The 72,089-nt window shown below is 41.2% G+C and overlaps 1 protein-coding gene across 2 annotated transcripts; it reads right to left on the bottom strand.

Moving 5' to 3' along the window:
* Positions 1–18,183: 18,183 nt before the first annotated feature.
* Positions 18,184–30,688, bottom strand: Kbtbd8 (kelch repeat and BTB domain containing 8). Of its 2 annotated transcripts, XM_004669094.2 has the most exons (4): positions 30,636–30,688; positions 29,965–30,175; positions 22,736–23,850; positions 18,184–19,672 (listed from the first exon to the last, which is right to left on the bottom strand). In XM_004669094.2, exons 1-4 carry the CDS (start codon positions 30,649–30,651, stop codon positions 19,209–19,211), a joined length of 1,806 nt encoding a protein of 601 aa, XP_004669151.1. In that variant the 5' UTR covers positions 30,652–30,688; the 3' UTR covers positions 18,184–19,208. The 2 variants fall into 2 exon arrangements, with proteins under 2 accessions (XP_004669151.1, XP_044991427.1); XM_045135492.1 differs by lacking the exon at positions 29,965–30,175 and having other exon boundaries at positions 30,636–30,669.
* Between the last annotated feature and the right edge of the window lie 41,401 nt (positions 30,689–72,089).

Consider the following 72,089-nt stretch of genomic DNA (forward strand, 5'->3'; position numbering starts at 1 on the left):
CATTTGAGACTCAGGAGAGAAGCCAAGGTCATGGCTCAGCCTTTGGAAGTCTAATGCATGAAGGAGAAAATGGGGAAGTGATGAAGTGAGTGAGAAGGACTACCAAGGCACAACTGAGACATTTGGTTAGACCTATGTTTAGGTTACACATTTGCATGCCCTCATACACAAACATGCATGCATGAACACCACACGTACATATACATGCCAAAAAAGTAAAAGAAATAAAAGAAGAAAAGATAGTCTGATTAAATTATCTTCGTGTCCATAAGGTTCTCAACGACAAAAATGGGCTTGCTGACAAAGACAAACTGGTGTTTGTCTCCACCCACAGGAGGACTGAGTAATCCACTCATAGTCTCCACCCACAGGAGGACTGAGTAATCCACTCATAGTCTCCACCCACAGGAGGACTGAATACTCCCCTAATAGTCTCCACCCACAGGAGGACTGAGTAATCCACTCATAGTCTCCACCCACACAGGACTGAGTACTTCCCTGAGAGCCCTGAGTCCTGACTTCATGATCAAAGAAACAAACACACTTTCAAAATCATGACCTTGTCACTAATGTTAATTCTGGTCAGATTTGGAGAGTAGCAGAAACTTGATTATCTAATTTCAAATCAATACAGGATGGCCATGTAAGTGGAATGAAAAGATTCTAAATGTTGCTCTAAGCAAAGCTCACAGAGGGAGAAATGAGAAACCATTAACATCCAGTGCTCTTCATGTACTTGGATCAATTTTTCTGTATTTTCTAACTCTTAAGAATTCTAGTTAAATCTGGATGGTTGTTAAGATGGTTGTGTGTGTGTGTGTGTGTGTGTGTGTGTGTGTGTGTGTGTGTGTGTGATGGGTATTGCGTGATGTTCATGTGTATGAATGTGAATACATGTGTACCATGGTGTACATGTAGAGATCAAAGGACAATTTTGGGTGTTGTTGCTCACCTTCTAGCTTGAGGCAGGAGCTTCTGGGAACTTCTACTGTCCCCACCTTCCTCCTCAGCATAGGCCCACCACAAACTCTGGGGATTGAGCCCAGGTTCATGCATGTAGAGCAAGCGCTTTATCCACAGAACCATCTCCCCGTCCCTGAATGCTGTGTTTCCAAAACATATCTTCAGTGTATATATAGTAAGTACATTTTTGGAAATATGAGATGTTCACTTTCCAATGAGTTTCTTTTCTAATCATGAACTCTGGTCATTGGGTTATATGTAACTCTACCCCAAAGCTACTATAATCAGCCCCTGGTGGTGAGGATCAGTGATAACCAGGTGATCTAACATAATCAAGACGGGATAACTGTCACAGAGCTTTTCATCAAGTTCTCTTTTCTAATGAAACAGGGCATGACAAATCCTCATAAAAGTCCTCATATGGTTCTTCAAACAGAAGAAAAGTGATACTATGGGACCTAACTTGAAAAAGTATTCACTCCCACTAACTTGCTACTTCTCAGAACTCCTTTGCCCAAACACAATTAAAACATATAACTTTTTGTCTCAAATGAACTTCTATTCTTCATATTGGAAGAAACCAACTTTAACTTGTATAGCATCCCTAAGAGAGGGTGATATGTTAATGTTAATAACAACATAACCACAAACATATTTAGGGACTATAGAGATGACTCGGCATTTAAAAGCACTTGCCTACAAAGCCTAATGATCCAGGTTTGATATCCAAGTACCCACATAAAGCCAGATGCACAAAGTGATTTATGCATCTGGAATTCATTTATAACAGCTAGAGGCCCTGGTATGCCCATTCATTCTCTCTCTGTCTCTCCTTGCAAATAAGTAAAATATTTTAAAATAGTACTTTTAAAAATTCTTTATTTTTGTTTATTTATTTGAGAGAGACAGACAGACAGACAAAGAAGCAGAGAGAGAGAGAGAGAGAGAGAGAGAAATGGGTGCACCAGGGCCTCCAGTCCTGGAAATGAACTCCAGATGCATGCACCACCTTGTGCATCTGGCTTACGTGGATACTGGGAAATCAAATCTTGAACCAGGGTCCTTAGGCTTCACAGGACAGCACTTCACTACTAAGCCATCTCTCCTACACTCCCCCCAAAATATTACTTTTTAAATCCATGCTGCATTAATCCATTTTTCATAACTATAACCAAATACCTGAAGTCACTTTATTTTTTAAAAGAGTTTCATTTAACTCACAGTTTTAGAGATTATAAGTTTAAGACTAGCAGCCTCTGCTGAGGGCTAGTGGAAGATGATTATGGTGGGACCAGGACTGTGTGTGAAACAAGGGACCACCACATTTGCCAGAGAACAATTTGGGGTTCCCATCCACTCTCATAGCAACTTTTCTCGTGAAAATGAACTCAGAGTGCATGAAAATCTACATTAATTCCTCCCAAGGTCATCCTAACCCCCACAGTGACTTAAAGGCCTAACAATTGCCCCTATCTTTTTTTCTCAAATTTTTATTAACATTTTCCATGATTATAAATATCCCATGGTAATACCCGCCCTCTACCCCCCTACTTTCCCCTTTGAAATTCCATTCTCCATCAAATCCCCTCCCCATCTCAATAATTCTACTTACATATATACAATACAACCTATTAAGTACCGTCCTCCCTTCCTTTCTCTTCCCTTTATATCTCCGTTTTACTTACTGACCTCTGCTACTGAGTTTTTTCCTTCTCACACAGAAGCCCAATCATCTGCAGCTAGGATCCACATATGAGGGAGAACATGTGGCACTTGGCTTTCTGGGCCTGGGTTACCTCACTTAGTATAATCCTTTCCAGATCCATCCATTTTTCTGCGTATTTCATAACTTCATTTTTCTTTACCGCTGAGTAGAACTCCATTGTGTAAATGTGCCACATCTTCATTATCCACTCATCAGTTGAGGGACATCTAGGCTGGTTCCATTTCCCAGCTATTATAAATTGAGCAGCAATAAACATGGTTGAGCGCGTACTTCTAAGGAAATGAGATGAGTCCTTCGGATATCTGCCCAGGAGAGCTATAGCTGGGTCATATGGTAGATCAATCTTTAGCTGTTTAGGAACCTCCACATTGATTTCCACAATGGCTGGACCAGATTGCATTCCCACCAAGAGTGTACAAAGATTCCTCTTTTCCACATACCTGCCAACATTTATGATCATTTGTTTTCATGATGGCAGCCAATCTGACAGGAGTGAGATGGAATCTCAATGTAGTTTTAATCTGCATTTCCCTGATGACTAGGGATGTAGAACATTTTTTTAGATGCTTATATGCAATTCGTATTTCTTCCTTTGAGGACTCTCTATTTAGTTCCATAGCCCATTTTTTGATTGGCTTGTTTGATTCCCTATTAGTTAACTTTTTAAGTTCTTTGTATATCCTAGATATTAATCCTCTATCATACACAGTACATACCTTAATTAATATAAGAAAAACATAGAAAAATATATACTTGCACTTTGTTTCCTGAACTAATTTTTCTCTGGTGTTTTCATTGTCTGTAAGTTGCTTGTCACTTTCTCTCCCCTTTTCCTCCTCCCCAGGGATGTTCTCTTTGGGCAGTGCTCTTTGCATGTAGGTCTGTTACCCTGGCCACTTGCTAGAAGGACCAACAGAGTAGGGATGGGTTGGGGGATGTATCTTCATCTGCCAGTGGCTATAATTTAGATATTTTCTTTTTAAATTCTTTCTCATCATATCATTTGTCTTCTCTCCCAGAAAGAACATCATTCCTGCTTCTGGTATGCCTCAGGTTGGGGTAAACACAAATGATTCAGTGACTCGTGTGTGTGTGTGTGTGTGTGTGTGTGTGTGTGTGTGCACATTCGTATGCAGGTAAACATGTGTCTGCACAGATGTGCATATGGAGGTCAGAAATCAATTCTTCAATAGCAATCCGTCTAATTTTTTGAGATAGGGTCTCTCACTCAACCCGAGAATCACCAATTTGGCTAAACTAGCTAGTCAGTGAATGTAGGGAGCTAATGCAGACGCCATTACAAGATGGCGCTGGCTTCCTGCCAGTCTTGAGGTAAACAATTCCTTATTTAGGCAGCGCCTTGGCGCCAACCTCGCTTGAGGTTGTGCATGCGCTTGACGCACCTTGTCCCAAGCCTATCCGTGGCTCTTGTGGGCAGGTGAGCCTATGGCAGCCAATCAGCAGGCGCCCCGTAGTATTCTGCCCTATAAAAGCAGCTACACTCCTGTGCCCCTCGCCCCTCGCCATCAGCTTTCCTGTTAACCAAGAGGCTCTCCAATAAAGTGTGATCAAGAAGGATCTTCGTTTGCTGGTCGTTCTTCTCCTGCTGGTCAGGGGGTTCGCCGCAAGTGAACCCTAGGAAACCTCCTGACTCCACCTCCTCAGCACTGGGATAACAAGCATGCACCATCCCCTGGCTTTTTGACTGGAAGCTGTGAATCCAAATTCATGCCCTCATGCTTTCTCAAGTGGCAATTAAACCTAGAGCTTCATGCACACTAGGCAAGCACTCTACCACTGAGCTACTTCATTCCCAGCTCTGTTTCTCAAGTTCTCTTTTGCTGTCCTACAGAAATAAAGGCGGCTTCTCTTTTCTCCCACCTGTTACAGTTTTAGGCATCAGCCCACCCAGGAGAAACATCTAGGTCAGAGAAGACAAAGACTGCAAGTCTATTCATTCTCCCCTATCCCAGTTCCATCTGCTCTGCAGCAGGGCCTTGGGGGATGTTTTCTTCTTCTGGCCCCTTTACACCACTCTTCAAATGATCTATAGGGCTATGTTCACATGCTTTTGAAGAAATTTCAGATATATCCCCTAGTCAGAGAGTCATTTTCTTTCTCCCACATTATAACATTTACCTGGGAAACCTATGAATCTTCCATTTCAAACCTTAGATTTTTAAAAATGTATTTATTCTACAGGGAGAGAGAGAGAGAGAGAGAGAGAGAGAGAGAGAGAGAGAGAGTGTGAATGGGCATGCCAGAGCCTCCAGCTGCTGCAAACAAACTCCAGACACATGCACCACTTTGTGCATCTGAGGAACCCTGGCTCTGAGAGTCAGCTGTCAGTAACCTGTACTTGGAAACTCAGGTTTCAGGGTCAGGAGGGCACTTTGGCAAAAAGTTGAATTAACATGGCAGCCAGGAAGTATTTGTCAGGCCAGCCACAATGCTTTTATTCTGTACATTGCTGTGTACAGCAGTGTCCCCTAGTTAGAACCCTGGCAGATCTCCAGGTGACCCTCTTGCACCCCACTCTCCCTGGAAAGTGGATTCAGAAGAAGACACGCACCCATGCATGGGGAGAGCACACTGTTCCCAGTCCTGCCATGACCTTTAGTGCATGATGAGGCCACACATGCCTCCTGCCTGTCTGACAACTGTACTCCCAAAGCAAACTTTCCTGAAGTTTTCCAATTTCCAGAATAAAGCTAAATCCTGTATATTTTATTTATTTGACAGAGAGAGAGAGAGAGAGAGACAGAGAGAGAGAGAGAGAGAGAGACAGAAAGAGAGCACACCAGGGCCTTCAGCCACTGCAAATGAACTCCAGATGCATGTATCCTCTTGTGCATCAGGCTTACATGGGTCCTGGGGAATCAAACCAGGGTCCTTTGGCTTTGCAGGCAAACGTCTTAACCGCTAAGTCATCTCTCCAGCCCCAATCCTGTATATTTTAGAAGGAAGCTATGGCTGCTTCTTTACACAGGGAGAGGAATTAAGTGAACATCAGTCTGCTGAACCTCTGTGACAGTAAATGACAGAAAATAAAGAAATGCAAAAAAGTTCTAAGAATAAGGATTGTGAACTCTGAAAATCTAGAGAAAGAGTAAGATAAAACATGAAACCAGGAGCCGGGGCATTAATGGTAGAGAGCTGGCATCCATGTGCAAGGCCTGCGCTCCACCTCAGCACCTGGTGCGGGAGGGAAGGAGGAGACGGGAATTTACAATGGAGAAAATCTTCCAGAAGGAGGAAGAGGAGAAGGTGGGAAAGAGGGTATGAGGTAAGGAGGGAGAGAAAGAGAGAGAAACATATCTAACAGCTTATTATCTGACTGACAGACTCAGGAATTTCAGTAAATAAAAACAAATGATGTACAAGAATTTCCCAGACTGGGAATATATCAGATGAAAAAGAAAAATATGTGTACCTAGGCATGTGTTGGAAAATTTCAAATGCAAAAAAATCCGAAAGCTTTCAGAAGAAAAGCGCCCATCTGCAAAGTGACGGGGGTGCTTCTTAACCACACGGAGGAGCCCGTCTGGGAGCCTAAAAGACCTGTGTGCAGCACAAGGTGGTAACAGAATGCCAGTGCTGCAACTTAGGGGTACGGGGGGAGTATTCTTTTCAAAGAACCAATCAGGAAATCTTTGATCTCCAGTTACCAGAGTGTGAGAGGAAATTAATAAAACGTTCATTTTCTTTAGAACCTAATGAGTGGGACCTCTCTTTCAGGAATCTACTTCCTGTCTCTTCCTCACATCTGTTAATGTTATTTCTCTTTGCCCTCCTCCATCATATATAGAATGTGATTAAATAGATGGAATGAGTGCAAACGTACCACTGTTTACGTGAAACTGAAGTCCGTGTTCTGCATAGATTTGTTTAATAAGCCGTTAGGAAATCGCACGCGACCTCGGGAGATAGGCGCTCTCGTTCTATTCAAGGCCCCTTCTGAGTCCGGGGGGGGGGGGGGGGGGGGGCTCCGGGCGCCGGCCCCGCCCCAGCAAAGCCCGCGCGCTGCTGCAGCCCGCCCGGCCGGCACGGGAAGTTCCGGAGAGGCCCGCCGCGCCCAGCCCCGGGGATGGTGCGCACATGTGCAGCAAGACGCCAGACATTTCCATCTGTCCATCTTTATCTGCAGCGAATTGATTTCACAACTTCCCTGGATGTTAAATGCCGAACCCATGCAAGAATGTGCGCCAGTGTCTACTAAGCCTGAACATGGACGGTTCCAAGAAACAGGACGCCGGAAGCCAGAGTCCCTGGGAGGAAGCCAGAGCCCGAGCATGGGAAGCGGGGCCTGCACGCAGGCGCTCCTCTGGCGGCGGCGACCCCGCGATCGACCGATCGATCGATCGATCGGCAGGGTGAGCTGCGCTCGAGCGAGGGTCCATCCCTCCGGAGCCTTCCGTCCCGGGCCCGGAGGACCGGTGTCCTGGCTTAGGGGGCACAGATATGAAGACGATAACGGGGCTCCTCTGGACAAGGAGTGCCACACTCCAGTTTATTAAATATTTAGTTGTTCTACACAATCATTTTTCAGAACTTAAAGCCTTCACGAACAGCGAGGATTTCACGAACCAACGTTTTCACTGAGTTTCCAGGACTCACTGTCATTAGAGACACCCAGTTTCTCCTCGACACGCAGGCTCTTTTGTCTGGATGTCCCCGCGCTCCCTGTGCTTGGCTCCCTGAAAGGCTGCCTTCCCTTTCCTGCCTCTCGTGGGCCCCAAGGCCCCGCTTGCACCGGCGCCTCTCCTGCGGGTGTGTCTCTCTCTCCTACTGCCTGGAGCCTTGACCGGTATTTGAGTGACTGCCAACTCCACATCTTCCCCTGACCTATCACCTTTCTGTGGTTTCTTTTCTTTTCTTTTCTTTTCTTTTCTTTTCTTTTTAAATTTAATTTATTAGTTTTCTTTTCAGTAAATACAGACAGTTTGGTACCATTATTTAGGCTCATCTGTGATCTACACCCTCCCATTAGACCCTCCTTGTTAATGAAAATGGGTCGTGCATTGTGGAGTTAGCCCCCAGTTATTGGTATGATAAATGTCTCTGCAAATCATGACCCAACATGTAACTCTGACATTCTTTCCGCCCCCTCTTCCGCAAGATTTCCCTGAGCCATGTTGGGTTCATTTTTGGTCTGCTTCAGTGCTGAGGTGTTGGGGGCCTCTGAGGCTTTGGCTCTCTGATTTGGTAGGAATTGATTTTTCTCTGCGACGATCTCTTTCCCCTTTGTGCTGGTATCCGGTTCACAGGAAAACATCACCCTTTCTCTGGTTTCTTGTCTCCACACCCACCCTGGCTGTAGCACAGCCATCTATCCAGTTATCCTCGTCACTTGAAACCTAGCTCTTCTAAAAGTGAGATCGCTGGCTTTACATCTCAAGCTGGCTCTCTTGCCAACTGCCCAGGCTCCTTGCACCTCCATGGACTGGTTTTGAACTTTCCCGTTCAAGCCATCTCCCAGTGTTCCCACTCACCGGGAAATTGACAGTGAGACTGGACCCAGTGAATTTAGTCATTCTTTGTCCTCAGACCTAACAGTGAGATTACAGGTGACAGATGACTATAGGACCAGTAGCATGATGCAAAGAATCCGAAACGTAAAACGTGGCATGGCAGAGAAATACTGACCAGTGGTCTGTAAGTGTTAAACTACTTTGGACTAGGGAAGGTGGCTCAGCAATGAAGCCTGCTGACTCGAGTTCATGGGAACATGCACCCATGTAAAGCCAGATGCAAAGTGGTGCCAACTAGCCTGATGTTGGCTTGCAGTCTGGCAGTTCATTTGCAGCGGCAGGAGGTCCCATCTTACAGAAGGTAGAGCACAGACACCACAAAGTGTCCTCCGACAGCCGCACACGCACCGTGGCACACACACCCATACATACATATGCACACACATACACAGAAAATAAGTGAAAAGTTAAAAGAAAGTTTAAAAAATGTTATTTGTCACTTGAAGGGTTACTGTTATGTATGAGCATGATAAATACAGTTTTCCACAGTAACAAATCAGATGAGTTTGGTACAGTCCCAAGTAATGTATGGGGGTGTTTCATTCTTTGGAACTGCAGAATGTAAGCATAAAAAAGACAGTTTGACCATCTCTAGAAACACACATCCTGATCACATATTTTGTTTTATGCCACATTTATATATGAATATAACAGCACATTTTTGTTCCTGTCTTTCTCAGACAGGAACAAAAATATGCTTTTACAAACTGTTGCCTAAATTTATCCCAGGATGTATACTGAACTACAACAGGATTGAGATCCATAAAACTCCCATTCTAAACAGCTGGCCTCTAGGTGATAGGTCCCATCTCCCTGGCTTCTTTGTCACACAAAACCTGTGAGAGAGAATCTGGTGGCCTCTCCATCATCATGTGTGCATGACAGGACTCGGTGACCTGTCCACTTTCATGTGTGCATGAGAGGACTAAGTGACATCCCCACCGTTATGTGTGCAAGAGAGGACTCAGTGACCTCCCCACCATCATGTGTGTGTGCTCTGATTAGCTCATCCATTCTTCCATTCTTCTGCCCATGACTTGTGACCTCACCACACCCAGTATATGCTTTGGAAAACTCAGGATATTGGAGTACTTATCACAAACCAGATGTTTCAGGTCAAGGGTAGGATCTATATTTGGTCCTAGGGCTAATGAACAAGACGTTGTAAGAACCATTACCTCCAGGAATGTGAGGCCACACAAAGCAACTCCTTCTCTCCAGATCAGGATGTTCTTTTCTTACTCTGCCCCCAGGTCTCCAGTCTGCCTCTCATCAGCACTGTCTCTTCCTGGCAGATTCATATATGCCCATATCATGGCAGTTTTCACTTGGCAGAGAATCAGGGGTTCTGGAGAACCAACTGGGAGGATTTTAGGATGAAATAGGCTATGAATTTTCATGTGACTTTTTCACTTTCCATCTATTTTGAAATGGCAGACTGCTCTGATTTTCTACTATTTTTAACTGTTTTTTGGACAGCTTCAATAATTGTAGACAATAAACCATGATAATTTCCTCCCCATCTCTACTTTCCTCCTCTCAAGTCCATCCTCCATCGTATACCCTCCCTTCCAATTAGTCTCTTTTATGTCATCATCTGTTCCTCTTTTATGAGAGTCTTTGTAGGTAGTGCCAAGGCACTGTGGAGTCACGGATATCCAAGCAATTTTGTGTCTAGAAGATTGCACTGTAAGCAGTCCTATCTTTCCTTTGGCTCTTACAGTCTTTCGGCCACACTGCCCAGTCATCAGAGAGCACCATGGACCCCTTCCACCGCAGGTCCTCACGGGTCCCAGGGAAATGTGCCCTGGGCAGTGTTGCCCAGTACCCCTTCCACAGCAGGTCCTCACAAGTCCCAAGGAAACACGTCTTGGGCAGTGTGGCTGTCTTAGCAAATGTTTTTTGGGTATCTGATGTCCTAACCTAAATATTGGTAGAAAGTGTCCTCATTTCATGTATCTTAAAAGATCTTTACGTGGGGCTGGGGATATGAAATTTTGAGTGTTCATTAGTATCATTAGTGTCTTAAAGGCATATTTGTCACAAACACTCTCCAAGATGGGTCATAGTCACTTATTTTATACACAAGAAAACTGAATGAAGCCCAGAAAACTAAGTCATCTGCCCAGTGATGACAGACTTGGGCTTGCAGCCTGCTGGCCTGGGTTTAATTCCCCAGTGCCCATGTCAAGCCAGATACACAGAGTGGCATGAGTTTATTTGCAGTGGTAAGAGGCCCTGGCATGCCTATATATATTCTCTCTCTCTCCTTGGAAATAAATGAAAAAGATGTTAAGAGAACAAGAAACAAACATCCCCTCCCTCATCAGAAAGTTATAATTCCCCTACACACACTGTAGCACTTGACATTAAAAAATATATTTAAAAACAAAAGATTTTTGCTATCATGTTCCAAGAGCAATGCTTGTTTCCCCTTCATCCACCCAAATTCTCATGTTGGAAAGTAACCCCCAGTGTAATGGTATTAGGTGGGGATTGTAAGTGGTAATTAGGTCATGTGAGATTAGCATCTTTATGAAAAGACACAAAAGGACCAGGAGTATAGGTCAGTGATAAAGAATTGTGTCCTGGCATGTGCAAAACAAAACAGCACACAGCAAAGACTCTGGGGAACATGCTTTCTGTCCCTGCTTTCCACTATAAGAAGATGAAGTATGAAGATGGCCTTCAGTGAGCTAGCAAGCAAGCCTCCTCCTAGACCTGCCTGCACTTTGACCTTGGACCTCTAACCTACAGGACTATAAGAAATAATGTGGTTTAATCCAGCCTATGGTATTTGCTCAGGAGATCAAAGTGACTAAGACTGAGCCTTGTCTCCAAATAAGAATAAAATAAACTCTAAGGCAAGCATTTTTCTGCTCTTAAAAACAGACAAGCACAAAGGTCTTGTTTTTATTTTAGAGACAGAGGTTATAAGCCTTGTATAAATTACTTTTAAATACCATTTGTTTAATTTTAATCCTTTAAAAATGCACAGTCCAGAAATGAAAATGAGAACTGTGTGACCACAAAACTGTGAAAATTGTTTTCATGCGTGGCTTATGGGTGCGATTGGAGTCCAAATGCTGATACCTCTCCTTAGTACATGCTTCTTATTATCTATTACAGAATTTTGTTCTGCAGAAGTCCCATATCTAGTGTATCTAAGACTTCGGTATACTTAGGAATGATGCAACAAAACATGTGAGTGTTCATTAAGTTTCAGTGGTGTCTTAAAGGCATCTTTGTCACAAACACTTGTCAAGATGGGTCACAGTCATTTAATTTATACACGAGAAAACTGAATGAAGCCCAGAAAGACTTACATGACTATAGACCCCATAATTATTTTCATAAAACACTTTGACAACACACTATGATGTTTTTATAACTCCTATTTATTATAGTGTGTTGACCACAAACTCAAAATTGGGTGCATGCTTGTGGGAGAGGAAGGACAGGAAGCAAAGTGTCCATTAAATATCTTATTTCTCTAACAAGCTAGACAGTATAAAATGCTTCAAATAAACATGATATTGAATCTCTTATTTCTCTAACAAACTAGCCAATACAAAATGCTTCAAGGAAACATGATCAGGGTAATTTGATCGATTTCATTATAATTTTCAATTTAGTTTTAATTGTCTAATAAAATCTCAAATTGATTGATGATTTTAATTAAATTATATCATATAATTTTAATTTAGTTTTAGAGAATTGGGTTATTAGGTACTTGAGAGCCAACATTCATTGGACTATATGTCAAGTAATTCCATGAACATGAAAATTACAAGTAGAAGTTACTTGAAAATCATTGAGTATGAGCATGCTTGATATCTTAAGGTTTTTTATTATGAAGCACACCATACATATGAAGGATAAAATATATATCAGCTAATTGATTCACCCCACCAACGCAACTGTATTAGAACCTTCTCTATGGACATCTACATTTAGCACTGAAAATGTAATATCCTTGTCTGTCTTCACTCTCAAACTTAAAAGATGAAAAGGCTACTCAAATGGAAATTGGTGTCTTTTCTTGGAGTTGTCAGAGAATCTGGTTACAAGGCAGCTGTGCATCTAAAATCTGGGGTGTAGTGAGTTCAGGGGATCACAGATAAGAAGCCATGACCTAGACCTACAATAGCCACAGCCATAGCTGGTAAGGCTTCAACAGTTACTCCGATGGATTTGGGGGTGGTTGAGCACATTCCCATGAAGAGGAGAGGAACACCCAGGAACTTCAGTCTGATTTCTATGGGTCCCCTATGCTTTTGTGTGCTTTATGTGCTGGAATCCCAGCGAGAACCCCTGGTGGCTCTGGCTGGAGGAATAATAATTCTGAAATACACCGGAACCTTTCCTCAAAACAAGCCCTATTCTCCAGGGAAAATACTTTCACAAAACCTAGTAAGTGCTGGGAGAATAGTATTCCTCTAGCCCACATTCCCTCCAGCCTTCCATTCTCTACTAAGAGGTAAAGGATTAAACAGATTCAACAGTGGCTGGAGAAGGGAAGCTGGATCTGGAGAAAATAAATGGAGAAACCTCTGTGTTCACAATCTCAAGGCACAGATTCACTCACTAAATAACTGAGATCTAATTAGAAGATTATTCAGTTTGAAAACAAACCTGCAATTCTAAATCCTGCAAAATCACCATTCAAAAGTAAAGAAAAAAAAAAAAAAACCAGCAGTAACAGCAAAAAAAAAAAGAAAAACTTTCTCAAACTCTACGTTGCTGGGTTGACATCCAAACTAGGCTTTGAGGGAGGAAGGGGTTTATTTCAGGCTCACAGGTCTGGGGTCCGTCAGTGACAGAAGCTGCTTCCATCCATCCGAGCAGACAGACACCATCAGCAGCAACACCAAAAGCAGCAAGCAGCGGGGATGCTTGCAGAGCTCAGCCTGCTCTCTGACACTTTGGGGTGGGAATTCAGATCCACCACCAGTGACACCCTAGGGCTGGACTCCAGAATCTGCCCCCAGGGACACCTCCTCCAAGCAGGCGGCTGGAGATCCAAGTTACAAGCTTTCATACACCTGAGTCTATGGGACAGCATATGTTCAAACTACCAAATCAAGCAAACAAAATGTGAGGGAATTAATCACTTGCAGACAGACTGGCTTTGAAAGCGATGTCAAATAAAGTTTTTGAGAAGAAGGAAGTTGACATAGGACAGAAACTAGTCTGCATAAAGAAATGAACATTATCACATAAGGAACAAATAGAGTATCTGTAATATTCATTGAATGGGAAGGAGAACCATTCTAGTAGGTAAAAATAAAAAGAAGTGTGTGCTAAGTAGTCACAGAGCATGTTGTGGATGAGGGAATTAGGAGGCGGCAATGTCTGTCATTAGAAGGGACATGGCGTTTAAAGGTGGCCTTAGATTAGCTCAGAAATGAATTACTTTAACCACAAGGCAGCCACTGGAGAGGGGGAAACTTGAAGTATAATTGCTAAGCTAAGGGAAGATAGGTTGATTTAAAATGATCAATCAAAACCAGAGAAGCTTGAAAATAGATGGGAAAAGAACCATAAGAGAAACAACTAGAAAACAATAGCAGTATATTGATCCAAATAAATCAGTAATCACTTTAAATGCAAGTGGCTGAAACACACCAATTTAAAAATAGCCATTGGGGGCTGGAGAGGCTTAGCAGTTAAGGCACCTCCTCCCAAAGTCTTACAGCTTGGGATTGATTCCCCAGTAACGATGTAAAGCCAGGCGCACAAAGTGGCACATGTCTGGTGTTTGTTTGTAGCAGCAAGCCTGGCAAGCCCATTCTCTCTTTCCTTGCAAATAAATAATGTTTTTTAAAAAAGCAGAAATTTTCAAAATGTATATAAAAGTAAGTCTCTATAAGAAACTCATTCAGCATATACTCAGTTTAAAAGAAAAACAGAATTAGGGCCAGGAGAGATGGCTCAGTGATTAAAGGTGCTTGCTTGCAAAGCCTAACTGCTCAAGTTTGATTCCCCAGTATCCATGTAAAGCCAGATGCACAAAGTGGGCACATGTATCTGGAGTTCGTTTGCAGTAGCAAGAGGCCCTGGAGCCCATTCTCTCTCCCTCCCTCTCTCTCTCTCTCTCCCTGCAAATAAATAAAAATACTTAAAAAAGAAATATATAATTAGCCTAGCAACTTAAATGATAACTCAACAAGGTGTCTTCAGCTCAGGTAGAAAAGACTTCAGAATAAAGATGTTCAGAGAAAGCCAGATATAATAGTGCACGCCTATAATCCCAGCATTCCAGAGGACTGAGTTCAAGATCAGCCTGAGTATAGGGCAAAAATGGACCAATCCTTTGAAAGGCACAAAAGAAACTCCCATAAGGAGAAATATATAACCTGTCTACCCCCATATATTAGAGAAATTGAACGAATAATCTTCCAAAATGGAGTAACAGGTCTAGATTTTGCCTGTAAATTCTGTTTAAGGTAAAAATTATACTGATTGTCTAGTCTCTTCCAGAAGTTTATTTGAGGGACAGAGCGCCTAACATTGGCTGGTTGGCATAATATACTGAGGGCATGCAGAGGGAGGTACAGATGGAACAGAGAAGGGGTTTTATTTGTTTTGTTTTTTTATTAGTTTTGTACTCAGTGAACAGTCAAATTGGTACCATTGTTAGCTCCTCCCTGTCCTTCCCCCATCTGTCGCCCCCCTCCACAGGGACCCTCCTTGTTGGGGTCTGTGGGTTGTGCATTTTGGAGTTAGCCATCAGTTTGGGGTAGGAGAAAATGTGTGTATCATGGCCCAACGTGTGGCTCTGACATTCTTTCTGGCCCCTCTTCTGCAAATTTCCCTGAGCCATGTTGGGTTCATTTTAGGTCTGCTGCTGATGTTTTTTGTTTGTTTTTTTCTTTCCTACCTTATCTATTGCCTGTATGAGAACCAACAGCAAATTATGTTATTTTAAATAATAATGTTATGGGAAAAAAGAATTCTAAGAACATGATTAGCCAAAATATGGAGCTTTTACCTTTTCCACCCATTCTGTGTAGCATACAGCACATTGGAATGAGGTAAAAGCTGAAATACTGGTTCTAACCCTGGCAAGCATTTACATGACTTTTCCAAGTCATGTGGCCTTCCTGTGTCTAACAGATAACATCTGATAAAGTAGACTGCAGAGCTGGCCCTATCACTCCTCAGGGTGCTCTGACACAACAAGAGTTTTCTTCCTACAGATATTTGTATTTTCCAGGCATCCATTTGTGGAAAAAAAAAATACCTTGTTTGTGACATTTAAAAAAATACTTTTATTTATTTGCAAGCAGAGATAGGAGAGGAGAGAGGGAGAGAATGGGCACACTAGGGCCTCCAGGCACTACAAATGAACTCCAGAGGTATGTGTCACTTTGCGCTTCTGGCTTTATGTGAATACTGGGGAATTGAACCCAGGTTTTAGGCTATGCAGGCAAGAGCCTTAACCACTGGGCCATCTCTCCAACTCAGAGTTTGTGATAAGAAAGGACATATGTGGAAATAAAGCAGGAAGAGGCAGGCAGTGTTGGTGAGAGGGAGTTAGGAAATAGGGTGATATTTTCACACAGACTTGGGTAAGTGGGTGGTGGGTTTTTGGATGATGACATAACCAAGGCCCTGGAGTTGGAGATGCGTGCCATGTCTGGGTAGCCAGAATCTGGGCTGCTGAAGGAATGGTAATGAGGCCTATGAGATGGGAGATGGAGGTGCAGATGTTCCTAAGGAGATTGGATCCCACAAGAAGGAAGATGGGGTGCTGTCAGAGGAACATAATCTGACTTAGGTCTCAACAGGACCCTTTGAATAATTGTGTGGAGAGGTCTGCTTACTACAAAGGGTCAATTGAAAAAAGTAGGAGGGAGACCATCTCAATGGTAACTGCACTGAGGCAGGACAGGCCACCCAGACAGCAGTGGTACAGGGACAGAGGACTTTTTGGAAGAATCAACAGCATTTTATGATGGAATGTGCAAAGGAGAGGAGGTAATTGATATAAGTGAGATTGAGATTAGCTGGTTCTTTTATTTGTAGGTTTTGTTTTTTTCAGATAGGGTCTTACTCTAGCCCAGGCTGATCTGGATGTCACTATGTATGTAGTCTCAGGCTGGCCTAGAACTCATGGCGATCCTCCTACCTCTACATGCTGTGACAAAAGGTGGGCGCTACCACACCCACCGACCTAGTTCATTTGCTGCCAGGCTCAGGTATGTGATAGATTGAAATCTTATTTCATTTTACGATGACATTTTTCATGATTTCCAAATTTTAATTCTACAAAACGCACTCTTCAGAGGACAGTTTACAACACTTGGCAGTTTGCAATCAGAAAAGATTTTATTGTAACAAACAATGACATCAGATAAAAATGCAAAAAATTGTGCAATTACGGCAAAATATTTAAAAATACCTACACATTTGCCCCCAAAGGACTACAGTACTTACTACATACCTGAGCACTGATCATTGAATGCCATTTTAAACTTGGTTACATGGGACTCTGCTTTCTTATAGACCACATCCACTTTTCCTCATGCACCAATGATATCAGCTTGAGGCTGAAGCATAAATTTTAGGATAACAGGAAACAAAGATGGATATATCTTTGTAAGAGATATATCCCCACTTTCCTGTAACAGTTATAACAAGTACAGTTTCCAATGTGTGAAAACACACAGAAGAGTGGGACATACATTCTTTAAATGAAAAAACACAGTGAAAGTGGGATTGGCATTTGTTAGATCTTTTAATCCTGTAGAAACCATTGTGCCTTTTATTGTATTCTCATATACTATGTAAATGTGCCTCAAATAACTACATCTGAACTCACACATATTATTAATCTTAAATTTCCAAGGACCTCTTCTAAAATCATATTCAAAGTGGCAAAATATCCCAGCTATATAATGTAAACAAACAGTTCTTCATACAAAATTCAATATATATTTTACTCCTGTACCAAACTCTAAGCCTTGGCTTCATCACACTACACTTAGAACATACCTTCAATACACACTGTTAGAACACCACGATCAGATGTTTACAGAGCAGTCTGTAATCTACCCACAGTGTGTTGTTCTCACCACACAGCATATGGAGGCTGCTAAACTCAATGTCCTATGTTAGGTTTCAAGTAATACATTTTTTTCTAAACACAGAGATTGTCAGGAAGTGGCAGGAAAATTATACAATGAAACTTTCAAAAATAAATTACATGAACAGCTCTTGTAAAAGTTGGTTATTTTCTTCCTCCCTTTAGCAATGCAAAACTAAAATATCATTCAAAAAAGTCACAGAAATGGCCCTCAAAAGGCATGAAACTAAATAAAATAGAAGACAAAGAAAACTAGGGAGATACAAAATATTGGTTAGTAAAATTTAAAGAGACATTACAAACACACTAGCAAGGCCAATTAGAAGAAGCCACATACCAAGTTTTGTGGGCCGACTTTTACATGTTAATTCTACACGCTGTCGCCTTGAGCTTCTTCTTCACAAACTACCCTCACTCAAGGGGTTTTCATAAAGCAGTTTGGAAACATTCTGAAAAACGAGGTATATGCTGTGAAGAGGCCATGTTTCCAGTTTGATTCACAGTATTACATTACAGTTTGCGCAAGATTTCTGTTCAGTTTGTTTTCTTCAGAGAATCAAACTTTTGACTGAGGACAGACTCTGACCCACACTGACAGCCTTTATCAGTTACACTAGGCACAGCCATGAAGACATTACCCACTTAAATGCCTGCCATGGTTTGTCCTTCATGCTAGCGTGGGGAATTTATAGTTAAACATCAACATGACTTAGTACCTACAGCACAGAAACCTATGATTCTGGTCATTCCGCTTCCTTCTCCGTGGCCTTTAGCTAAGACAAGTATCTCAACATTAAAGTATTCATCACTGCTGAGTGCAAAAAAAAAAAAAAAAAATGGTTGTAACTGTAATATGAAACTTAAAAGCCATTAAATTATTAGACCACTGCAGGAAGAGAATTTTAAAAGCAAGTGTAAAGCTTCACATTGTAAGTTACCTTTCACTGTACTGACAATGACTGGATGGACAGGTAGAGGATGGAAAGGAGGTCGGGCAACAAAACAGCCCATGTTAGTGCAAACTTGATATTATGGTCTTACTATTATAAAACTGAATCCAGTTAGACCAATAGCTGGCCATATCCTATCACACAAACAGCAAACTTTGTGAAATCACAAGGTAAAGGCCATGAAACCAGCATGCTAATTTGAAAGAATAACATAGGCTCAGGCCCTTTAAATCTATCTAGCTCTCCATTGTGAATTCTTATACTAGCACCAGTCAGCTACAAACCTGAGCCCTTTCCTGGATTTTAAAAAATTAGACAGTGTTAGCACTTGCAAAAGTTCTGGACAGAAAAATGCCACTTTAAATTTCTGGCTTAACTTAAAGTTACATGGGAAATAAGGAACAGTCTGGCTAAAAGTTCTCTCTAGACTGACTTTTCTTTCAGTCTCCACTAAGAACAAAACACTTAAATCTCGTACACTTGAAAACAGTACACAAAAATATATATGTAAATATATATAAATATTAAGAATGAGGATGTAAGTTAGTCCTTCTCTGTTAGAGAGGTCCTAGTGATATTGCCTCATATTGTTACCCGTATTTAAAATAAAATCATGCTAAGCTAGTCTGGATGTCTCTACCCAGGTACCCTAGATGCTGTCATGAGAATGCATAGTTGTCTTGATTCATCTCTATCTCAGGAACTACCACAGACTTCTTGGATGACAAAAACTTATCCAGGGGTAAAAAGATGCTGATAATTGCACTTCATCATTACCTTTTGCTTACTGAACCAAAAATATTGTGAAAGTAAAGCCAATCCTCCCCCCCCCCACCCTGTCATCTTTCAGAGCACCCACTTCTGCATACAAAATTCTGTTCTTCCAGACTACAGCACTTCTAAGACAACTCCTCAGTGTTAAGCCAGTGGGGCACTCTGGCTACTTGTCAGAGCACTTTCTGGAGACACTGCGGATACAGTTTAGCAACAGCACATTCAAAATGGCGGCCAAGGTCCCAGAGCCGGTCAGGGGTCTCGTACACTTTCACCCACTGGTCAGCAATGTCATCATACTGGTAGAGAGAGTTCTTCCTGCTGGTTCTGAAGACATGCTCTTCAACAGTCACTTGAGTAGCTCGGACAAATAAATGGAGTTTATTCTGAAAAAGTACCAGCTTAAGGTATGGATTTATGGACTGATCACAGGGAAAGTCCTTCTTACGAGTCCACTTATTTAGCTCAATATCATAGGCTTCCACAGTAAACATGCGTTGGTGGTTTCCACAGGTACCAGCTATGTAGTAGATAGAGTCCTTGTAGACAGCTGCTAAGCCCTGGATTCTAGGCACAGTCATGGGGGTTAAAAAACCCCAGTAGTCTTTTTGAGGCTCGTAGAAGAGGAAAAATTCTCCTAAAAGAAGAGAAAAAGGAAACAAGAATGTGTACATTTTCATAGGTTTTGAGTTGTATATTTAATTCTAAGTCTGAAGACTAAAGAGCATAAATATTTTGCTGTTTAAAAATATACAAAGTAAAATATACAAAGTAACAGATATTTTGTCAACCTGAATTGGGATGGTTCCATTTGTTCTGACAAAATATGTATAGTATAGAAAACTTAATGTTACTAAAGTCAGTCAGTAAGGGCAAAATGCATCCCATAAAGCCTAATCATCAATGCACCATTGATATTTGCATACTATTCAGCTACAGCACATGGAGTTGTTTACAATTATGCTTCAGGGTCACTGGTGGGTTTACCTGAGCACTGCTACAAAGCAAAGTTTCAACAGAGAAAATGTGCCTTTAATATGATAGACAACCCATTTATAGAACTGACCTTGAGTCTGTTATAGTATTTTAAATTGACAATAGAAGGGCATATTGAATCAGACTGCCACTAAGAAAATGCTATAAGAATTAAAGCAGCAAATATTTATACCTTACCAATGATAACATTGTTTTGTTCTTAGAGATGGCATCTTGTTATGTAGCTCAAAGTGGCCTTGAACTCAAGATCCTACTGTCTCAGCTTCCAGAGTACTGGGATTATAGGCATGTGCCACCACACCCAGCTTAAAGTACAATTGTATAAAATCTCTAAAGAAAATATGAACTCTGAATAGATTAAATTATTCCCCAACAGCCATAGATAATGCAGGTTGAGCATCCCTTACATGACATGCTTGGGACCAGATGTATTTCAGATTTTGGAATATGTGCATATATATATAATGTATCTTGAGAACAAAACCCAGGTAAAATCATGAAATTCACCAGTAATCTTCAGTATGCCTTTGTTTAGACTGTGACCTGGTTCCCTAAGGCCAGGTGTAGAATTTTCTACATGTGACATCACATCAGTGCTCAAGTTTTAGACTTTGAAGATTGTGGGTATTTATATTATGAATGCTTACCCGTTAAGACATAACCTTCAATTTTTCATGTCAGGCCTATTTACTTAAAGAGGCTTTGTTTCAATTAGAAATATATGATTCTAAGTATTTTTTGTTTTACACTATTCTAAATTATGGTTACTGATCCCTAAATTTTCAGTTGCCTACTTAGTAACAGTAACATTCAACCTCAACTTTACCTGAGCCCCAGCTTTGCTTGCCCAACATTCTCCTGATAAAGATGGTAGTTAAACAAACACGTGCTAATTCCATGCAAATTTCTCATCAGAAGGAAACATGACATGTGTACAAAAAGATGATCTTTAAAGTCACTAGTCTTTAATAGACTAAAACTAATGATAAAGAAATTAAGCAAACTCACAGGTATCAACCCCCTCTTACATAAAATACAATCTCAGGTTAAATGTTGTTCATTTTGACCCTGAAATTCTATTAATTTATTATAATTCTGCTGTAGTATTTGAGTTAATATACAGTCTTTACATTCTAATAAAGAGTCTAACTGGCTTGCCAGCAATACACACATGTGCCCATATATACACACGAGTGCATGCATGTGCACGCGCACACACTCCCACACGGGGAGGGATGAAAGAAGGAAGTGAGGGAGGGAGAGAGGAAGCTTGTCATCACAGTGGATGATATAACTTCTTCAGCCATGCTAGATGGATTATACATGCATTCCTATATTGCATATTTTGGCAAGATCAACAAACCCAAAACATTTTTGTGCTTTTTTTAAGTAAGTTTCCAGAGAGTACTACTTCTGGAGAATTAACTTGCTATTGAACTTAATGAAAATGGGTTCAGACATTTCTGAAAATCTGTCAAGGATTAGAACAAAAATACATCATTTTTAAATTTAGGATAGGGCTTTAAAGCAATCATGTATATCTGCACGATGAACATTTTCCTGTTTTATTAAAATAGTATTATGAGGAAACCAGAAATATGGTAAGGAAGTAAGGATTCTAGGACTGTTTATGTTGCATTCAAAATTCCAGCAACTGTAACATGTGAGAAACATATGAAGAAAATCTTGTCCTCATAAATCATAACTTATTTACTCTCCCTCACTTTTCTACTATGTCTTTCCTTGCTAGAGTGCTGGTCCTCAATAGCAAAAGAAAACACAAAACAAAACAAACATAAAAAGGAAGTAAAACTTAAAACTTCAGTGAAATTCAAATCTTAACATAGGGCTGGAGAGATGGCTTAGCTGTTAAGGCACTTGCCTGCAAAGCTCAAGGACCCAGGTTCAATATCCCAGAACCCATCCAAGCCAGATGCACATGGTGGCACATGTGTCTGGAATTCGTTTGCAGTGGCCAGAGGCACTGACATATCCATTCTCAAGTCTCTCTTTGTCTCTTTCTAATAAATAAAGTATTAACATAATCTAATTTCAACATCCTTGTGAATGTTTCATAAAGCTTATAGAAACCCTTGAGTAAATCACTAGTGAAACACTGTCTTCGTGCTCCCTCTCTTGATTGTATGCAGATTACTGAAGAGCAAAAGAGGCACGTATTAACCTTGACTTATTGTTTACTCTTAAAACCTGCTGAAATAGTTATCTCAAAATGTTAAGCTATTACTTATTAAAGGATATGTTTAAAAATACTTGCTACACATGAGGTCAAAGCTCAAAAGCATTAAAAATACTTTTAAGTATGTTAAAGTTTTAAAAATATACATTTATTTGCAAACAGAGAAGAGGGGGAGAGAAAAAATGGGAACACCAGGGTCTCTTGCCACTGCAAAGAAATAAATTACAGATGCATGTGCCACTGTGTACATCTAGCTTTACATGGGCACTGTAAAATCAAACCTGGATCAGCAGGATTTGCAAGCAAATACCTTTAACCACTGAGACAACTCCATGGCCCCTGTTAAAACTGGGTTTTTTTACTCTAAGTTTACTTCCTAGAACAGTTCCAACAAGTAGTTTATAATGAGGAAATCAGATATTAGCTAACAGGAAGTACTGCCTGGTTTAGTGTGACTAAGTAAGCCAACCTTGATGCCATGAAGAGCTAAATCACGTTGGCACCTACCCTGTAAAACGTAGATCTTTTCTTTGTGCTCCACAGCATTGTGAAACTCCATTGCAACTGGCATTGCGCAGACAGTCGTCCAGCAGTTCTCCCTGCTGTCATAACACTCCACAGATTTCAGCGAGTTTCTCCCGTCGCCCTCATAAACACGCCCTCCGATCGCATACATTTTACCTCCGCAGTACACGAGTTTGCAGCCTATTCTGGCTCGAAGCAAAGATGGTTTGGATATCCATCGATTGGTAGAATGGTCATACATCCAGAAATCATTTTCTGCCTTATGGTCAATGGAGACTTCACTGCTGCTTGGCCTGTATCCTCCTGCAATGTAAATGTCATTATCTGGTGACACTAGAATCCCGACTTCTCTGAGGTCATTCGGTGGTTTGCATAGCTTAAACACTCTTCCAGTGGCGGTATCTAGACAAGGCACTGTTTGCTTCTTTCCTGAGTGCTTGTGGGCAGCATCAAAGCAGATGATCATTTCGGAAGCAGTCATTCCAAGCCTCTGGGCACAGCCGTTGGTGTTGGGTGGGCCTTTTTCTCCACAACTTTTGGCTATTGCTTGTGCAAACTGAGGTGGAATTTTCTCTATGAATGCATCTTCCATCAGAGGAAAACGTATACATTTGGCAAAGATTTCTGGAAGGTGCACTTCTCTCTCATTCTGCTCATGCTCAAACCACCTTACAATACTTTCATAGACGTGCTCTTCTCGGTCTACATTTAGATCGTCACTGTCCAGGATGCTTATCAGTTGGTCTTTTGTCAGCTGGAGAAACTCTTGCTCTTTGGTGACACACAGAAACTTTTTACGAATGTATTCTTTTGATCGGTCTACAAGTTCTTGGTGACCATAATGATCAGCAAAGATGAAGACCCCAATAGAATTTTGAGGGTCCAAATGACTGATCATGTACTTAGCACACTGATCTTGGATGGAGGGAATCTGGAAGATGCTAGCTGTAGTGAACAAGGCTTGAACATTGGCCTCTGTCAGAGTAACTCTGGAGGTATAGGCGTAATTCAGTACTAAATCCATTGATTCAGCTTCAACACCAATTATTCGAACTTCTTTTTGAGTACTTTCTGTAAGGCCACTAGTGAACATGGATCTAAGAAAGGAAAAAGATGAATAAATTTTATGTGTTCTACAAGTAGAAATTGTCATGCTCAATTTTTTAATTTATAAAGTTATCACATGGACCTTTTGTAGCTAAAATGAACACACTGTCTTATGTTCTATATAGTGATGAAAACTGATCTAGCAGGATTTATTTAAGAGTGAAAGAAAGAGGCCGGGGGGCGGGGGGTGAGGGGAATGGGCATGCCAGGGCCTCTAGCCACTGCAAATGAACTCCTGATGAATGCACCACCTTGTGCATCTGGCTTTACATGGGTAATGGAGAATCAAATTCAAGTCCTTAGGCTCTGCAGGCAAGTACCTTAAGGCTGGGCGATTTTTCCAGCCTCTAGCAAAAGGATTTAATCTGGCTAATCCCAACAGCCCTATTGTCTAGGTTGGTCAACTTTGTGTTGAAGGAATTAAAATATGCCACTCTGGGAAATAATTTCAAGCTGGAATCACCTGAGGAACTGTAGCTGCAGAAAGGGCCATGTGGCCTGTCACTATATGCAGCAAGCCATGAAAACTCCTCCAGGAAGATGTCCTTCACATGCCAAGGCTGGAAAACAGCCTGGATTGCCAGAATAACTGTGGCTAGAGTGAGCCCAAATAAACAAACTCTGAAGTAACTCTTATGTTTCACAACCTTCTATATTTTCCCACCCCATATATGTATGTTAAAGGTACACACACACCCTTAAGTATCATCCCTAGAATTTATTGCCATAGTCACAAAAGCCACTTGCCCTAACATTTCTTCACAAATTTATTGTTATTTGTCTAAAAAGTTTAAAAGCATCATGCTTTGATAATTTCTTTGGACTTTCTTGTGAAAATCCCAATGTTCATAGAAAATTAATACAACTTTCATGCTTATCTCTTGTTAATCAGCCCTTCTGTTAAGCGTGTTCCTAAAGGAGCCATCTAAGAGCATGAGAACAACAGAGGAGGGCACAATCCCACAGTGCTATCTCTGATAAAGGAGAGCATATGTAAGTAAAGTGAGCCAAAGGTGACACAGTTCGGATCTCCAGGTGGTTCTTGGAGTCCCTCTTCAGGCTTCTAGTCAAAATGCATTAGGGACATTAAACTTTAAATTGGCATGCCCAAGAAAGTTTAAGGTACCAATAAGGGTATCAAAATTGTACATAAGCAGAGACAATCTAATAAAACTTCTGATGTCCTAATGAAAATTACAAGGTGACTTGTATACAAAAATAAAACTTTTAAAGTTCTCAACCTTTAAAACTATTTAATTTTAATTTTATTTACTTTTAAGCAGAGACACACAGAGAGAAGACAGAAAGGGAGAAACAAAATGGGCATGCCAAGTCCTCCAGCCACTGCAACTGAACTCCAGATGCATGCACTGCTTTGTGAATCTAGCTTATGTGGATGCTGGGGAGTAGAGCCTGTGTTGTTAGGCTTGGCAGGCAAGGGCCTTAACTTGTAAGCCATCTCTCCAGCCTCAGAAGTACTTTTCTCACTACACCTTTGAAAGCAAGTATTATATTTCTGATATTCCCTTAATCGGTACAAGAAATTTAAAGATCATTTTATTTTCACTTGGAGATTTTGAAAGCTTTTCTTAGCCAGGCATAGTGGCACACACCTTTAATCCCAGCACTCGGGAGGCAGAGGTAGAAGGATTACCATGAGTTTGAGGGCACCCTGAGGCTACACAGTGAATTCCAGGTCAGCCTGGGCTAGAGCAAAACCGTATCTCAAAAAAAGAAAGAAAGAAAGAAAGAAAGAGAGAGAGAGAGAGAGAGAGAGAGAGAGAGAGAGGGAGAGAGAGAGAGAGAGAAAGAAAAGAAAAGAAAAGAAAAGAAAAGAAAAGAAAAGAAAAGAAAAGAAAAGAAAAGAAAAGAAAAGAAAGAAAGACGGGAGGGAGAGAGGGAGGGAGGGAGGGGAAAAAGAAAACCTTTCCTGAAAAAATATACTCATTTTCTTCAGTTGAAGTTGACCTATTTTACTGAGGTATATCTACACATAGATTTTATAAGTTTATTTATTTATTTTTTTAAATTTATTTATTTGAGAGTGACAGACACAGAGAGAAAGACAGATAGAGGGAGAGAGAGGGAATGGGCGCGCCAGGGCTTCCAGCCTCTGCAAACGAACTCCAGACGTGTGCGCCTCCTTGTGCATCTGGCTAACATGGGACCTGGGGAACCGAGCCTCGAACCGGGGTCCTTAGGCTTCACAGGCAAGCACTTAACCGCTAAACCATCTCTCCAGCCCTATAAGTTTATTTTTTAAAAAAAATACTGCCTTTAGGAAACTTTTGATGACGAAAAACTAGGTGTTCCTATGCTTGAGCTGGTTTTCAATTCAGGGGCTAAATGACTCACCTATGCAGCTAGTTACCAATTAAGAAGAAAAAGAAAGCACTTAATTAGGTAGAGATTAATTCCCTTGGGAGAACATCTTCACACATCCCTTTATCATGGGAACCAGTCCTGACTTGAACAGGCTGTTGTCACACAAAACAGTGGTCTGATACCTGAGGGTTCTTCTTGTGAACTCTACAAAAGTGGGAGCACCTCCTCACACAACATCCTGAGCAGCAAAGAATTCTAACCTTGCACATTTTATTCTGACAAGGCATTGGGACAGGAAACAGCCACACCTTTCTACTACTTCTACCTGTTGCACAAGGCTTAGAAATTATGCGATACAACTTACTTTTGAGATTCCCACACCAGGAGAAGCCCTACTACCAAGAAAGTGCTGTGTGAAACTCTAGCCAGAGTTAAGACCGTGTACATGCAGTTTTCTGCCACACATCTTCAAGTCAACGTACCTGTCTTATGAACATTTCCAGGCACTGTTTATGTTCTTAGAAATTAAGAAAATCTATTGTAAGCACACTCCTTTAATTTGTCTAGGCCTTCAAAGCTGGTCTTAATGATATATGACATTCTTATGGTATAAATGAAACAGAGCTTACACTGTTAATCAGGAATTTTCACTCTGAACTTTCAGCGTGTTTCTCTTTTACTATTCAAAGACAACAAATAGGGTACAAATAGGGTGGGAGACATAAAACTAAACCCAAACAGCAACGGTACCATAAAATTGTATCTCCTAAAAGGCAGACCAAATGGCTGAACCTTCACCAGGCCCTTAGAGAGGACACCTGAGCCACAAGACACTGGAGAGAGTATGACGAAGACTGACCTTAATCTTCTATAGAGCCTTCTTCTCTCTCTCTCTCCCTCCCTGCCTTTCCCTCTCCCCCTCCCTCCCTCCCTCTCTCCTCTCTAACTCTTTTACATTAGCTATCTTTTTCTTCCTTTTTTTACTGGGCACTGACCTCTAACTCCCAGTACCAGCATGTGGCTATCATCCACAATGAGCTTTTGATCAGAGAGACCCACAAGGTTTCCTAAAAGAAAGACAGATTTCTGTCAGAGTACTTGATGACCCACCAAAGGTTAGTAGTAAGACCCTACTGCTGAAGACACCATATGCAGTTGACACATAAAATGGAATGGTATGGCTGGAACCTGGAAGAGAGTCAGTCCCTGACAGTCAGCGCATCTAGTGCCAGAAGGTGCTACATGGGTGACTGGGGGGAAATGACCAATATCTGTCCAAGCAACTCATGGTCTAACCTACTTTAGCAGCAAATAACCTGTTGTGATGCTCACACAAGTGCAATAGTGGTGCATGGCCATAGTGGGAAACCAACTACTCTTGGTTTGGCTAACTGCTGCCCCCTCAGTGAAACAGGACCCATAGCTGGAGCTGGGAAACAAGTCAGAACCATATGCAAATATAAGCCCACTCTCCATTATCAAGCTACCACCAATCGTGGGCTACAAGAGGGCCTACACCTATTAAATTCTCTATTTAAAAAAAAAAAAAAGCGTTATCCCATTTGTCTGGTGCTAACTTTACTCTCCGTTGGAGAATCTGCTTCTCGTTTTCAGATAGATGGAGATCCTAAGGAGAGAACCACCCATCATACCTCAAAAGGGCCCCAGCTGAAACTCAGAACAATTGGCAAAACAAGCAAGGGTGCTGTTTTCTTGGTGAACTGGTTACCAGCACGAGGGTGAAGGAGAACAACACAGAGAACAATCAATTCCTACCAAATCAGATATCCAGAGACCCAGACGGCCCGAACATATCATCACTGAAGTAGACAAAAAATGAACCCAACATGGCTCAGGGAAATTTTGTAGAAAAGGGAGCAGAAACAATGTCAGAGCCACACATTGGATCATGATATGCCCAGACACTTCTATTCATAACTGTGGGCTAATTCCACAATGCATGACCCATATAACTCAACAAGATGGGTCCAGGGGGAAGGGGTAGGACATGGATGAGCCTAACAATGGTGCCAACTTGACTATATTCACTGAGTACAAAACTAATTAATTAAAAAAATATATTACAAAAAGCAAAGATAATATCTAATATAACTTTCTGAAGAGGAACTTTAAAGAGGACCCATTTTCACCCATTTTTCTTTATTAAGTGTCACACAGTAAGAAGGCTGGCTTTGGGATAAAAATCTAGCCTCAGCCACTTATGAGGCAGTTGACTTAGGCATCACTTGCACAGCCTCAATTTCTTCATGTGTAAAATGGTAATACCAATAGTGCAGAGATAAGATCAAGTAAGCTCAAAACAGAGCTTAACAAGGATCAACTATGGAATATACTAAACAATGATCATACCTGATCAATAACATGATTGATGACTTAGGTGTAAGAATTTTGGCAGTAGTTTCCATTGCCAAGACAAACTTATTGTATAAGTTTCATTCTTTTTCTCTCCAACTCACTACCCTGTGGTAATCAGTAGTCCAATAACCTACCCAAATCTAAACAGTTACGTCACTGCATTTAACCCAGCATCCTGAGAGAGGAGCCAGAAACAAACATCTGGAACATTGTAGTGCTTGCTGTATGCCCTACAGAGGTCAGAGCCCTTTGGAGACAGCCTTGGGTAAAGATAAAGCACATTTAGAGAGTGGCTAGAAGAGGGTCTGGCTGGCATTTCATGAACCACTTTTATGCTCAAAGTGAGCACTTGAAACAAAAGAAGTTATGCTCAGGCAGAAAAATTACTGTTTCCAATCTCTTCTTAAAATAACAAGTTATTTTTCAGACCCAAATTAAAAACTTTTACTTTTTAGCATATTGAACAAAATAAAAAAGTAAATGAAAGTGAACAGCATAAAATATTTCTGAAAACCCTGGAAGTAATCACTTGTTTGGGAACTGAGACACAGAGAAAAAACTCTATTTCACTCCTTTTTACTCCACTGCTTTTATCTCCATGTCATAAAAACATCCACTGAATGCTAATTTGCTTCCAAATAAACAGTCTTCTGGTCTTAATCTCTAAAAATAGTTATACACACTAAAGAGAGTATACCATGAGTAGCTTTTAGAATATGTTCTAGGTCATTCCTGTCCAATAAAACTTTCAATGATAGGAATGCTATATAATCTGCAGGGCTCAATATGGCAGTCACTAGTCACATGCTGGGTAAGCATATAATGTGCAGTGTGCCTGAGTTACTGAAGTTTATACTTTTTATCTTAAATCTTTTTAAAATTTATTTGCGAGAGAAGGTGAAGAATAAGAAAATGGGAACATCAGGACCTCTTGCCACTGCCAACCAAGCCTGGAAGCATGTGCCACTTTGAACATATGGCTTAATTAGGATTCAAACCTGTGCAATCAAGCTTTGCAAGCAAGGGCCATAAACTGCTGAACCACCTCTCCATTCCAGACTTTTAATTTTAAATTTTTTTTAAATCTAAATTGACCCATGTGACTGGTGATTTCCATGTTGGGCAACGCAGGTCTACATTTTCTGGTCATTTACCTAAACATAAGTCCACTAGCTTGAAATCCAACCAACCACGTGAACTCCAGAAGAATCCCACAGTTTAAAAACAAGAGCTTTACTAAGTCAAATCCTGTTCAGTACTTTCAGAGAGTTGATTTTTTTTTATTTTATTTTATTTTATTTTCGTTTTTGGTCCTAACTCTCATTTACCAAGCAGACAAAACTGGGTGTGGGGGGGGGGGGGTCGGTGCAGACAGCAACAATACCCATCTGCTGGTGTCATACCTGAAGTAAGGGCTGATCGCAGCAAGAACGTTTCTATGACAGGAAAATGTTTTCCCGTGATCCACTTCCACGACAATGTCTGTCAACTGTCCGTCATCGTACATGGTTTTGAGCTGCTTAAGAACACTGCAAGCATGGACGGGGTCCACGGCATCGCCGGCCGGCTCTGGAGATGGAATCCCATTCGGCGTTGGGGAAGACTTAATTAAATCTAGGAGAGAAATCGTGCAACCGCAAGAAGTTCGCAGCCGGGGACGGCGTCTGGGGCGTTTTGTGCTTATTTTCTTTTCTCCCCCGAGCGCTGCACAACTGCACGCGGGCGGGCGGGCGCGCGGCTACGGGATCCCGGAGCCCGGCGAGCCCGAAGCGCCCGTGCTCGCCGACCCGAGCCGCGAGCCGGACGGACTGCGGTCCGCGGGGAGAGCCGAGCCCGCGCCCACCGCACGAGCCTCGCCGGGTGGGCAGCGTGGAGGACGGCGGCCGCCAAGGGACCCCTCAACCGACCGTGAGCCGGGCGGCGCGGCGGGTACCCACGCTCCCCAGCGCACCCGCCGCGCCGCCCCCCGCCCGCCCCGCGCCTCGCCGCCCCGGTCGCCGGCTCCTCCCCGCGCCCTCTCCAACTCCCGCTTCACCTCCCTACCACACCTCCCCGGCCACACCACCCCACTCACCTGCCGACGCGGCCATTGCTCCAAGGGGCCCCAGCTCCAGTTATTTAAAGAGGAAATGTCATTTAGCTTCTCTCGCTCCCGGGTTCCGGCTCTTCTAAGCTTCGCCAAGCCAATGGGGTGGCTTTCCGGGATGGCTCCGCCTCCAGACTCTAAATTCTTGGCTTCGATTGGTCAACAGGTGGTCCTGTGCACCTCGGGAAATGTAGTTCCGGGCCCCCCGCTCCCGCGTGGTCTGGGTCGGGCGGAGAGCCAAGCCGGGAATTCCTATTGGCTGGCTCGGAAGGAGTGGAGCGCTGCGAGCCTGTCGGCCTGTGCGCGTGGGGCGCGCGGCGCCTGCCGGGAGATGCAGTCTTCGCTCTGAGGAGAGCTGTCATTCTGAGGGGCTGAGGTAGGGGAAGCTCTACAAAAACCAGTTTCCCTCTTCAAGGCCTCTCTTCTAGCTCTGCCTTTACATTTTTTTAAAATCCTTGTTCTTCATTCCCTAAACTTCCTGCCAATGACTAGCTTCCGGTGTGAACACGCGCTCTGCAGGAGGGCTGTGAAATCATGAACTATTGGAAACGGACAGGACTGTTGTCAAAAAAAAAAAAAAAAAAGTAAATAAAGATAAATAAAAGAAAGGGAATGGAGAGGAAATGTGACACCCTGGCCTGCAGGTAAGAATAGACCGCCCGAAGCAAGCCGTCCCCGAGAGTCGCGCACGCCCCGACGGCCTTCGCCGCGCTCTGGGCGGGCTGACGTGAGGAGGCGGCAGCACCTGCCCGGCTCTCCGGACCCGGGCGAGGCCACGGCCACTCAAGATGGTCTCCCTCCTGCCCCTTGAAATGACAGGCAGTGTCCTCGGCCCTGGTGCCCTTTCAAGAGTCATACCCCGAGTGGGGCTTAGATAAGACCCCTCATCTCTTCAACACCTGCGTCCTTCGCAGTGGCATATGAATGTGAAAGTCGAAGGACAAAAATGTTACGGATGTGAGACCTTTGAATGTGAGGAATCATCAGTGAATACAGTGGGGTCTCTCTATTTATTTATTTATCTGCTGATTATTTTCTTTAGTTAAACCTGAGGTCTCAAGAAATCAAGCAAGCATTCTACTACTGAGATACATCCCTAGCCACAAGTTAAAATTAATTATGGATCTTGGAATTTAGAAAGAAAGAGAGAGAGAGAGATGAAGAATTACTGAGTTCCCTAGCATGTAGAAACTTAATGCTTAATTTATAAATTAGCAAAAAAAAAGTAGTGTTTCCACAGGATTGAGGTTTATAGCTTTCATATATCTTTATAAAAACTATTTTAGCATAGTTCTGCATGATTAATATGATTTAACTTGTTAAATTCCCATTTTATGAGCTTGATTTACTAATGATTTTGTTCATGGTTTCATGGTATTAAAACAGGACATCATCCGGCCATGATGGCTTACCTTTAACCCCAACAATTGGGAGGCAGAGGTAGGAGAATTGCCCTGAATTCGAGACCACTCTGAGACTACATAGTGAATTCCAGGTCAGCGTGGGCTAGAGTGGGACCCTACCTCGAAAACCAAAAAAAAAAAAAAAAAAAAAAAAGAAAGAAAGAAAGAAAAAAAGGCATCAATTCTCAAGATAAATTTAATATAAAAATGCAAATTACACATTATTCGGTACATATTTAAATATTTTATCTGCAACCCAAGTTTAATTGACAACTTTTTCAATCCCGTGAAAGCAGGAGAATTTCTACTTATTCCTTGAGTGGCACTTAGCCAGTTTTCTATTTTGTTTTGCTTTTGTAATGAGGTTCTACTTATGTATCCCAGGCTGTCTTTGAACTCAATATACTCCTGCCTCAACTTTCCAAGTGCTGGGATTATAAGTTTGTGTCACCATGTGTAGTTCAATTTTCTATTTAATGCTCAGCTAATTACACAACACACTTGGTAATATTGCTAAGTTTATTCAAAGAAAGCTTTTACATTCTTTCACCCATAAAGGTTTACCAGTTTAGGGAAGAATACAAAGATTACAACTAATTTAAACATAAACTTAAGAACTAAAAGTCTGTAATTACAAGGTTGCCATCCACATGACACACTATAAATAGATTCCATTGTATTGGGCAGATGGCATAACATAGTGAAGGTTTCTAACATATCAAAACATTTTAAGCAGGATAGAACCTCAAAATTGAGGCAATATCTTGCTGATTCCCAGTGATCTTTCAGTGTGCAAAGGAGTTTCTGTTTCATGGGAGATAACACATAGCCCAAAGCCACAGTTTTGTTTTCCATTTAGCTCTAATTTCAAATTTAGTAAGACCCTATTAAACCTTACAACCAACATGAAAATGCAGTAGCCAAAGTAATCCAGTTTTCGTCTTATAATATTAAGTACTATATTATCCTCTGAAGCAATTTTCTCCTACATCTATAGTGTCAAGTAAAATCTATGAAAGATGAAAATTGAAAAGGCAACTCAGATTATTTGAAGGTCAAATATTCTGTCTGTATTTAAGTCAGGTTAGACATTTGGAGCTTTGTCATTCTGATATGGAACCAAGAGCAGAGAGGATTGCTGTCATTATGGTGGCTTGAAAGAAGAGCAGTCTTCACACTTAAATGATAGTGAAGATAAAGCACTGTGAAAGACCAACTTGAAAAATAAGAAAAAAAAAAAAACAAAAAACATTGTGGCCTTGCTGGGTTTGTTTTTTTTTTCTGCCTCTACTTTAAGAGAATGAATCCCTGCAATTATCAGTTGTGCTCAGGCTGCTGTCAATAATAATGCCACACAGCACAAGCATGATAGTAGCTCTGAGGAAGGAGGTGTGGAGGAAAATAGAACCTCACTTCTGCAAATCGACTCTGCAGTTTTCCAATTTCCCTGTTCAGTACTGGTTGAGGCTGTGAAATTGACCAGGGATATATAAAATGAGAGTCAGGAGAGAACAATCGAGACTCTTTCCTTTCAGCAAATGGCATCCTCAGGCATTTATCGTCAGCTACAGTCTTCTTGATGCAGCCAGTGTGTCATTCCTTTGCTAAAGACTTGTGTTAACTGGATTAATGCCTAAAAGGGAAAAACAGAAAGTGATTTTTTCCAATATAAATGTAATATAATTGGAGATTCAATTCTTCATTTAAATATTTTTAAATGTTTTACTTATTTCTTTTCAACCAGAGAGAAAAAGAGATAGAGAGAGAAAGAACGAGTGTATGGGCATCTCAGGGTCTCTTGCTACTGCAAATGAACTCCATATGTATGCACCACTTTGTGCATCTGGTTTTACCTAGGTACTGGAAATGTGTGTAATCACAAGAGGTTTTTCTCAACTTTTAAAAAATGAGATGGAGAGGGAGAGGGAGGGAAAATTGGCACACCAGGGCCCTCAGCCACTCCAGTCAAACTCCAGATGCATGTGCCACCTTGTGTGCATGTGAGACCTTGTGTACTGGCATCATCTTGTGTCTGGCTTACATGGGATCTAACTAGTTGAGCATGGGTCCCTAGCTTCATAGGCAATGGCTACCAGCCCAGTGTCTTTTCAATTTTTAGAAATATTTTTATTTATTATTCATTTGCAAACAGAGTGACAGAGACAGAGATAGAGAAATGGGCATGAGAGGGCCTCCAGGCACTGTAAATGAATTCCAGATGTATGTACCACTTTGTGCATCTGACTTGACATGGGTGCTGGGTAATCAGATTCAGGCTGTCAGGACTTGCAAGCAAGAGCCCTTAACTGCTAAGCCATCACCTGAGTTCTTAAAGAGGAGACAAATCGTTGAGGTAAGAAAAAGTAGCTGTAGCTGCGCATGGTGCCCCCCCATAATTCCAGCACTTAGGAGGCTGAGGTAGAAAGATCACTGTCAGTTCAAGGCCAGCCAGTGTTACATAGTGAATTGACCTTACCTAAAAAGCAAAAGAGGAAAAGAAGAAATGGAAGCATGTTATAGAAGCAGAAAGTGAAGGCTGTACTCTGAAGTGGGCACAAAGGGCATGAGCCAAAGGATGCAGGTGGTCTTAGTGAGCTAGATAAGAAGGGTTATGGCTTCCCCTGTAGAATGCATGGAAAAAATGGACAGCCCTGTCAACAAGTGTGCTTGAGGACATCTGACATATGATAATGTGTGTGGTTTTAAGCCACTGAGTTAACTGTAATATGTTCCAGTAACAATGGGAAAGAACAGAATGGAGAAGTTTAGACATAAAGAGTTTGCAGAGCTTGCCAGCAATTGGGCTATCAATTTCTAGGTCTCACTTGTACTTTTCTCCCTCCATCAAGTGTTTTTCTTAATTTGTATTATTTATGAGAGAGAAAGAGAGAGAGAATGTATGGGTGTGCCAGGATCTCATGCTGCTGCAGGAATTAGAGACACATGCATCATTTTGCACATCAAGCCTTATATGGGCACTGGGGAATCAAACCCAGACCAGCAAACTTTGCAAGCAAATGGTTTTTACTGCTGAGCCGTCTCTCCAGCCTGTAGTGTTGAATGTTAAAAACTACAATGAGGGCTGGAGAGATGGATTAACAGTTCACGCTCGATTAAGGTTTGATTCTCTAGGTCCCACGTAAGCCAGACGCACCTGGTGGCACCTGTGTCTGGAGTGCCTTTGCAGTGGCTGGAAGCCCTGGTGCACCCTTTCTCACTCTATCTCTTTCTCCTTCCCCTCTCTGTCTCTAATAAATAAATAAAAATAAATATTTTTTAAAAACTAAGAAGACTCTCAACACTTACAGAAATTCAAATAAACCATGGTTTGAAGGGCATACTTGTAAACATATAATAATCCAAAATCTGTTTGTAAACTTCAGTTAGCTTGACCTCAGTGGGTGCTAAGTGAGTGTGTCATCTTTGGAGAATGAGATGCAACCTGTTAGGCAACTGCCCAACAGCCTGAAAGCTTCAGGGTGTATATATTTTGGCACAATCATTGGAGATGTGATCTGCCTTATTGGGGCTTGTTATAAAGAGAGCAGATTAAGGGCTGGAGAGATGGCTCAGCTTTCCTGCAAAGCCTGACAACCTGGGTTCAGTTCCCCACTTCCCTCGTAAAGCCAGATGCAAAGTGGTACATGCATCTGGAGTTCCTTTGCAGTGACAAGAAGGCCTGGTACACCCATCCCCCCCCATCTCTTTTTCTCTCTCTGTGTGCAAACAAATTAATAAAATAAAATTTTTAAGTGATAGCAGATTAAGATGGCAGATAACACCAACCTTTCTCCTGCTTGTGTCTATGTCTTGAATCAAAATTATAATACTAATTAGATAAGAGGCAACATCAAGTCAGAGAAATATCTTAAGGGGCTGAGTGGGCATGGTAGCACATGCCTTTAGTACCAGCACTCAGGAAGCTGAGGTAAGGGGATCAATGTAAGTTTGAGGTCAGCCTGGAGCTACAGAGTGAATTCCAGATCAGTCTGGGCTAGGATGAAATCCTGACTCAAGAAACAACAACAAAAACAAATCATAGATATTTCACATTCAGCTCTCTTGCAAATCTTATTCAATTCCTAAGAAAGAAGTATGTTCATTTAAACAGCCCACTTTTTACTACTTGAACAACTCAGTTTACCAAAATTCATGGAGATGTACCTAGCTGTAATCTTGCTCTATTTCAAATGTAAGTCCATTTCTCCCCAGTCATTTCTCAAGACCCCACTAGAAAAACCTTAGCCTTAGCTCATGTGTCGTGTCTGCACAATACACAGCAATCTGTTTTTCTGAAAAATCAAAGTGTGAATCACTGTTTAGGACATAGATCATCACAACTGAATAAGTACATTCTCTAGAGGTAGACTGCCCAAGTTCACATTCTCTTTGGTCTATTTACCTAAGGGCTCTGTTCTTTATAATTGCTCAGTATTCTAGCCTGGTGAAGCTGCCATCATCACAAATGTGCTTGGTCACCACAGCAGAAAGAACACTGCATGCCAAGTTGTACACTGACTCTTCAAGAGGCCTGGCCTCCATTCACTTTGCATTGGCCCAGACAAGACACAGGGCCCTCTTTACTGAAAGGAGGGTAAGTCCACAGCCAGTATTCTCAATAGAAAGCCAAAAATACTTGACCATTAGTACCAATGGCAAATGTACTATCACAGGGCAGTGGTAGACACTGGTAGCAATGCAGAAATAAGCAAAACTAAGGTAACTGAGTCAGCTTGCAGGCATGTGGGTCTTCTGTGGAATGGACATGACTTTGCAAGGAACCAGCACTTGCTAAGGTTAGTTTAGTCACATGAGAAAATAAAGCAAAACCAGACCCAGGGGTTCTCTACTGCTGCTCTTTTGTCCTGCAGAAGATATATCAGAATGTCTAGAGACAACTTTGGTTGTCACTTTGAAGTATGGGTGTTGCTACTGGCACCTAGTAGGTAGAGGCTAAATACCTTACATGTCACAGGATAGCTTCCCCAACAAATGCTTGTTCAGCTCCAAATGCCCATAGGGCTGAGGTAGAGAAATGCTAGTCAATGCTAGTTTACACTGCCTTTTCACACATATGCTTAGGTTTGCTGAAATAAAAATTAAGCCTTTGAAATGTCTGCATTCTAGACAATATATCTCAGTGTTCATGAAAGGAAGTCCAAGGGCTGACCTTGCGGTACACATCTGTAGTCCCAGCTTCTTTTAGGAAAACTAAGGCAGGAAGATAGAAAGTCCAAAGCCTGCCTGAACTACAGAGTGAATTCAAGGCCAGCCTGAATCATTTAACATGATGATGCCTCAAAATGAAAAGAAGCATGGGGCTTTGGTTCAGTGCTTATCTAACATGCGCAAGGCTGATCCCCAGTAGTCAAGGAAGAAGGAAGGGAAGGAGGAAGACTGGGAAGGTGGAAGGGAGGAACAGTAGAAGGTCCAAGTGGGCTTTCCCATCATATTACTTGTTCAGTCATGGAGTACTTGTTTTCACATGTAAGGATCTGCTATGGCCATTTTAAGCTCCCAAGGAGAGACTTCTATTTTCTTTTTATTCATTTCTTTTTTTTCCTGAAAGACTCTAAAATTTAAACTTAACACACCGGTCTTCAAAACAGTACCACAGATATTTCTTCCAACTTGAATAAGCAAAGAATGGAAAAAAATATGTGACAAGACATAATTAGACAGTGAGAACAGTAATTTTTAAATGAGTTATAGTGAGACCTCCATCTTTCGACATCATTCTTAGTACAGTCTGCTGTGATAAGAACAGTCAGAAAGTGTCTGACTCCAAGTGACCAAGGAAAGCTGCTGTGTTATAAAGCTCATACATTTTATTTGAGTTTGTGAGGCCAGCTTTGTCAAACACAAGTAGATACGGAGGTGAAAGGCATATGTAAAGATATTTTATGCTTCAAAGGTGAGAAGCAATACATAAATTTCATTGAGAAAAAAAATTCATCTTCAAACATCCACTTGTTTTAGAATTTAAGTTTTAAAGTTATTTTCCAGATATTTTGTTTCTTAATTTTGTTTCTTAATCTGAAGTTTGTGAATGTGGCTGACTTTAGGATGGGATACCTGACAAAAAGATGTTTATGAGTTATTGTGAATTAGAAGGCAAGAACTGCTCTGATTGAGAAAAGAAAAAAAAAGAGCCAGCTTGCTTAGGCACAAGAAAACACGCAGCAAGTCCTCTCAGAAACAGCTTAAGAGGGCTTCAAAAATGTTAGGAATGCACAGAGTCAATAAACTGCTAATTTTTCCATGTGTTTTTGCCCACCTACTTCCTAGCTTAGAGTACAAGTAGAATGCAAACACGTCATTAATTATTCTGGTTAAGATACGTGGCGGAAACAATCCTAAACTCAGCCTGATGTCCTTCTCATTCGCTAGGTTCCTGTAGACTCAAAAGAAATGTGATTGCTACACAAAATTTTCATCACACACTTGGTCCTTTTCAAACCTGTCCTTGGTGAATCCCTCCATTCCTTTGACACCCTGGGCTCTGTAGGTAACTGAGCAACAACTCTGTTGTAAGAAAAGACAAACTAGGTCTTAGCAGTGATAGGCCATGATTTCTACAACTCACTGTCAAATGGCTTGGCACAAATAGTAAGTATGGCAGTTCATGTATCATACAAGAACATTACTCTAAATCAACACTTAACTTTTTGGGAAAATGAAGTTTCTGGAAATTCATACTATGCTTGCAGGTTCAAACATGTTCAAATAAAAAATTAAGCATAAACCTCTCTATACATAAGGTAGTAGAAAGAGCTTTACTTAAACTTTAACTATTGCAATGAAATGACTATAAGGATTCTTTCAAGGGCTGGGGTTATAACTAATGGTAAAGCAATGTCTAGTATAAGTTCCTAGAGGGCAATTTGGGGGGCAGGTAGCCAAATAACAGTGGTAATATACCTCCTGGGGTTTGCACCTTTCTCAGTTAGGGCTTCTTATTATTTTATTTATTTATCTGCAACGGGGTGGGGGAATAGACACACCAGGGCTTCTAGCCTCTGCAAACAAACTCCAGATACATGCACCACTTTGTGCATCTGGATTTATGTGGGTACCTGTGTTGTTAAGCTTTGAAGGCAAGTGCTTAATTGCTGAGCCATCTCTCCAGCTCAGTTATAGACTTTTGACTAAGCTTTCAGTATCAGACATAAATTCCTCCCCATGTATCAGACCTCAAATCAAATTAGAAAGCACTTGTTTACCCCCATAAGACATGCCCCTGTTGTATTAATGGGCACATCTTGGCTGGGGTACTCCATTGGCTCATATGTTTTCAATGCCTGGACCCTACGGTTGGGAATTTGGGTAAGTTGTGAAGTCTTTGGGAAGTGGAACCTTGCTGGAAGAGGTGTGTCATTAGTGACCAGCATTCAGGTTTATTAATCTAGCCCTACTGGGTGTTAGGGGCTAGCTCACTCAGACTGTCTACTTCCTGCTGCTGCAGCACGATGAATGCTGGAGCTGCCTGCTGTGCCCTGCCTTCTCTGTTACGATGTATCTTCTCCTCAAAACTATAAGCTGAAAATAAACCCTTTCCTCTTAGAAGCTGTTTCTGGTTGTGTCTTTTGTCCTAGCAACGAGAAAGGTAACTGCTACAGAGGGTTTGGATGGGCACTAAAACTTGATTCCTGAGCTGGGCGTGGTGGTGCACACCTTTAATCCCAGCACTCTGGAAGCAGAGGTAGAAGGGTCACCATGAGTTTGAGGCCACCCTGAGACTACATAGTGAATTCCAGGTCAGCCTGGCCTAGAGTAAGATTTTACCTCAAAAAAAATAAGGAAAAAATAAACTTGATTCCTAAGAAACCTTGTCTTTTGTCTTCCAGTTTGAATACCTGGAAAGGTGACGGATGGTAGCAAGAGCTTGCAGAGTCCTGCACTCCCTGCGTGGACCTCAGCCAAAGCTTGAGGACGTTTCAGCTGCTGCCTGGCCTAGCTGGTCCTTGGTGCCTCTTTGGGTGACAGTTTTTGTAAGTAATTGGGCCCTTAAAGGATCTTAACTAGTTAAGGGGTGCTTTTATTACTGAATTTTGGGTTAGTGCTTTGACCTGTGATCTGCTTAACTGATGAACAAGGTTGTTCAGCGAGGGCCCCTGAGTGTGGGCCTAATCTCTCCAGTCCAATAAACTGCAAGTAAAAGGTTTGAAAGAGGTTTTTAGCCCAAAGCAGTGTTCCTCTTAATGAAGAGGGCATTGTTGGAACTTGGCTCAGCCTAAAGGCTTCTCCTTGATGCCAAAGAGAAGGTGAGGATGAAAAAGATGGAACAGGCTTGAGTGGCTGCCTGGTTCAGCCTGACTGGTCACCAGCTCTCTCCTGCCACCTGGTGGACTGGAAGGTTTGATGTTCTTATCCATGGCCTCGCTTTTGAGGATAAGAAATGCAACTGCCTTTCACTTCTTGTGATGGAGAAAAGAGTATTTATTAGTGCCTGGCTGCTCTTCTCTGCTTTTGAATTTTGTCAGTTTTGATCTTTGGGGTAATAAATTTTGTTGCTCAGATGAGTAGAGAAATAAAAGTTTAGCTGAAGTGGATGTGAGGTAATTTATATGAATACAAAGTTCTTGGCATTAAGTTCAGTACCAGAGTTGTCTCTTGAGCAGTTAAGTGTAAGCTTCCTCACTGCCTTCAGTCCCCACAGAACCAACTTGGTACATGTTTTCACTAGCTTTGTGACTCCAGCTCTATTCTGAAGCCTGCAGGCAAGCAAGTTTGCTCTAATAAACTACTGATGATTACCTCAACTGCATGACCTTTGTTTAAATTTATATTGACTGTTTATACCTAAATAATTTTAATGTCATGAACCTGGTTTTCTCATACCTAATAGAAAATAGCTCAATGTGTGCACTTTATTCTCTGTTTTCTGGTTTTTGTTTTAATATAAAATCTAGTTGTCCCTAAGGCAATGAAAACATTTTAATGCTTTCTTTTATAAGGAAATTGGATGAACACTAAGAATAGACTATGAACTTGATAACAAAATTCAATATACACTTATTCTCAATATAGATAACTTTTTCTTAACTTAGAAAATTATTTTGCCTTTTGCTTTCAAGTAATTTTATTATTGGATAACTTCTTAAATTTAATAGAGGAAAAGTTTTTACTGCCAAATTTTTGTCAGCCAGTTTTATATTAATAGAAACTAAGGATGAAGGAGCACAAATGCACAAAAGAGAAATATTTGAATACTTAATGTCAGGCTTTTCCTAAATGTTCTCCTAGTCAGCCATCAGAGAGTTCTCTGTTAGGCATTATTGTTTTTAACTTTGAAAAATATTTTTACTTTTGGGCTAGAGAGATGGCTTAGCGGTTAAGACATTTGCCTGCAAAGCCAAAAGACCTCGGTTTGAACCCCCAGGACCCACATAAGCCAGATGCACAAAAGGGGTGCATATATCTAGAGTTCGTTTGCAGTGGCTGGAGGCCCTGGCACACCTATTCTCTCTCTCCCTCTCTCTCACAAATAAATAAATAAATAAAAATAAAGTTTAAAAAATATTTTTACATTTTAATTTATAAGGAGGAAGAAAGAGAGAATGGGTATGCCAGGGCCTCTTGCCACTACAAACAAACTCCAGATACATACACCAGTTTGTACATCTGGCTTTACGTGGGCACTGGGGAATCAATCCCAGGCTGTCAGGTTTTGTAAGCAATTGACCTTAACCACTGAGCCATCTCTATCCCCATCAGCCTTCAGGGAGTTCTCTGTGGCAGGCATAATGATTCCTACATTTCTGAAATGAGGAGACAGCCTGGAATCACTACCTCACCTCTAGGATAGGACTTAACGTTAGGTCTATTTCCCGCGTTGAATACAGTATGCATACTTCTGTGTAAATACAGTCTTCTCTCTCTGATTACTGTTACACTCCATGAGAGTGGAAGTTGAAGGTTCCTGTTGGCTGCTTACTTTGTCCTAGAATCTGGCCAAAATCCTGAGCAAATAAATGCTCTAGAATTAAGAATAAAATGAATATACCAATGAAACTATGAAGTACAAAAGTAAATAATCCTCAAACTAGCTGGGTGAGGTGACACATGCCTGTAACCTCAGTACTTGGGAGGTGGAGACAAGAGAATCATGAATTCAAGGTCATTGTCGCTACATAGTAATAAGGGCATTGAGAGCCATGAAGTCTTTCTTGATCTTGGGTAGGCAATAACTCAGGAGCCAGGGTGTCAGACAGTCACGGTCACAAAGAGCTTCCAGGGAGTTAGTGTCCTCCAGGTTCTTGTCTAGTGAATCTGACAAATTTCATGGATCACAGGAAGGTGACATTTGTGAAGATTTTATTATAGATCTTAAGAGAAGGGAAAGATTCCTATTGAGACAAGCAGGATAGATCTCTGAAGATGAGGAGGAGAAGCCACCTGATGACTGATTGGGGTGCTCATGGGAAAGGAAATTCCTTTAGGGAAGGAAAACCCAAGTTCACCTGGCTTAGAGATCAGGAGGTCATGTCTCTGGAAAAAGGGACAATCTTTCCAGCAGTCTTAATTATCCAAGAAAGAAATAAATAAGGAGGAAACCAGGTTCTCCTTATAGGCTCAAGAACATGTCCTACATTTAGCTAAGGATTCACCTTGGGGGTCCTGTTATCCTAAAGCTTCCTAGTCATTTTCTATCTCCCATTATTCAATGGCAAGTTGGAAGTCAGCCTGAGCCAAATAAGGCCCTTTCTCAAAACAGAAGGAAGGAAGGAAGGAAGGAAGGAAGGAAGGAAGGAAGGAGGGAAGGAAGGAGAAAAGAAATCCAGGCTAGAGAGATGGCTTAGTGATTAAGATGCTTGCTTGTAAAGCCAAAGGACCCAGGTTTGATTCCCCAGGACCCACATAAGCCAGATGCACATGATGATGCATGTATCTGGAGTTTGTTTGTAGTGGCTGAAGGCCCTGGTATGCCCATTCTCTTTCTTGCTCTCTCTCTCTCTCTCTCTCTTTCTGCCTCTTCCCCTCTCTCTCAAATAAATAAAATATATTTTTTAAAACTTCATTGAGACATTTCACTTTCTGCATTGTAAAACATTTTTCAGACTACTAAAAAGTTTAGTTTTATAAGTTTGATATTATGTTCAAGACTAATTTCAGTAAATATAGTAGATAGAATATGCAACTACCATTTAGAATGATTATCTTCTTTCAAGATGATTTATTTTATTTTTAAAAATAAGTTTGTTTATGTGTGTGCATGCAAATGTGTGTGTGGTATAGAGGAGTGGGGGAGAGTTGAAAAGACCTCTTGCTTTTACAGGCGAACTCCAAGCACATACACCACTTTGTGCATCTGGCCCTACTTGGATACTAGAGCACTGAACCTTGGTTAGGAGATTTTGCAAGCAAGTGCCTGTAACCATTGAGACATCTTCCCAGTGCCTAAGATCATTTATTTTAAAAAAATTATTTATTTATTTTGAGAGAGAAAGGAGAAAGAGAGAGACAATGGGTGTGCTAGAGTGTCTACCTGTTGCAAACGAATATCACATGCATGTGTCACTTTGTGCCTATGGCTTTATGTGGGTTCTAGGGAATCAAACTCCAGCCATCAGGCTTTGCAAGCAAGTATTTTTAACCATTGAACTAGCTCTCCAGCCCAAGATAATTTATTTTTAATAGCAACATGTGTTTCAACATCTTGTATTCTATGACGTACAAAAAAAAGACATTTTGAAGCTCCTAATAGAGTACTTCACAGTAGAATGTCTTCGCAGACTACCACATTAAGGACATGATGGTAGCTTTCTCTGCAATTCCAATTTATCCCAAGGGGACCAAATCTCGAGTTTAGCCTTAGGGAAGGAATCAGTACTTGGAGAAGGTGGATCACTGTCTGCATATAGGTAGTTTAAAATGATCATACATACACCAGCGCCTCACCATCAGAAACTGCTGTGTTCCTTGCACAAAGGTTCTTGAACTCTCTTTGAGTAAGATACTTTCATATCTTTCAATATTTCAAGCTTATTCTCTCTGTGATCATGAACTTGGACACTTTTTGACTCAAGGAAAATATGCCTGTTTTGTGCTGCTACTTTTAGGAAGAAAGGTTTCCTCCTCTTCTTCTTCCTTTTTTTTTTTTTTTTTTTTTTTTTTTGAGGTAAGATCTCACTCTACTTCAGGCAGACCTGAAACTCACTATGGAGTCTCAGGGTGGCCTCTAGCTCACGACGATCCTCCTACCTCTGCCTCCCGAGTGCTGGGATTAAAGGTGTGAGCCACCACACCTGGTTGGAGGAAAGGTTTAAAATGACTCAATTAAATATAAGTAAGACTAAAATGTTCCTCTTGGACTCTTACTGATTAATTAGGGGCAAAACAAGTTTGCTAGTGATCACTTTAAAGTTATTTTATAAATAGCTCTTGCTTTGAACAGCACTACTTTTCCTGCCTAGTGGACCATTAAAATTATCCATAAACATGTAAAATTGACATTTCTCACTTTTATGAAAGTCATTGGTCTCATATGAGTGGGAAAATAAAAAATACAGAATTTTCACTTTAGTGTCTGTTTCACATTAATTAGCTTATCAAGGTTGTCATATTTTATACAAATGTGCACAGAGAAAATAAGAACTTAGTTAAAACTGGCTCACATTGTTTATTTTATTTATTTTTTATTTTTTGAGGTAGGGTCTCATTGTAGCCCAGGGTGACCTGGAACTCACTCTGTAGTCCCAGCTGGCCTCAAACTCACAGCAGTCTTCCTACCTCCACCTCCCAAGTGCTGGGATTAAAGGCTTACACTACCACCCACACCTGGTGAAAGGTATCATTTTATCCTACATATCTTTTTATTTTAATTTTACTTTTTAGAAAGAGAGAGAGAGAATTGGCACACCAGGGCCTCGGCCACTGAAGTCAAACTCCAGACACTTGCACCACCTAGTGGGCATGTGCAACCTTGTGCTTGCCTCACCTTTGTGTGTGTCTGGTTTACATGGGTTATGGAGAGTCCAACATAGGTCCTTAGGCTTCACAGGCAAGCGCCTTAACTGCTAAGCCATATCTCCAGTCCTCTACATCTCTTTTAAGTGAGATTTTACTAGTGCCATTTACTTCATATTACTAATAAAATGCTATTTAAATATTATTTCATTTTCATAATTTAATTCTTTATTTGAATACTGAAAATCACAGTTTAAGATCCCAATTGTCCTTCTGCTAACTTTTATTAATCTCAATAACCATTAACATGTTATATAATCATTAATGTCTACTTTTAAGAATTTTGGTAGAAATTCCAGCTGCATCTATTTTCCTGTTGATGAAATAATTGTGTCAGTTTTATGGCTGAATAAAAATCACATATATATGCCGGGCATGGTAGCGTTCACCTTTAATCCCAGCACTCGGGAGGCAGAGGTAGGAGGATCACTGTGAGTTCAAGGCCACCCTGAGATGATTACATAGTGAATTCCAGGTCAGCCTGAGCTACAGTGAGACCCTACCTCGAAAAAAAAAAAAAGACAAAGAAAAAAATTTATATATATATAATATTTTATTTGTCGGTTTTCTGTTGACAGACATCTAGGGTGATCCCATAAGTAAGTTTCTGTGAATAGTGCTGCAATGAATATTGATGTGCAAATGTCTTGTGATATGATTGTAATGGGGTACTTGGTACTTGGGGTACAGGAAAATCCTTGAACACTGATCCCAGGTTCATTTCTGGTTATAAGCAAAGAATTGAACAGAAAAATACTGACAAGGATGATTACTAAATTATATTTATTGTGGGAAGTACAGAGCTAAAGAAAGTCACCCACATGGCTATAGATTCCATGTGGAGGGCCTGGAAAAACCATGACAAGAAAAGAAAGTACAAGGAGCTCCTGCCATGTGGGGAGTTGGAGGGGACGAGAACCCATGTGGAGAGTAAGGGCTAAGAGGGTTCTCCCTTGGCTCAACCCAGCTGGGCCTGGGCCAAGCCAGACCAGGCTCAGTAGAGGGAAAAACTCACCCACAGCTGGAAGTTCCCAAGTGGTTACAGAGCCTGCCCTCCCTTTGCAATGGTATTTATAAACTGATGGTGGTGGGCTGTCTTCTGGCTCAGGTGAATCAGAGGGATTGCTGGTTGGTTAGGGCTAGGGCCTGTCTCAGGAAGAAGCTAGCCCTGATGCCAAGTTCCAGGAGCTGAACAGCAGCAGCAGAAAGGTGAACTGGAGTTTGAATGCAGGACCCCATTTGTGTGACTGTGACTGCTCAGAGTGGAATTGAGATTGTTCTGTGAATGTGAATCCAGTCTCAGGTGGAAGTGGAAATGCTGTTAAGATGATGATGAGCTGATTCCCTCATGTAGGTTGGTGCTTTGCTCCTATGTGGACTCTTGTGTCCAAACACTTAATTTCAATGGTAAATTGCTTGGAAGTCCCCTTAAGTTCCCTCATCTGAGATAATGGGCAAAATGATCTGATTACATTCTTTTAACCTTATATTTTATGACAAAACAAATTCATTATTAAGGTACAATGCCTTCAAGTAAGCCTAGATATCATACTCTTGTCTGTATGAACTGAGTTTTTAAATTGAATGTGAAGATATACCCAGCGATATTTCTGCAAGGTCACACTACAATGTTCTTTGTAAGAAGAAAGGATCAGAAATAGCCTAAATGGCCCTTAGTAAAAACATATCCACTTATAATTCAAACAAAAATATTCTGCAAGTATTAATGTGTTCCACAACAATAGAAAAAGCTCTAAAATTTATTCAAAGGTGACAGACCAGTTAATATAATTCCATCGTGTTCAAAGTATGTGGGGTGGGTTTGAGTGGAGTGCTATATTACATACACTTATATATGTATCCTCATGGAAATAGTGCGGGGATACCGAGCACTTGAAAGCTATCTAAATTTTCATCACTTGAAGGCATTACTTTGTCATTAATTAGAGTACAATGAAGACTTGTTCAGTATTTCCTTGATTATAATTTTACTTTAATACAAAAATTCTGTAGCTTTTCTCTTTTCCTGCCTTTCCTTTTCCTTTACCCCACTTCATCGTCATTCTCTAATAAGCAATTATGCAGGACAGAGAAAGGTCAGTATTGTATATGGGTATGGCTAATGGAGTGTGGGAGGTCAGTTTGTGTATAGATATGGTTCACAGAGTGAGGTAGGTCAGTATGGTATATAGTTATGACTGATGGAGTGAGGGAGGTCAGTATTGTGTATAGTTATAACCAATGAAGTGAGGGAGGTCAGCATTGTATACAGTTATGACTGATGGTTGAGGGAGGTCAGTATTGTGAATAGTTATGACCAATGGAGTGAGGGAAGTCAGTATTGTGTATAGTTATGAATAATGGATGAGGGAGGTCCAGATTATGTATAGTTATTACTGATGGAGTGAGGGAAACAAGGATTGTATATAGTTGTGAGTGGTGGAGTGAAGGAAATCAGTATTGTGTATAGTTATGACTTATGGAGTGAGGGAGGTCAGGATTGTGTATAGTTATAACCAATGAAGTGAGGGAGGTCAGCATTGTATACAGTTATGACTGATGGTTGAGGGAGGTCAGTATTGTGAATAGTTATGACCAATGGAGTGAGGGAAGTCAGTATTGTGTATAGTTATGAATAATGGATGAGGGAGGTCCAGATTATGTATAGTTATTACTGATGGAGTGAGGGAAACAAGGATTGTATATAGTTGTGAGTGGTGGAGTGAAGGAAATCAGTATTGTGTATAGTTATGACTTATGGAGTGAGAGAGGTCAGGATTGTGTATAATCATGGCTGATAGAGTGAGTGATGCCAGGATTGTGTATATGTATGAATGTTTTCTAGTGAGGGAGTGTAATATTGTGTATATCAGTGGCTATGGAGTATGAGAGATCAAGCAGAGATAAGTTTGCACATGGGAAGGTCTAATGCCACTTCTGTCCTGTATCTCATGATGACACTTTTTTGAATTAGTAAATGATTACCCCATAGTGAACACTGAAAAATCAGGAAAATGCTTTATATTGAAAAATGTTCTTCCATGATTGCTTCTAAACAACTTTTAAAAAAGATTTTATTATTTTTTATTTTAACAGCATATTTCATATGGATAAGTCATGTGTTGGTACCTTCTTTTCCCTCATCCCTGCTCCCATTCCATTGGGGTTACTCCTTTTCTCTCATCTTTTAGAACATTGGTTTGGAAATTTTATCACTGTAATTTTTAATTTTCTTTAAATTTTATTCATTTATGAGAGAGAGAATGGGTGCACGAGAGCCTCTAGTAACTGGAAACAAACCCCAGATGTGTGTGCCACTGTGTGTATCTAGCTTACATGAGTTCTGGAGAATTGAACCTGTGTCTTTAGGCTTAGCAGGCAAGTGCCTTAACTGTTAAGCCATTTCTACAGCCCAATCACTGTAATTTTTTAAAATTTATTTTAGAGAGAGACACAGAGAGAGAGCTAGACAGAGAGTGAGTATGGGAGCTCCAAGGACCCTTTGCTGCTGCAAATGAACTCCAGAAGCATGGCCTACTCTGTATATTTGGCACTATGAGGGTGCTGGGGTACTGAACCTGGGCTGTCAGAATTTTGCAAACAAATTCTTTAACTACTAAGCCACCTCTCCATCCCTACTGCTGTAGTTTTTAATGTAACTGAAACTAGAGCTTGTGGAAACCCTCTGTATATAACCATGAGAAAATCATTTACAATTAGTACATTGTTTGCTATATTCATCTCTTTATTAATTTAAAATGCATTTGAAATTGAGAGGTTAGGTCAGCAGGAAAAATAATCACTATATTGATCATGTTTAAGCCTGAAAATCTTATTGGATAGTGCTTACATTCTTTTGAAAAAACATTAATTTTCCTTATTTATTTGAAAGAGAGGGGCAGATAGAAAGAGAGAGAGAATAGGCACGGTAGCCACTGCAAACAAGCTACAAACGCCTCCAGATGCCTGCACCACCTTGTGCATCTGGCTTACGTGGGTACTGGGGGATCAAACCTGGGTCTTTAGGCTTCATAGGCAAGCACCCTAGCCCCTACGCTATCTCTCTAACCCCAAATGCTTACATTTTGCATCGTAAAAACTATCTTAGCTTAATACAAATACTCATTAGAATCAAAAAGGGCTGTAGAATTAGCCCTATTCTAAAGCCAATACAAAGCTAGAGGGCCTTGCGTGCTGCATCTCACCACACTGTGAGTATGAACCAGAGCAGACAAGCCCCACTTCAAGTATCTGGTTTTGGTATTGGGACAGGGCGCAGAAGTCCCCTCAGGCCACACCTGCTAATATGTGGTACATTCAGTGCTGATCGGTGAGTCAATACAGCAAGTCAACAGTAAGCCAATACAGAGTCCCAATTCACTTATGGCTGTTTGCACCCCATAGATTTACCTGAAAGAGCAGTAAAGAAGTGGCAAATTTGACAAGTAAAATACACACCAGAATATAAATCCATCTGAAGATATGGTGCTTGGGATATTTTCATATACATTTTATACCTTTTGCTTAAATTTGTGGATTGAAAAGCAAAATTTGATTGAAGTGTGTGCATCTATCTAGGTTCACACACAATTAGAGAGGGATTGAAAAGAGAGTACAGAGAGAGAGAATGGGCACATTGGGGTCTCCAACTTCTGCAAATGAACTCCAAATCCAAGTACCACTTTGCGTATATGGCTTTATGGAGGTACTGGGGACTTGAACCCAGGTCATTACGCTATGTAGGCAAACACTTTAACTGCTCAGCCATCTCTCCAGCCCTGAAAGCATGATTCTTGAACAAATCAAACCAGAACCATTCTATTATTATTAATATGCTTAAGCTATTTTTAAATTTTTGAAAATATTTTATTTTTATTTATTAATTTGAGAGAGAGAATGAGGCAGAGGAGGAGAGAGAAAGAATGGGCATGCAAGGGCCTCCAGCCACTGCAAAAAACTCCAGATGCATGTGCCATTTTGTGCATCTGGCTTACGTGGGCCCTGGGGAATCAAACCTGAGTCCTTTGGCTTTGCAGGCAAGTGCCTTAATCACTAAGCCATCTCTCCAGCCCTGCTTAAGCCATTTTTAATAAGCTTAATATCCTTATGGATTTTGAGAATGATGACTAGTCACTTGAGGTCTTGACAATCACAATGTCTTACATCAAACATTTGTACATATTTTAACTTTTTCAATCTGGTAATATTATTCTTAATTAACTTTATTGAATTTTGTTTTTCCTATAAGGAAAGGAAATTTGATGGCAGAGAAATATCACTTTTTTGTGTGGAGATCATCAAAATGCTTATTTTCTGGTAGCAATTGAAATTGGACATTCTCTCTAGCAAATATGTGTCTGTGGACTCTCCTGTTAGCAGTGTTTATCAGCTGCATGGTAATGAATCAATTTCTATGTAAATATAATCAGATTTGATAGTGGTGAGGAAACCTCCTAGATTAAATGATTTTGTGATTCCTTGATTAACATACTTTATGAAACCATTACCATATGTACTCCTGATGCACATTTGGAAGAAACTCAGATCAAAGTTTAAAGTCTTTAAAGAAGTATGATCTTCTGCCCCTCTTTCTATAGAAAAAGGATGTGTTTTGTGTCTACTCCTGTCCTAAGAAACTTGAGATCCTGAGGCTGAGGATATAATTCATATGGTAAAGTACTTGCCTCACAAGTCTGAGGAGCTGAGTTTGATCCGGAGTACACATGTTTACTTGGTGTGGTGGCACACGTCTTTGGTCCCAGTGCTGGGAGGAGGAGGCAGCAGGATATCTAGGGCTTGCTGGGCAGCTAGTTTAGCCTAATTGGTATGCTCCAAACCAAGAGAAACGTTCTCTCAAAGGATAGAAGGCCTATCTAAGAATGTCATATGAGATTAATGGTCCCCTGACCTCTAAAAGCACATACATGCACCTGCACCCATATGCACAACACTTACATACAAACATGAGCCCTTCTAGACTGTATTTTGATACCTATGTATTATTCATTCACTTAGCCTTCAACAATGAGTTGAGTATCTACCACATTCCAAGGATACTCTGGGCATGGATATACTACCCCAGTGGTGAGCAAGAAAGAGAAGTCCCTGGGTCTCATGGAGGATATATTTGAATTTGGAGAGAAAGTTGGCAGAAGAAACAAATACCACATGTTAGATAAGAGCATGGGGGTGGGTATCGTTTTGAGCTGACATCTTCAGAAATCTGGCTAATGAAAAGTTGCCACTTGGGTACAGGAGATAAAAAGATGCATGATCCAGGGAGCAGCCAGAGGAAGTGCTAGAGGCCAGAGAAAAGAGTGAGCATGGGTGCTCATGGCATGTTAAAAACAGTGGGATTAGCTGGGTGTGGTGGTACATGCCTTTAATCCCAGCACTCAATAGGCAGAGGTAGGAGGATCGCCATGAGTTCGAGGCCACCTTGAGCCTCCATAATGAATTCCAGGTCAGCCTGGGCTGGAGCAAGAGCCTACCTCAAAAAACCAAAATTAAAGCACACACACACACACACACACACACACACACACACACACACACACACAGTGGGGTGGAGCAGGAGGAAGCAGAAGCAGAGACTATAGAGAGGTGAGCGAGGGTACCACAGCTAAAGCTAATTGTGTAGGGTCAGATGACTTGCCAAACTTAGCAGATAAAAATATAGGACACCCAGAGAAAATTGGGCTTCAGATAAACAACCCAAAATTTTAGTAGATCTGTGTCTCATGCAGTATTTTGTATTTTATCTGGCATCTCTGTGTTATCTTTATTCTTATCATAAACCTGAAATATGTTTTCCTGAAGAAGATGCTGTTGGATGCTAATTCAGGACAGTAGTTCGAAATTGCATCTGATTTGGGCAAATCAGAGCATGTTGTTACTCCATTTATGGTTTGAAGTTTTTATGTGTAAATTCCTGTAGTGGAGCATTGGAGAGTTATTATTGGTGCTATTACTTAATCAGCTTTTGTGTGGACCATACCCTCCACAGAGTAGCCAGCATCATTCAGTAAAAGATGAGTAAAACCTATTGATGGATGGCAGTGAGGGAAAGGTCACAAGAGACACTTGTCATTGATTAGTGTTTGACATGGTTGAGATTGGTGTGTAAGTATTATTGATCAAGAAAGCCAGCTTCCTTACTTTTAGATATCTCCCATATCATAGTTTAAGAAGCTCTGGAAGTAGAGGGTAGGAACAGGACACAGAGATCTCAGCCACAGCTCAGAAACAGGTGGTTCTAGGTGCTCATCCAGAACTTCTGTAGGTCTAGAGTCTAGAAAATTCCCAAGTCCCCATTGCCCCTTGCTAGTGGTCATGAAGTGTGTTTTTACCACAAGCTGCTAGGAAATGCCCTGCCCACATGTCTGTTTTGAAACATTAATGCAGAACCATATAGGGCAGGGCATCCCCATTGTGTAGTCTCTAATACCTCTCCTGCAAAATGGAAGTAAACTAAGAGGACTGCTGGTGGTGAGGCCAACTTGGCTGTAGAGAAGCTTGCTTACTTACAGATAGCAAAAGAAGCAGCTCATAGTGCTGATGGTAATATGATTTATATCTCTGTTACACAACTTGGAGTAAGACCATAAAATTGGCATTTGCTATCATGAACTTGAATAACAGAAATATTGCCAAGCATTACTCTGAAATAAGTTGTGATCTTCTCTCAATTGCCTGCTCATAAATATTGGAAAGCAGCTCATAAAGATTGAAAGATCGAAAGGATAATAGGAATACTGTCATGCTTTTTAATACTCAAAAAGCTAAAGACCTGGGCTGGAGAGATGACTCAATGGTTAAGGCACTTGCCTTCAAAGCCTAACAACCCAGGTCTGATTCCCCAGTACCCACATAAAGCCAGATGCACAAAGTGGTGCATGCATCTGGAGTTTGTTTGCAGAGGCTAGAGGTGTGGCATGACCATATTTTTTTTCTCTCTCTCTCTCCCCTTGCAAATAAAATAAAAATCTAAAGACCTTATGAAAGCACAACTTAGCAGAAAAGAAACAGCTCATGTTTAGCACAAGATAATATATAACTACCATGAAATCTCTAACATTGATACACTTATATAAGTAAAACTCAAAAACATATCTTCATTTTTTAGACTATAAAATGTGCTGTCTCTTTCTTGTCTGAAGTTCAGAAAGGGTAACAAGCAACCCTGCATTCCAGGCATGAACAGTTTGAAATAGGTATTTTGAGCTGCAACATTTAGATGCCCTAGAGAGTTCAAGTCAAGGATGCCCCTGTGTCTGGTTGTCCATGTTAGGACAGCCGGAATACAGAGATCTTGATCAGAAGCTTCAGAGTAGGGGAAGCCTGCTATCAGTGAAGTCAAACAACTTTCAGTATTTCGATAACCCCCTAAACCTCCCATCAAGCTCATGTATTTGAACCCTTGTCTCCCAGATGGAGGCACTGTTCAGGAAAACTATGAACCTTTAGGAGGTTGAGCCTTTTTGGAGGACATGGGTTATTGGGGGAGGGCCTTAAGGTGTTAGAACCTTTCTGCTCACTGTTCACTTGCCTTCTGACTCTGGACACTGGCCAGCTGGCCTCCCATGCTATGGTGAGCTGTTTTCCTTGAACAGTAGGCAAAAATGAACCCTTCAGCTTCTTGTCAGGTATTTGATCCCAGCAATGAGAAAAGTAAAACATGACAATCGAGTCAGGTGCAGTTGGTGAGATAAAATGCCAACCTTGAGTTGTCATGGAAAGCCCTCTGCGAGAGGAACCATGATATACTACCAAGGCATAAATAACATTAGATTACTTGGAGATAGTATTTTGTAGGAAATGTCTTAAGGTGGCCTGGTAGACTGAAGTACAACTGCCCTGCATTTGCATATAACATTCAAATTCCCCTTTCTGTTGTTGATAGCTTTCTCAACACCATGAACAAAACTTCCTCACAGAAACATTCTAGGAGAGGAATGACTTACTTTGCTTTGGCATTTCAGAGTTCCCCATCGTCATTTGGTTCCATGCTACATACATGCCCTCTTGGTTTCTGGGCCTGTAGTAAGTACAGGCTCATGGCAGCACAGGAAGAAGAGAGTGAGGAAGAGACCAGGGAGCATGTTGTAACCGTCAAGGTCATACCCTCAGTGATCTACTTCTTCTAACTGAGTCCCACTTCCTAAAGTTTCCAGAATCTCCCAAAATCACACCACCAGCTATGGACCAAGCCCCCAACACATGATCCTTTTGGCTAGGCACAGAGCAGTGACTTCCTCGTGGAAGGTTTCTGAACTACATCTGAGCTAAGCATGAAACAATGCTTGGCTTGATGTATATTGGTTATGGTGCTATAGAAAGGACTACTGTGATTTTTCCTTCCCACCTGATTGCCCTGTGTGGCAGCTCACTTTAATCTCCCCACCTTCTAAGGTAGAATGACTTTTTCATGCTAGGCTCTATGGAACATATTAATTTAGCATCTTTGTTCCTATGTCTTTGATCGACTGCACATTAGCATGCCTACTGAGCCTATAAAACACAAAATATGATTTTCAAGATAAATAATAGAGTGCTGTGTTTCATAGATCTTAAAAGACCTTTTTCATCTTTTGCACACATAGAAAATCCTAGGGAGACCAAAAAGACCCCAGAGATCTTATCAAGATGGCTGAGCAAAGGTGTTGCCCCCTGTGAGACTCAGTATGATAAAAGTAGAACCAGTTCCAAACAAACAATATTATTAAATTTGAGGCTTCCATCCTTTCCCCTCCCTATACTGGTATTTATTATCTGACAGAATCACAGCAAGTTACAATACTTAAGCAGTTGATTAGAGCTGCTCAGTAAATAACATTTGATGAAAAGAAAATTGGATGATAAAGAGACCCTTGAGAAATTAGCAGATAGCCTTCTAGACTTTCAACCTGTTCATCATTTACTAAGATGATGAATAATACAGCGGGACCAAGACACCCAGCAGCCGGCTTCCAAATACTGAAAACACTGAATCAGATAGATCAGAATAATACAGCTTGAGAAATTGTTCAAAGCTGACTCAAAATAACCTTTGATTAAAGAAGAAGAGAAAAAGAAAAAGCTAATCTTCAAGTATAACAGAAAGGCTTAAAAAAGCTATGCCAAACGACATGAATTATTCAGGCTAGAGATGTTGGGTCTTGCCTTTTATACATAGAGGCTCAAATGTCTGATCTCAAGCCTGGTGCAAATAAATTGGTTTATATCAGTTGAGCAGTGTTTAGGTGAGGAAAAAATAAAATAAAAGATGAGCCTGTGACCTCTAGTGCCCTATGTTGTTTTCTTTAACAAGATGTGGTGAACTATGAGCCCCACCTTTTTGTTGTGTTAGTGAAGATGAGGCCTCAGGCAGCAAACTTTGGTTGGGACAAATAAACTCTCCCAGAAATGTCACCCTAAATCACCTCGACATACAAGTTTAGGAATCACAGTGGAATGAAACACCAAGTGTTCACACCTCTGCTCCTAAGAGAGCACAGCAAGGCTGGTAGCTCTAGGTATAAAAGTTGTTCTATTTTGGGCTGGGGAGATAGCCCAGTGGGAAAAATGCTTACCTTGTAAACATGAGGACTGCAGTTCAATTCCCAGTGCTCATGCAAAAGGCTGGGTGTGACAGCTCATGCCTATAATTCCAGCACTAAAGAAGCACAGCAGGCCAGATCCCTGAAACCAGCTGACCAGCCTAATTTCAGGTGAATTTAAGGCCAATGAGAGCCCTTGAATCAAAAAGAGATGGATGGGATTGCAGTGATGGCTCAACATTTTAAAGGTGTTTGCTTGTGAAGCCTGAAAGATGGGGCTGACTGAGACATGCTAGTAGACAGTTCATACCAGCCTCCTAATGCTCCTTACTTCAAGTCACACCATTTACTCTAAATGCATGCATCTCCATGTTTTCTTCCTTAATCTCTTCCTCCTCTCTGCAGTCATGTCCAGGCATTGTAGATACCTTTTCTGATCTTAAAAAGTGGTTCTTATGCCTTCTCCATCCTCCACCTGGACAGCTTTCTTACACCCTTCATCTCTACTTGCTGCATCTCTTCTACATCCTTTAAAACCCAACCCAGTGCTATTTCCTTAGAGCTTTTTTCCATACTCCCCCAGCCCAAAGCAATCTTTCCCTCCTTTAAACACTTTAGATCTTTATTTTTACTGTCTACTTCTTATTCACAGCAGAAATAAAAATGGAACATATATTTGAGATCTGTAAGCTGATTAGTGGGATGGTTATGTCAACAGCAAATAGGAGGTGTGGGAGAGCACTGGGTTCAGTTTGACGTGGTGACTTCGATAGGATGCTAGCATTGAGCTCAGGAAAGGCCTTGGTCACTGCAGTGGAACTAGATCTCATGCAGAGAGGTGAAAATAGACATTTAAACTGAAGGAGCAGAAAAGAAAGAGAATAAGTGGGACACTAACCAAATAGAATTGAGGAGTTCTGTGTTCGAAGGCTAAAACAGGAGCTCTCTGTGAGGTAAAACCCAGACCTGGAGCTTAGAGATGCAAAAGGAGGAATTCCAGAAGTTTAAAAATAGTAATAATTACAACATACTACCTTCTGGACAGCCAGTCACCTGGTGACCTTGAAACATAGGATGTGTGCACACGTCTGTTGTTCTACAACAGCATTTCCATCCATTGGTCAAGGTCACTGTATACCTCTTCTGAGAAAGATACAAGTATTAACTGGAGTTCTCACAATTAGGTCCATCCAGAATTTTTTGTGTTCCATTTAATTATTTCTTGAAGGAAACACTTTAAGGTTTTTTAGAGGATGACATGAAGCCCATGTGGGAAAAAGTGAGTATGAAGACATAAAGATCCTTTTATTAATCTATCTGTGCTAGGCTTCTGATGAGCAAGCAAACATGTTTCAGATTTTCTGAAGAGGATTTTACTAATTGATATAGATAATGTGTACAAGATATAGTTAAGATAAGTCACGTGGTGGCGCACGCCTTTAATCCTAGCCCTCGGGAGGCAAAGGTAGGAGGATCACCATGAGTTCAAGGCCACCCTGAGAATACAGAGTGAATTCCAGGTCAGCCTAAGCTAGAGTGAAACCCTACCTCGAAAAACAAACCAACCAAACAAACAACAAAAAAAAGGATAAAAAAAAGAGATAAGTCAGTGACTCCAAATAATTTCAACAATTAGCTACTGCAAGATCAAAGAGGAAAATAGAGGAAGGGGGAAAGAAACTCTGTTATGAGGTAACATCTGACCAGCAAGTACAGGCCTGTAATAATAGGCACTGAGTGAGTCATGTGCTCAGAGAGCAGGTGGAAGTCTTTCCTGAATACATCCTAATTTGGACATTTAATTATTTACCCTTCTAACTTCTCAGAAATAATTGTCTGTAAAACCATAAAGATTGATATCAGTGACAGGAGGACAAAATGAACTCTTGTTCACAGGCCTCTAGAGTTTTGTCAAGTGGAAAAGGGTGACCTCCTCCTTCAGCAAACAGCAAAGGCAGATGAGAAAGGACTGATAAAAAGCTGATGTTACAGGTGGTCTCTGGGTGTTTCCAGGTTCTTGGTATCTCGTCCAAAAAAATGGAGAATATGTGAGCAAATGTGAAGCAGCAAAAGCATTTATAAAAAGCTAAACAAAGTACAAGTTTGGATATACTACCAGAGAGACACCAGATGCTGAGTGAGAGTCCTCAAGGGCAGTGGGTCACTATTGCTCAGGGCTTCCTTTATCTACTACCAGAGAGACAACAGACCCCCTGAGTGAGAGTCCTTAAGGGCAGTGGATCACTTCTGCTCAGAGCTTCCTTTATCCACTACCAGAGAGGCAGCAGATCACTTGAGTTAGAGTCCTCAAGGGCAGTGGATCACTACTGCTCAGGGATCCCTTATGGGCCCAGGGAGGAGAAGCTGGTTACTAAGTGTTATAGTTTGAATGTTCCTGTGTATTGATTGGCAACTTGAATTTTATAAGCTTTTATCTACTGTGCACTTCCTCTCCCATGAAACATCTGATTTTAATCATCTATATGCTCAATTATGCATCATCATCAAATGCTAGACATTCACTCAAAGGACATGGTTTACCTTATTGTGTCTGTACCCAGAACCAGGCCAAGCCGAATTGGCCTCACTTCTCCTGGAAATATCCTGGAACATGTTTCAATGGAAACTAAACACAAAAGCGGAGTTACTAAAGGTTGCTGGATGGGAGAAAACATTTATTCCACTGTTTGAAGCAAGGTGTATGTGCAGTTTGATCCAAGTGGGGAATCACAAGTTGCAAATAGGTTGCTAGATGCATTGCTAGGAAAGGATTGTGTATCAGTTACTCTCTCATTGCTGGATAAAATACTCAACCAGAAACAGCTTATATAAGGAAAGGGGTTTAATTTGTCTTAGATTTCCAGGGGGTAGGGTTCATCATGGTGTAGAAGGCAGGGCAGGAGCAAGGCAGGGCAGGAGCAGGGAACCGTATCATATTACATCAAGAGGATGTAGCAAAAGGGAGAATAGAAAGTGGAGACAAGCTATAAACCTCAAGGCCTGCCTCCAGTGACACAACCTTCCCAAACAACAACTGGAGATATTCAAACATTACCTTCAAACCTCCCTAAGTGTGCTTACTGCCCAAGTCAAGCACTGCCTGGGGTTGCTAGCTGTTTCCTGTGCTTGCTGACTCCCTAAGAGATACATAGAGTGAATCAGGCAGGGTTGTGAACAGTGGAGATTAACATGATGCTGCCCAGGTACAAGTACAATAGTCTGGAGGTGAGAAGGGAACCTCCATGTCAGCATCAGCAACAATTCACATGAGACAGGGCTCGGGATCTCTAGTCACCCAGACCGTTCAAATGGACCCCACAATGAGAAGCCAGTTCATACCCAAAAGGATGGATGATATCAAAAAGCAGAAAATACCAAATGTTGGCAAAATCGTAAAAAGAATGGAGTGCATTGTTGTGCATTGTTGGAGAGAATGTCCAATGTTACACAGCCACTATGGAAAATAGGATAGCAGCTCCACAAAAAATTAAGTATATATTGACCATACACTCCAGCAATTCTGCTGCAGCCCAATGACTGCCTGGATTAAACAAAACATTGTAGATACATATGGTAGAATATTATTCAGTTTTGAAAAGAAATTTTGATGCATAATACATCATGGATGAACTCTGAGGACATAATGGTAAGTAATGCAAGCTAGTCACAGAAAGACAAATACTACATTGATGATGCACATAAAGCAGTGTAGTTCATGGAGACAATAAGTAGATAGCTGGGGGTCACCAATGAGTCTAGACCTTGAGTTTCACAAGGCCAAGAGTTCTTGAGCTTGGTTGTACAACAATGTTAATGTACCTGACACTCTAAACTTTATAGCTAAAAATGGCTAATATGGTGACTTTTTATATCAAATATATTTTTCCACCATTAATAATATTTTCTGTGGGCTGGAGAAATGGCTTAGTGGTTAAGGTGCTTGCTGGCACAGCTAAAGGATGCAGGTTCTGTTCCCCATTACCCATATAAGCTAGATGTACAAGGTAGTTCATGCATCTGGAGCTCATTTGCAGTGTCTAGAGGCCCTGGCACACCCATTCTCTCCCTTTCTCTTTCTGTGTGTGTGTGTGTGTGTGTGTGTGTGTGTGTGTGTCTTTCTGTCAAATAAATAAATAAAATATTTCAAAAACTAATTTAGGACTGGAGAGATGGCATAGCAGTTAAGGCGCTTGCCTGCGAAGCCTAATGACACACATTTGACTCTCCGGATCCCACATAAGCCAGATATACAAAGTGATGCAAGCATGCAGATCACACATGCACACAAGGTGGCACATGTGTCTGGAATTTGATTACAGTGGCTGAGGCCCTGGCAAGCCAATTCTTTCTCTCTCAAAAAAAATAATAATTTAAAGCTGGGCATAGTGGTATACACTTTTAGTCCAAGCACTCGGGTGGCAGAGGTAGGCAGATCACTGTGAGTTCAGGGCTACCCTTAGACTACATAGTGAATTTCAGGTCAGCCTGAGCTAGAGTGGGACCCTACCTCTAAAAACTGATAGTAGTAGTAGTAATTAAAAATATGTATTTTCTGGCCAGGCATGGTGGTGCATGCCTTTAATCCCAGTACTCGGGTGGCAGAGATAGGAGGACCACCGAGAGTTCGAGGCCACCCTGAGACTACATTGTGAATTCCAGGTCAGCCTGGACTAAAGTGAGACCCTACCTCAGAAAGCAAAAACAAACAAACATATGTGTGTGTGTTTGTGTGTGTGTGTAATTTTTTTTTTCTGGGGCTGGAGAAATGGCTCAGCAGTTAAGGCACTTGCCTGAAAAGCCAAAGTATCCAAGTTCAATTCCCAGTACCCTGCATCTGAAGTTCCCCTGCTGTGGCTAGAAGCCCTGGTGTGCCCATTCTCTGTCTCTCTCTTTTTCTCACGTTCTCTCAAATAAATAAATAAATATAAAATATTTTCTGTAGAAATGGCTCATTGGCTAAGTGTACTTCCTGAGGGTATCTGGGATCATCAAAGTTTGAGTCTTCAAAATCCACATCAACCAGGTGGGTGTGACCACATGACCTGTAAGCCCTGCCCCCTCCTGTAGGAGAGCAGAGACCTAGGAATCCTAGGCTGTGGGGAAGAGAAGAGAATGGGGAGGAATGACAAACTCCAGGATCATTAAGTAACTCCAGTTCAAGCAAGATCCGCAAAAGGGAATGGAGTGGACACCTACATTCCACTTCAGCCACCACAGAGAAGTGCGCCAGCTACAAACAAGTGCGTAGGGAGCCACAAGGACACAGACATTGGCATATACTGCCCACACCACCACATTTACATACACCCAAGCAAAAAAATCTACTTATTCATTCAACAAGTGCTTGAGTTCCCACCAAGAATTACTCACTCTTCTGATGTTGAGGGTCTCAAGCAAATACTCAGTGTCCAAAAATCTTTACCCTCATGAAGTTGACATTTCAATGGAGGAAAACAACAAAATGAATAAAATATGTGATATTAAATTGAGGAGAGAATCCTAAAGAAAAAATAGAGCAGGACAGGGATTGTTAGAATGGCCAAAAAGTGGGGTAGTCTCAGAGGATCCCACTGAAAAGTGACATTCGGACAGAAGGCTCAAATGGAGATGCTATGAGGAGTGGCTCACAGTAGTCATGGGAGCAGTGAGAAGGCCCCTGGAGCTGGAACTGAGTGAGAATGGAGGCCAGTATGAGGACTGAGACACCTGCAAGGAGACTGACACAGGTATGCAAAGGACATGCCAGGACTGGGATTCAGGAGGCAGCAGCAGAGAGAGTAAGAGACATCCTGAAAGCAAGTCTGCGAGCTGTGCTGACAGATGAGAGAAAACATGATACAAAGGGAAGTAGAAGCAGGGATGATTTTTAAAAATTTTTTTTTGTTTATTTTTATGTATTTATTTGATAGCGACAGACAGAAAGAGGCAGAGAGAGAGAGAATGGGTGCGCCAGGGCCTCCAGCCACTGCAAACGAACTCCAGATGCGTGCGCCCCCTTGTGCATCTGGCTAACGTGGGTCCTGGGGAATCAAGCCTCGAACCGGGTTCCTTAGGCTTCACAGGCAAGTGCTTAACCGCTAAGCCATCTCTCCAGCCCACAGCAGGGGTGACTTTTGTGAATGAAGAACATAAGTCAATTTCTGAAGATAGTTGAAGTTATCACCATTGGGAAGGGGGACACTTTCTCAAGCCACACTAAGAGGGAAAGGAGATGCCCTCATGACCGAAACCTACCTTGCCCAAAGTGTCAATAGTGTTGAATGGGAAAGCTGGCTGTCACGTTAACAGCTCAAATCATCTAGGGTAGAAACTGCAGAAAACCCGAACAGGTGATTCATTGGCAGTAAGGCTCAACAGTGAGGAAACAGGAGGCTGGTAGGATGGATCATCAGTTAAAGGTTCTTGCTTGCAAAGACTGACGGCCTGGATTCAATTTCCCAGTACCCAACATAAAGCTAGATGCCCAAGGTAGGACAAGCATCTGGAGTTTGTTTGCAATGGCAAGAGGTCCTGGTACACCCATTCTCTATCTCTCTGCCTCTTCCTCTTTCTTTTTTAAATAACTAAGTAAATAAAATATTTTTTAAAAGAATGAGAAACAAAAAGGAATAAGAACCAACTTTTAAGAATATCTACCACTACCTCATGTGCTAGGTGCAGTGTCTTGGCTTATCCCTTCGAATTGCCAAGCAATGCCACATACGATGTCTGGCACTGAGATTGACTGGTGGGAGCATAGATGAAAGCAGTCTTCTGGACTCTGGAGCTCAGGACCTTAGAAGTGTGCCTTGGAGGTGTGTGTGTGTGTGTGTGTGTGTGTGTGTGTGTGTGTGTGTGTCTTTACAGATACAGGAACATATACACATATATGACCATATATACATATGCATTTATATGTAAAATTCTGCTTTACATATTTTCCCAAGTCCAGCATGAAAACATCATCTGTACCAAAGAGCTCAGATAACACTGGGAGCCCGCTGAACGGTGAAAAGAACCCCCACCATCAGAGATCTGGTACCTTGTGTCTGCTTTTCCTACACAGGGAGCTGGTGGCGGAGGGGTTTAGCCCTCCTTCCATTGTCTGCATTTTTCTGCTCTCAGTTCCTTCAACTCTCAAAGGCACTTGGATAATCTTTATATTTGCAAGAGAAATGACTAAGAACATCATCAGTTGGGCTTCTAGGAACTGTGATACCACCCAATGTGTGCCAGTGGATGTTTGTTGACCAAGACATGGGCTTGGAATAGAGTCTTGGAAGAGAAGAAAGCAGTGAAGTCCCATGTCACACAGATAAGGAAGGCCAGACTACCGTGCCTAATGCGCAATCAGCCTGCAAGGCTGGGAATGAAAGGGGAGGGGACCCTTCTGCAGCTCAGTGAAAAAGAGGCCACATTTCTGTCCATCTGAATTTACTCTCCTTTCCAGGACTTTTGAACTGGGTTTAGAAAGAAAAGAAAAAAAAAAAAAAACTGGCAGGCAAGCAAAGGGACTTTGTATACATTCCCTTTCTGCCACTATCCCATCTGTTTCCAGACTTTCTTCATTCTTTCACTCTTAATTTTGCTTTTCTATACATGTTGTAAATTATAGGAAATGCTAAGCAGTCAAAGCTTATTTTTATTTTTTTAAATATCTTTTTTAAATTATTTATTTATTTAGGAGCAACAGGCAGAGAAAGAAGCAGAGAGAGAGAGAGAGAATGGGTGCGCCAGGACCTCCAGCCACTACAAACGAACTCCAGACACGTGCACCCCCTTGTGCATCTGTCTAAAATGGGCCCTGGGGAATGGAGCCTTGAACCAGGGTCCTTAGGCTTCACAGGCAAGAGCTTAACCACTAGGCAATCTCTCCAGCCCAAAGCTTATTTTTAGATCACATATTAAATTCCCAGGGTCTTCTCTAGCTCACCAACATGCTTTTTTATTTTATTTATCTATGTTTTATTTGAGAGAGAAGCAGATAGAGAAAATGGGCATGCCGGGACCCTAGCCACTACTAACAAACTTCAGACACAGGCACCAACATGTGCATCTGGCTTTACATGGGTATTGGGGAATCTAACTTAGGTCCTTAGGCTTTTCAGGCAAGTACCTTAACCACTGGGCCATCTCTCCAGCCCTGGCAATATGCTTTCTGCATGTCCCTCCCATAGAACCTGGCAGGTAATAAAGCATGAATTTGAAAAGATGCTATTAGTTAGCTTACCAAAACTCTATACGCTTTAACACTGAACTCTAATTGCATCATTCGTGGTGCCTTTGAGGACTGCACATTCATTCAGAAAAAAGTATATTTTTAGAGCACTAAATATGCACTTGTCACTATTTGAGGAGGTGAAGACATAGCATTAATAAAAACAGATAAAAATCACTGGCCTTCTCTGATCGTTGTACTTTTAGGCTAACGTTGGCACATACTGAATATACCTCTTATGTTATATCTTATGTTAGTTGAACCTGTGTGTTTATCATTTGTCTCTGCAGGCAGATTTTGATTCATTTTTAAAGAAGGACACATTTTCTGTTTTATTTTTTGTGTCCTATGCTTGGAATAATATGTCTTCAGAGCAGGATGAGATCATTAAGTATTTCATAATTTAGGAACTGAACCATTCTCAAATCGTTTAAGTCATATGCTCATGGGAGATCATAGTTTGTGGTACCTACTCTGAGTGGATGAGCAATATTGCTATGACTACTGTAATAGCCCAAAAGGTGGGGTTGTGAGCTCACAGCATCTTCTCGGGCTTCAGAAAATGCCTCAGCTGCATGGAAACAGTGCATGAGGTGATGTCTCCACTCATTGGAGGGTCTAAGTCTAGTCTCATCATCTTCATTTTTATCTCCCACCACCTCCCTGACCTGGATCTATATTTGAAGTAGATATTTGGCAGCTCACTATGTGTGATTTGTGGAGTCCGAGATCTTGCACAGTGACAGTACTTTATGACAATATAAGGTGCTATGACTTGTAGTGGAGGGAAACTTGTGGGTATATGATGTTGATGCAGGGAGCCCCTTGCATGAAGAACTCTTGGTTTGAGAGTTGCTGGTTTGGAGAAACAAGATCAACCATTTGCTAAGTCTAGCCTAAATGTGGCCTACTTGGCAGAGATCTGTGCCATGTCATTTGGAAAAAGGTTTCTGAGGGGCAGTCATCACTACCACTGAAAATAAGTCCCCATCTGTTTGCCAATGCTGTAAATACAGCATTTTATCCTGATTTAACACCATTTAAAAATGCAGCTGTCCCTGTAAAAAGTAACACACTCACTCAAGGGGTAGGAACAACTTAGCACTACAACAACCAGACTTAAAGAGCTTCATCATTTCTGAGACCCGACCATGCCAGATGAGGGAGCCCAGGCCATGTAAATATTTTGAAAAGTGTTCAATATCCTTAGTCATCAGGGAAATACAAATTAAAAGTACCTTGTGACCCCATCTATCCCTAGCCAGAATGGCTATGAGCAAAACAAAAACACAAAGCAAATGACAGCAAAGGTTGGTGAGGGTGTAGAGAAAGAAAGAAACCCTTGTTCACTGCTGATGGGAGTGGAAACTAGTGTGACCATTGTGGGATTCAGTGTGGAAGGTTCTTAATATGCTATTTCACAAACAGAACTACCATATTGTTCTAGCTGTATCACTCTGGGCATATATTCAAAGGACTGTATCCCAACTGAGATAATCGCACATCCTTTTGATTGCTGCTGTATTCACAATAACAAGGAATGGAATCAGCCTAGATAGCCATTGACAAATGAATGAATAATGAAAATGTGGCTCATAGATGAAATGCAATGGAATTTGCAGAAAAAATAATAGATTTAGAAATTACTATATTAAGTGAGGTAACCGAGTCCCAGAATGACAAATAATGTCTGTTCTGTCTCTTATGTGAATGCTAGATTTTCATTTTTATATGTTTATATATGTATATTTATAAAGGTGGGTGTAGGTCATGAAAGTAGAAAAGGGTCATGGGTGAGGTAAAGAGGTTTTGGGAAACGGGGAGAGGGCAGTAGTGCACTTGGGACATGAAAGCAGAGGGGACTACTGGAAATAGAAAGGCATAAAGGGGAAGTAAAGGGATGGGGAGAGAAGAGGGGTAAGGGACCAACAAGAAATGTGTGGGGGCTGGAGAGATGGCTTAGCATTTAAGTGCTTGTCTGTGAAGCCTAAGGACTCTGGTTAGAGGCTTGATTCCCCAGAACCCATGTAAGCCAGATGCACAAGGTGATGCATGCATCTAGAGTTCATTTGTAGTGGCTAGAGGCCCTGGTGTGCCTATTCTCTCCCTCTCTCTCTCTCTCTCTCTCTCTCTCTCTCTCTCTCTCTCTCTCTCTCTCTGTTTGTCACTCTCAAAAAAAATAAAAATAAACAAAAAAATTTTTTAAGGTGTGAGCCATCACACCTGACTCCCCCCTTTAAAAAATGTATGAAAGTGCTGTAATACAACTGATTACTTTGTACACTAATTTAAAAATAACTTTTAAAACACATTGATGAGAGGTTGGGTAAATTGCTCAGTTATAAAAAATGTTCCCATATAAGCCAAAGGACTGGAGTTCGGATCTCATGCCAAATCAAACACAAGGAACACATGAACTTGGAATCCTGATGTGTACAGCAATGGGTGACAGAGTAAAGAAAATCCCAAAGCTCACAGGCCAGGTAGTCCAGCATTCATGGTGGCCAAAACAATGAGAAACTATGTCTCAGGCATGATGAGTAATGACACCCCAAAATTGTCCTCTATTCTCTACACATGTGGTATCGCACACATGCACCTGCATATAACTACCCCCACACACACATACACATTGATGAGAAAAGAAAACAAATGTACTTAGTGTAAATTTTATGAGACAGAGTGATGACACCTTCAGAAATGAAGTCCCGAAGAAATGGGAAACCCCATGCATTCTGTGCTTACATTTGATAAATCACGACTGCCATGGAGAAGTGTGATTAGACAAAAGGGCCTAGATAATGGTAAAAAACTTATAGGTAAACAGATTCCTGTTGGTTCCTTTCCTTTGCTGTAAGGAGGGTCTTGTAACCTACTTTACAGGAAGGTCAGAGAGTTATTTTTCATCCTGCTTCTAGGGAGCAGCAGGAAGAAGTCCAGGTGATCCCTGGTTCTGTTGCTTCTCTAGATGTCAAGGTATCATTATTTGGGGTAGCATGAGTTACACCCCCTTGGTATCCATCTGCTTGGCTCAAAAGAGTATTAATTGAATTTTGATCAAGTGTACACTTCAAATGCCCTGCTTATGAAGTGTCTGTCATTGGCCATCTCCTTTTCACTACAGGACAGCTTTAGGTGCAAAGCTCTTTCCACTGCTCCCTACACCCGGATTGGGTTACTTGAATAAGAATGTAGTGGTTTGTGAGTATTGCACAGAATGACAATAAATGAAAATAGAATTTTCCCTTGGCGATGTCTTCATAAATCCAAGGCAGAATGTCTCTCCTACATCCTTTTTATGTTTTTCTTGTAGTTATTTTCCCCCTCATCTCTTTCTCAGTATCCAGTATGTATAATGAAAGAAATCCCTGCAAATTCTTCTTCACAAGGCTGCCTGAAACTTCACTGCCTTCAGGAACTCATTTGTATTCAGAGAGACCACTGGTAAATAATTTCAACAGGCTGATGCTCTTTAATCCTATTTTATATCTAAAAGGCATGCTCAACACGCTCTTCCACTATCTCTTGAGAATCCAATTTCCTAAGGTTATATGCCTGAGATGGAGTGGAAATTTAAAAAAAAAAAAAAAAAAAAAAAAAAACCTAGAGTTCAAATTTAAGTACCAAATTCAAACAACATTCAGACGATGCAGCCTAAGACTGATTTGTGTGGCCATAAACAGCAACAAAATCTTCCAGTGGCTGTTGGCATCATAACTATGATTATAGTTTTAGCAAAGCAAGACTTTCTCCTCTGACTCTGAGGATTTGGGGTCTTCTTTTCCTAACATAATTTTTAGACGACTTAACAGTCTTCCCATAAAAGAAACTGGGGCCTGATAGCAAATATCTGTCTAAGTAGTAGGAAGCAAGACAGTAGACACATTTCGAGGAGAGATGCAGTTAGGGTTGAGAGCCCTGGCAGGAATGGACATGTTGGCAAAATCCCACTGAGCACAGCCCAAGAAGGGAGCTCTGAGTCCCTAACTGCTGTTATCCTGACACACACCCAAGGGAAAATGCTTTCTCCACACTTTTTTGTGATCTACGCAACCGGAACATGGAAAAATGACTATGACTTTTTTTTTCTATAAGTATACTGGAACAGTATTTTTTTTAATGTAAAAAATGTAAGTACTCCTAATCTGCTGAAGTTTCTAGGTAAATTTACACAGAAATCATCAATTCTAGGATATTTTCTAATTCCTTACAGGTGTCCACACTACCTACTAGATTTTTAAAGTACTTTTTTAAAAACTGAAACTGTTTTCTTATGTTCATAAGCATTTCTGGAAAACTGGCCGGCTTACTGAAAAACCTGCAAAGATCTTATCTGCCTCACACTTGGAGATTATTAATACTTGCCATATATGTATATATATGTATATATGTATATCTATGGCAAGTATTAATAATTAAATTAACTGGGAAATTTTGCGGAAGAGGGGGAGGAAAGAATGTCAGAGTCACATGTTGGGTCATGATATGCAGAGACATTTATCATACCAATAACTGTGGGCTAACTCCACAATGCACGACCCATTTACATCAACAAGGAGGGTCCAATGGGAGGGAGTAGATCATGGATGAGCCTAAACAATGGTACCAAACTGCCTGTATTTGCTGAAAAGAAAACTAATAAATTAAATTTAAAAAAAGAAAAATATAATGATGAGGACTTGGAGAGATGACTCAATCATTAAGACACTTTTCTGGAATGCCTTAAGTCCTGGGTTCAATTCCCCAATACCCACATAAAGCCAGCTGTACAAAGTGGTGCATACATCTGGAGTTTATTTGCAGTGGCTGGAGGCCCTAGCACACCCATTCATTCTCATTCTGTCTCTCTCTCTTTCTCAACCCTTGCAAATAAATGAATTTTTTTTAATATGATGACATCAAAATAAAATAGAGACTACTTGGAAAGAATAATGGGTTCAGTTCAGGAGGGATAATGGAGCAAGGATAAAGTAGGGTAGTGGGAAGGGATTATGATCAGGGTATATTGTATATATTATGGAGATTGTCAACAAAACATTTAAGGAAACATGCACAAACTGTGTCTTCAGAAGTCAGAATATCTATATAACTGAAGATGTGTGAAAACTTGTCTGATGAAAAGGCTCATCCTGGACATAATAGGACTATGCTTTCTGAAAGGGGTTAGACCTAGCCAACCCCTCTTAGATTGCTTGCTCACAATGTCCCTTTGCAAAGAACTTTGCTGCCCTCTAGTGTCAGTAAAAACAGAACACACTGATCAAAAGAAAATGCTTAGGAACTTGTGTATGGTTGTAGATGGGAAACTACTCCTGGCAAAGCCAGAATAATCAACATCCCTCCTTCCTTCCTGGGAGAAGATCCTTGTAAAGGCCTTAAGTTACAAGCTTGAAAGGCACAGTGCATATGTGGAGGGAGCTAAGGCAGGTTAGAACTGCCAAAATGCAAAATGGAACATTTATCAGGGCATAGTGGCACACCTTTATAATCCCAGAATGCAGGAGGCTGAGGCAGAGGATTGCAGAATTGAGACCGGAGTGGACTATATAGAAAGATGTCATTTCTAAAGAATTTAACTTGAGCATTATTTTAAAAGTTGACTGCAAGACAACATACAAGGCCACTTCATTCATCCACTTATTTTTATTATAGTACAGTGACAGCAGTGTGTGTGCATGTGTGTGTGCATGCACACATGCCACATGTGCTAACACTCATTCTCTCATGCACACTCACATTCTCTTACACATACACTCATGCTCTCCACATACATACATTCACACACTACACACACACACACACACACACACACACACACACACACACACACACATCTACTTCAACCAGCCCAGTTCTCTCAGCATTGTGCAGGGCAGTGGCTAGCACTTTGCTTCTGAACTGTATCCTAACTGCTGGTTTTACTACTCACCAGCTAAGGATATGTCCTGTTACTTGCTTTTTGTGTCAGTTTTCTCATTTGCAATGCAAAGTGATTGTGATAATTGAGTCAATGTCAAGCGATTAGAACAGCTCCTAGTTTCTCACAAATGTCCTGTAAAGATGGCTCTTTGTGTTGGACATCTCTTACCCCAGACTGTAAAGATCTTCTTGGCTCTACTTTTCATTCCAGCCACTATTTGGTGACAAGCTTGAAAGGCTTGGCTCCATGAGAATTTAATAGGCTTAATTCAAGTACAATTGCACAGCCTTCCACTTGCTCAGTCCTTACATTTTTCATCTAGTCTTGGATTTTTCTAAGCCACAGGATGGAATACCCTTGGGAACCTCTTTGGTACCCAGTGTCTCATACCTGATTTGCAAGGGTTTTACCTAACAGACTGTCTTAGAGCTAGGGGAAGGGGTGACAGAGAATTAATACTTCCTCTCTTGCTCCTAGGTAGCCAGTCCTGAAATGTGTACTGTGAAGTTATTAGACAGCCCCAGAATATGAAGCATTTTTCCTTCCTTCTTATTTCCCTCCTTCTATCCTGGACCTCTGTTTTCTGGGACCACTTTCCCAAATAAATTGCATGCAATGAGCCTGCTTAAAGGGAAACCAAGAGTAAGACACTGTTGTTTCTATTAACTGAGCCTCTGAAATGTGTATATAGTTACTTATAGAATATGTCCATTTCTAGGATGGTTTTGCCTGTTTCTTTGTTTTGTATGTGTATGGCACATGTGCGTGCCTACTTGTTCACATGTGTGGGCACACATGTGTTTACATAAATGTGCAGGGAAGCCACAGGTCAATATCAGGTTTCCCCCTTTATTGTTCTTTGCCTTGTTAGTCAAGACAGGGCTTCTGAACCCAGAGTTCACCAACCAGCCTAGTCCCAACCTACCTGCCCCAGGGATCCACCTGCCTTTGCCTCCTGGACGCTGAGATGACAGGTGCACAGCACCACACCTGCCACTTACGTGACGGCTGGGGACCCAAACCCGAGTCCTCATGCTTGAGTGCAAGAGCTTTAACAACTGAGCCATCTTCCCAGCCCCGCTCTCATGTCTTAGTCTTCTTGACCTTGGCTCCCTGATCCCTTTCCTCTGGCATCAGTTCTTCCCTGGTGGTCTACAAACATCCACAAACTTCTGTCTGAAGTAACTGCCAATTTCTTTTTATTTTAATTTGTGTATGTGTTTCATTATGACATTTCCATACCTGCATATCATGTCCCTTGAAAATTTCACCCCCAATTACCCATGAATGAGGTGTCTGCACCAACTGCCCTCTTTGCTCAGCTCTCATCCACTCTTCTACCCACTGTAGTCTAGCTTACTTCTCTGAAATCATTCTTGTCATCCATCTATTAAGTGACAATGCCAGTCAACACAGAAGCAAAGCTCAACTGTTAAGCTGAGCAGGATGGATTATTGGATATACTGAAATTCATTATGCAGAGGTTTTTGTGAATGACTAGAATTAATTTGATGTTATTAATTAGCATGTGATGGGCACATGTTCCATTCCAGGAATACTGCTAACTGCTTTAACATTCAAAATAAGCCTGTGAGTTTGGAATTATTTTCACCTGTTGAGACAGTAGATTCATACAGGTTAACTTCCTAGAAAACACATAGCTTAGGAGTGCAAAGCCAGAGTTCCCATCCAGGTCTGATTTTCTAGATGTGGAAGAGCTTTTACCCAACTTGCTAAAACTGTATGTGTGCTTAACTCTGTGTGAGCACTGTGAATTTCAGCATTATGAGATATATATTTTCTTTCATTGGTTTAAAAACAGGATTAAAAGAATCCTACAATATAGCAATAGAATATAAATTAGAGGATGCCTAGAGCTCAAGGTATTTAGGGGACTAAAAAGTGACTGCTAATGAGTAAAGGGGTTCAGTCATGGAGTGACAGAAAAATTCTAAAGTTGGTTATGGTGATGGTCACATGACCCTATAAACATTAAAAAAAAAACTGACTTCAGGAGCTGGGGAGATGTCTCCTTCAGGAAAGCACTTGACCAGAGTTCAGATCCCCAGCACCCACATAAATGCTGGGGAGCATGGTGGCCTGCCTGGAACCTCAGCACTCAGGAAGCAGAGTCAGGGAATCCCTGGGATAATCTGGCTTGCTAGTTTGGTCAAATCTATCCACTTGTGGGTTCAAATGAAAGGCCCTGCATTAGCAAATAAAGTGGCAAGCAGTCGAGAAAGATACCTGATGTTGACCTGTAGCCCTCCGCACACATGCGCACACTTGCACAGGAGCCCACACACACGTGTACCCAAATGCATTCATATATGTATGCATACCATACACAGACATGCACGCAAAAACATTGGCATCTGTGATTTGAATGGATGAATCTCAACAAAGCTGTTTCTC

This window comes from Jaculus jaculus, chromosome 16 (genome assembly GCF_020740685.1).
Source record: "Jaculus jaculus isolate mJacJac1 chromosome 16, mJacJac1.mat.Y.cur, whole genome shotgun sequence".
In the NCBI taxonomy this organism is placed as follows: Eukaryota; Metazoa; Chordata; class Mammalia; order Rodentia; family Dipodidae; genus Jaculus; species Jaculus jaculus.

Bases quoted from the DNA above. Each gene is read 5' to 3' on its own strand.
- Kbtbd8 (XM_004669094.2), bottom strand. The intron at 23,851-29,964 runs GTATGACACCAG...TTCCTTTCTTAG, and splicing joins GCGATCAGCCCTTACTTCAG to ATCCATGTTCACTAGTGGCC. The intron at 19,673-22,735 runs GTAGGTGCCAAC...CTCTTCTTTTAG, and splicing joins AAAGATCTACGTTTTACAGG to GAGAATTTTTCCTCTTCTAC.